Source organism: Phoenix dactylifera, chromosome 3 (genome assembly GCF_051530095.1).
Source record: "Phoenix dactylifera cultivar Ajwa chromosome 3, Ajwa_hap1_PhDact_Kaust_v1.1, whole genome shotgun sequence".
Lineage (NCBI taxonomy): Eukaryota > Viridiplantae > Streptophyta > Magnoliopsida > Arecales > Arecaceae > Phoenix > Phoenix dactylifera.
In genome coordinates this window covers 32713156-32785244 of record NC_143192.1, presented here as the reverse complement: position 1 = coordinate 32785244, position 72089 = coordinate 32713156, and the positions used below count along the sequence as shown (strand labels likewise).

The 72089-nt window shown below is 38.4% G+C and overlaps 2 protein-coding genes and 1 long non-coding RNA gene across 25 annotated transcripts; 1 reads left to right on the top strand and 2 right to left on the bottom strand.

Annotated features, from left to right (window-relative positions):
* Positions 1–136: 136 nt before the first annotated feature.
* On the bottom strand, positions 137–3543 carry LOC120106381 (uncharacterized). 7 transcript variants are annotated; one of them, XR_016399836.1, is made up of 4 exons: positions 2690–3543; positions 2349–2598; positions 716–2250; positions 137–638 (listed from the first exon to the last, which is right to left on the bottom strand). It is a non-coding gene; the product is annotated as an uncharacterized LOC120106381 (long non-coding RNA). The 7 variants fall into 7 exon arrangements; XR_016399838.1 differs by lacking the exon at positions 137–638 and having other exon boundaries at positions 755–1232; positions 1310–2250; XR_016399839.1 differs by lacking the exon at positions 137–638 and having other exon boundaries at positions 755–1443; positions 1562–2250.
* A 12761-nt stretch (positions 3544–16304) lies between these two features.
* On the top strand, positions 16305–47601 carry LOC103717424 (mediator of RNA polymerase II transcription subunit 12). 15 transcript variants are annotated; one of them, XM_039123715.3, is made up of 14 exons: positions 16306–16524; positions 21415–21474; positions 21838–21943; positions 23568–23817; positions 24575–24736; positions 29140–29211; positions 31792–31845; positions 31965–32069; positions 32753–32902; positions 33012–33368; positions 33487–35807; positions 38030–40627; positions 45724–46057; positions 46726–47601. In XM_039123715.3, the coding sequence occupies exons 5-14, from the start codon at positions 24617–24619 to the stop codon at positions 47143–47145; spliced, it is 6531 nt and encodes a 2176-aa protein (XP_038979643.3). In that variant the 5' UTR covers positions 16306–16524; positions 21415–21474; positions 21838–21943; positions 23568–23817; positions 24575–24616; the 3' UTR covers positions 47146–47601. The 15 variants fall into 15 exon arrangements, with proteins under 15 accessions (XP_088574143.2, XP_038979643.3, XP_038979642.3 ...); XM_039123714.3 differs by lacking the exon at positions 23568–23817 and adding an exon at positions 17445–17755; XM_089929555.1 differs by lacking the exon at positions 23568–23817 and adding an exon at positions 17072–17755.
* Positions 47602–50041: 2440 nt separating this feature from the next.
* Positions 50042–52875, bottom strand: LOC103717426 (rop guanine nucleotide exchange factor 3). 3 transcript variants are annotated; one of them, XM_088718024.2, is made up of 7 exons: positions 52292–52875; positions 52093–52209; positions 51736–51890; positions 51566–51640; positions 51125–51415; positions 50626–50906; positions 50042–50340 (listed from the first exon to the last, which is right to left on the bottom strand). In XM_088718024.2, exons 1-7 carry the CDS (start codon positions 52569–52571, stop codon positions 50319–50321), a joined length of 1221 nt encoding a protein of 406 aa, XP_088574150.2. In that variant the 5' UTR covers positions 52572–52875; the 3' UTR covers positions 50042–50318. The 3 variants fall into 3 exon arrangements, with proteins under 3 accessions (XP_088574150.2, XP_088574149.2, XP_089785686.1); XM_088718023.2 differs by having other exon boundaries at positions 50571–50906; positions 52292–52869; XM_089929560.1 differs by having other exon boundaries at positions 50042–50906; positions 52292–52871.
* Between the last annotated feature and the right edge of the window lie 19214 nt (positions 52876–72089).

Below are 72089 nucleotides of genomic sequence, written 5' to 3'. Positions count from 1 at the left end.
GCAAACTAGCACCATATCTGGTACCTGGATCCCAAGACATGACAATGAATCGGAGAAAATAGGCAACAGCTACTGCAATGGTAGAAATAGACAAGCAAAGGAAAACAGCTATGAAGAATTTGGTTACCATATTTGCCAACAATTCTAGCCTTCTTGGTTCACTTCGTCTGCATGAAGAAAAGAAGAAACAAAAAACACACTTGTCAGGAGGAGTCAAACACCTAAAGAATTATAACAACTTCTTTCTCAAACCATTCCAATTATTGATATCCACTAGTAAACATGAGACATACAGGACAAAGGCCAATAGACACTTCAATTCCACCACCTATGCACTAAGATGTAAGTTTATAATCAAAGCTGGTTACAGTATTAGCATCACAGGATTTTTCAAAGTAAAATTCAACCCCATATGACAAAGGACAATCCAAACAACAGCATTACAACCTGGGTCACAGTTTTAGGATCACAACATTACAATTTACTACATCACAGCAAAATTCTACCCCATATGACAATCCAAAAGGATGCATCACAACATCAACATCATGCAATTAACATCAACATCAACATCAACATCAACATCAAAATTCAGTGAAGATGACTTGTCCCATTAGTTAAGATAGATTACCACCATCCTGCATAAAGCAAAGAAGCAACATCAGTTTACGATCATTATACTATAAAATTATAAAGTTTAAGCATCAATGAGTACACTTTTATGTTTGTGCAGGAGCTTTGAAGTTATGCTGTCTTTGCTGGTTATGTAAACAGGTTTGTCATGCAATGTATACATCCTTCTAACTTGAACACATGGAATCATAAATTTCTCTTTGCTTGCACCTACATCTGATAGCAACATATATAATGAATCAATGATGCAAGTAGGTGGTCATGTCACATGAAATGATGCAAATCGGAGAATTCAAATGTAAGCATAATAATGAAGATGAACTCTACTACTTATCAGCATAAGTTAATCATCGATATTAATATCAACAATAAAATTCAACCCCATATGACAAAGGACAATCCAAACAACAGCATTACAACCTGGGTCACAGTTTTAGGATCACAACATTACAATTTACTACATCACAGCAAAATTCTACCCCATATGACAATCCAAAAGGATGCATCACAACATCAACATCATGCAATTAACATCAACATCAACATCAAAATTCAGTGAAGATGACTTGTCCCATTAGTTAAGATAGATTACCACCATCCTGCATAAAGCAAAGAAGCAACATCAGTTTACGATCATTATACTATAAAATTATAAAGTTTAAGCATCAATGAGTACACTTTTATGTTTGTGCAGGAGCTTTGAAGTTATGCTGTCTTTGCTGGTTATGTAAACAGGTTTGTCATGCAATGTATACATCCTTCTAACTTGAACACATGGAATCATAAATTTCTCTTTGCTTGCACCTACATCTGATAGCAACATATATAATGAATCAATGATGCAAGTAGGTGGTCATGTCACATGAAATGATGCAAATCGGAGAATTCAAATGTAAGCATAATAATGAAGATGAACTCTACTACTTACCAGCATAAGTTAATCATCGATATTAATATCAACAATAAAATTCAACCCCATATGACAAAGGACAATCCAAACAACAGCATTACAACCTGGGTCACAGTTTTAGGATCACAACATTACAATTTACTACATCACAGCAAAATTCTACCCCATATGACAATCCAAAAGGATGCATCACAACATCAACATCATGCAATTAACATCAACATCAACATCAACATCAACATCAAAATTCAGTGAAGATGACTTGTCCCATTAGTTAAGATAGATTACCACCATCCTGCATAAAGCAAAGAAGCAACATCAGTTTACGATCATTATACTATAAAATTATAAAGTTTAAGCATCAATGAGTACACTTTTATGTTTGTGCAGGAGCTTTGAAGTTATGCTGTCTTTGCTGGTTATGTAAACAGGTTTGTCATGCAATGTATACATCCTTCTAACTTGAACACATGGAATCATAAATTTCTCTTTGCTTGCACCTACATCTGATAGCAACATATATAATGAATCAATGATGCAAGTAGGTGGTCATGTCACATGAAATGATGCAAATCGGAGAATTCAAATGTAAGCATAATAATGAAGATGAACTCTACTACTTACCAGCATAAGTTAATCATCGATATTAATATCAACAACAGTTTCGTAATCTTCAATCTTGTATTTTGTATGAGAAGGTGGATCATCTACAAATGAAGAAAATATGAAATTAAAAATCTCAAAGTTTTAAAGCACTAGTACAACTGATGCATGATAAAATTTATGAATGTTATAGAAATTGAACCTGCAAGATGAGGCAAGCTGTCTCGAAGCCAATCCTGTGTGCACACCAATACCTCAACCGTATTTGGAGATAGACTACTACGAAAATCATCCAAAACCCTGCCAGCAGTGCTAAAGGCAGACTCAGATGCAACGGTAGAAATGGGAATTGCCAAGATATCACGTACCATCCTAGACAATATTGGATATTTTGATTCATTGAATTTCCAATACTGTAGAATGTCAAAATTTTGATCTTCTAATGGATGAATCTGCTCCAAAAAATTAAATGGCATGTCATTTTTATTAGTATTATTGACTAATATTTTAATGTAAGCATCCAAATTAGAGATCGTAAAATACCTTCTCTTCCAAATAAGTCTCTAATTCTGACTTAGATGGTTGGGTAACTTGTACTCCATGGATGAATTCTTTATAGCCATGCAGAAAACGATTCTCATCTCTTCCACCATGGGATGTAGACACCCTCTCATCCACTTGATTAAGAAAGACATTTGTGCCATATAAAATTGCATAATTATCTTACAAAGTTTGAAGAACATCATGCACTTTGTTGATCTCAAATGAAGCACGATCATCATTACCATGGATTGTCTGAAAGCAATATCTAATAAGATTCATCTTATGTCTTGGATCAAGGACAACCCCTACAGCAAGAATGTGAGAGCATTCCTTCCAATACTTGTCAAATTTTTCTTGCATCTTTAAAGCCATCATCATCACAACTGCATTTGAACTCCTAGATTCTTCAATCAAGAGCATATTTATTCTCCAAATCTCATAGAAATACAAATTTGCAGTTGGATTTTTTGTTTGTGAAAAAACTTCAGTTATAAGATGAAAAACCTTTAAGAAGTCACAAATAATGATGCCTTGAGACCAATCTTCCTCAGTTGGCGCACCTTCAAAATTAGGATCCCGGGCCACAAGTCGCATAAATACATCCTTGAATTGTATAGCATCATTTAACATGAGATATGTAGAATTCCAACGAGTAGGTACATCTAAGCATATCCGTTTTTTACCATTCATCTTGAATTGTTTCACAATTCCCATAAATAATTCCAACCTTCCTTGAGATGATTTTATATATTTAACAGCCTCGCGGATCCTATGAATAGCACCCTCCGCTACCTTCAACCCATCCTTCACAATCAAATTAAGAATATGTGCACAGCAACGCACATGAAAGAATTTACCATTCAAAAGTAAATCTTTTTTAAATTGTTTTTGAAGTTCTGTTGCTACAACTGTATTTGCTGACAAATTATCAAGAGTGATTGAACCCAACCTTTTCTCAATATTCCAAGATAAAATACAGTTAGCTATAGCATCACTAATGACTAAGCCTGTATGTGGTGAAGGAACCAACTTAAAATTGATAATATGCTTTTTCAGTTTCCAATCATTAGTGATATAATGTGCAGTGAGACACATGTATCCCAATGTTTGATTTGATGTCCACATGTCCGATGTTAAGCTGATTCTTCCACAGTTCATCTTGAACAAATCTTCAAGTCTTCGTTTTTCCTTTTCATAAATTTTAAAGCAATCAGAAGACAATGTTGTCCTTGAAACAATATGAAATTCTGGTCTAAGGTTCCTAACAAAGGTCTGAAATGCTGGATGTTCAACTGTTGTAAATGGCATCTCTTGTAGAATTACCATCTTTGCAAGGTCCTCACGACTTCTTTCCTGATCAAATGAATAGGGAACTAACTCGTTCAATGGAACACCATCTTTTGAAGTCACGGTGCCTATTAATATTTTCTGTTTCTTATCATTATATTTTTTTGCCTTACAAATATTTGCATGTTTGTGAAGATGGCTTGTCCCATTTTTAGGATCAGCTGAAAAAATAAAATGACAATAATTGCATCTAGCCTTGTCTTTTTGATTTTCTACCTCACAATAATGATTCCATATCTCCGACCTCCTTTTTCTGTTCATTTTAGAGCTATCTGTATTAGAAGGCTCCATTACTTGAGAACCACTACAACGAAGTACACTTGAAACTTCAGCCATGTTTTCATTGCTATCCATCTCGGACATTAACCTATTTTGCATGCAAGCATTAAATAAAGATGTATGAGCATAAAATGCAACTTTATACAATGAAAACAAAAAAATTAACGGCTTAATAACGATGTATATCTATGACAAATAACTGAATAAGTAACAAATATTTTAAATTTATATAAGGACAAAAATTTGCCACCAAAAATATAAATAAATAAATTCCTTCTTCAGAGTAGAAACTTCAACTTGAGAGTACAGATTTCAATTGAATAGTTACACACTTACACTGTTACACAGTTACACAGTTACACTAGCAGGAGCTAATTAATATACAGGCATACGGACAATCTAAACTTATTGTGAGCTAATTAATATACAGGAGCTAACTAATATACAGGCATACGGACATTAACCTATTTCATAGGCTTATAGCGTATTCATTGAATTTCATTCTCCACCATCCATGTTTTTTCATAATTTACAGAATTACAGCATGCAAAGCCAACTATAGAAATACCTACTGTATGGATCCTCCAGTCAAGACCCAAGCAGAGAAAGTAGATCGAGGAAGACCACAGCACTGTTCAAAACCTCTTGCAGAATATCACAAGTTATGCAAAAAAAAACAAAAACCACAGCACTGTTCAAAACCAGATCAAGGAAGACTTTAGCAGAGAGAATGTCGTGCATATAAAATCTTGAAAACTATGATTAAATCTCAAAAAAATTGTGCAAACTAGGTTAGATCTCACAGATTGGTAGAAAATAAAACAAGTAGGCCGAAATGATGCTCCCCAAGTGTGGCACGCCCCTCCTCCAAATCTTCCGACTATCCCCGAGGACCCCGACGACCCCCACCTCTCCCTCTCCCTCTCCCTCAAGTCCGGCGTCGTTGCCCTGTTACAAGATAAGCCCCCTTCGCCGGAACCATCTCCCGGCCTATGCTAAAAAAAATACGGAGGACTGGAGGAGGGACATACCTTGGGACGCCGAAGAATGGGAAGAGGGAGATCCGCGGAATGGGGAGTCGGAAGTCGAAAGATCTAGGGCACCGAGCACGGAAGCGGGCTACTCTTCTCCAAATGATCCTCCGCCGCAGCTCAAGATCTAGGGCACAGCCGCACGGGAGATCTCGGGCATCGAGCACGGAAGCGGTCTACTCCTCGACGTCCTCGTCTCCTCCAGATGATCCTCCGCCGCACGGGAGATCTAGGGCTAGGGCACAGCCGCTGCGCCGCACGGGAGAGAAAAAGGGAGGAACGAACCGTCCAACAGGTGAAGCGGTCCAGCGGATGATTTATATATCATCCGTTGCGGGCTGCGGGCAAAGCACAGAGGCCAGAGCACAGTAGTCAGTAGCACTGCGGGCCTGCGGCCCAATGGGCTGCATGTCTTAAAAAAATGATCCAAAAAATTGGGTCGGGTCGGGTCGGGGTGCGGGTCGAAATTGGGCAGACCCGACCCGACCCGAAAAATAGAACGGGTCCAAATTTAGGACCCGACCCGGCCCCGCGGGTCCTAAAATGCGGGTCGGGTCGGGTCTTAAGCGGGTTGGGTCGGGTCGGGTCACGGGTCGACCCAACCCATTTGCAGCCCTAGTGGCAGCCCCTTCACGGCTGCCACCCTTAGCAGTATTGCCCATATAGTAAAATCAGGCCCAACCCCCCTAACTGGGCCTTAAAATATTGGGCTGGTTGGTAGTGGGCTTGGACATTACGAAATGGTAATTGATCTTTCATTGGTTGTAAGTATAATGCTGTAGCCGGAAGGTCCCAAACATGCCCTAAGAGTAACTTCTGTAGCAAGAGGAAAAAAATGCTAGATACGAGGATTCGTGCGGACATGTATTTAGTCCCATATTGATTATGCACCGGGTAGATCTTTGATACTTTTATAGGGTTAAGGAACTAGATAATACCTTCTAGCTAGTTTTTTTGGATAAGATCCTGGATTGTTACAAATTATATTAGAGCGGATCCAGTCCATGACCCATATGATTTAGAGGATATTGCAACACGGGCCTATTGAGACTAATAACGGACATATTGTGATGTTTGTGAATGAATTTGTGGTACTTGTAGATGAATTTGCATGGATTTGGACCTTTAACCTAGCAAGAGCACCGAAGCTTAAATAGGAGTATGTGAAGTTCCATGTGGATATGTATTTAGTCCCATATTGATCATGCATTGGGTAGATTTTGAGTACTTATATAGAGCCAAGGAATTTAAATAATTTTTTCTGGCTAGCTTTTTTGGATGAGGTCTTAAGTTGTTATACAAGAATGTAGGAAGATGGCAAACTTTATCTTCCTTAGTAACATCAAAATTTACCAAGCTACAAAAGGTGATTTTTGCACTCCTTGAGCAAACTATTCTACTTTCTATTCCTTGATACCTGGAAAAGGATAAGGTGGCATTTCAACAGCAATCATAATAGTGCCCTTACAAAGTATTCTCCTTCCCTAAGATCAATTCTAAATCAACGACCACGACAGCCTTATATTAGAGTTTATGACAGTTTGTGAGGGAAATGATTACGAAACTAAAGAGGGTAGTGATAATTTGGGCGTAACGTCCCATAACTCCACAGTTTTGTGGGATTTGTGCTGCTTCCCTTTCAATTTCCAGCTACAATATAATCTGACCTGCATGATACAAAAGTGAAATAAAAATTCAAAAACTTGACAAATTAACCTGCAATATCTGTCTATTTGGATAAAATTAAAAGGAATAGTTTTTTGTAAGATTGATTGCTGGCAAAAAATAAAGTCAATGGGGCTTCATTGCCTATGACTTCAGCAGCATCTGCCTCTATATCATCGATTTCATTATTTGGGTCTTTGTAATAAGACTTGTAAGGTACATTCCTCCTTTGCATCTCTTCTTGGAGCAAGACTTCATATCAAGAAGCACTTGTTGCTAGTTCGAGCAAGTATCTGAGTTTGACTCCTTTGAACATCTTCCTTAGCTTATAGTTCAATCTGGCCTTTGTAATTTGCAAAAACTCATTCTTGGACAATATCAAATGGCAACTATGCCTAAATTCCTTGAATCGAGCAATATATTTTTTAACTAGTTCGCCATCCTTCTGGTGTAATTTTGTTAAACCATCCAAAGAAATATCTAGCTAACTCCTACAAAATTGAGCATTGAATTGGTCCTCCATCTCTCACCATGAACAAATAGAATTTATCATTGCAATGCACTCTCGACCTATGAATTTGAAAATAATCTCAATTTCCTTAAATCATCTCCATTGAGTTCATTCACCATATTGTGCAGTAAATTGAGCAATATGCTCGATGACCAATTGTTTTCCATCACCAGTAAATTTGGTGAAGTCTAGGATGTTATAATTTCTAAGATATTCATATATCCTATTATATTCATCTTATAAAATTGGCCAAGCAAGCCATCATTGGGTTTGTTCGATGAATTGAGTTAAGGAATGAATCACCCAATTAACCCTTCTATGGGTGGAATATCATCTAATAAATTTCAATTTTTAAGGTCCCACTCAACCTATTTCCTCATGGCTTGTAATATAGACATTATTGTAGTCTAACAGGATAATTGATTTTTTAATCTTCGAAATCAAAATTGTCTAGCCTGAATTACTTACTTCTCATTTGCCCTCTATTTTCTTCAAGAAATTTCTTGAGAATCAAGAATATCCTAAAGAAAGGGTTGCATTTTGTTGGTTGCTTTTCTGGATACAAGACAAGTTAGACCAAAATGCTTGGCGTGACTAATAGGTGCAAGCATGCCACCGGTTTGAATTGGAAAGGATAGAGAAATAACAGTGGATCCTACTATCTTAAATTTTTAAGGACTTTTACTACTAAAATACTACCTGCTCGAAAAGTGGTGAATGAAAAACTAAGCTAACTAAAATAAAATAAAATAAAGGACAACATTAATTGAAAAGTAAAAAGGATACAAAAATAAAAAAAATGATAATAATTTGGAGTTAAAAGATTCTCTCCATACGTTTAAAACTTGAAACTCATAAGTAGCTCCTATTAACTATTGGGTAAGTGACACTACTTAGCTTCGATGTCTATCCTAACCAGTTTGCACTACATGGATACTATTATCATACATGGTAGTTACTTTTCTTTCACTACTCTTGTATTCTATATATTGCTATCACTCCTCTCATATTTTGGATAGTGGTAAGATAGCTATCACTACTCAGTTTTGTTATGGCTAGTTTTCACCATATAGGCCACTATTGACATGCATGTCTATTACCTTACTTCGACTAATCTTCTATCCTACGGAGTGCTACCAATCCTCCCACATTTTAGGTAGTGGTAATTAGTTCCGCTTCACTAAGTACCTCATTCTAGGTTGATAATATCTAACCCTCTTGGTATGTACCTTGATAATCGATCTACATCTCTAGTACATGATTTGAGGTTGGCACCCTTCTATTAGAACCCGGCCTTCATCTCACCCTTTTGGACGGTGGCTTGATAGTAGGGGAAGAGAAAAGATAAGAAGAGATTTGTGATGTGGTTTTTTTGCATGTTGTCAATGGTTTCACGCTCACTTGGATCCTAACAATAAGTTTCAGTTGCTCAACGCCTAGACAACAATTTCAAAATGACCCCATCAATTCTGCATTAGCTTTGCCCTCGTGGATTGCGATTGTAGTCCTCTATTTTTTAACTCAAAATCGTCAACACCAGCCAGCTTTGGCTGGGTTGTTTGAGTTGGTCCAGTCGGACTGCCTCTCACAGAAGACCAAAAATGGACCAAGAATAATTATGAATTAGAAGAATTAAACACTTGTCTATTACCTCATATCCTCCCATAAATTTATGTTAGAAGTTTGGTGGTTGTCCAAAATATATTCATCCCACTAGTTGATGTTGGCATGAATCTCGAGGAATCGATCTTCAAGCTTGTTCGAATAACCTTTTAGTATTTCCATATTATCCTTATGCATTTTGGAGGTCTTATTTCTTATGTAGTACTTGCAAAAGACCTTTTTTTGGATATTTGAGGACTCCATAGTTTTTATTTCATGCTAAATCTAGAGATGTGGTAAGTATTGGTTTAATTTGCATGACTTGAAGTTCTCATTATTGGTGTGGTGGCTAAGCTCATGACAGCCATGTGAGTCATTTAGTTGTTCAATGAGACATAGACAAGGGTGAATAAAAAAGAACAATATTATCATTGGTCACTATATCTGTTTTTTGATAAAGTACTTATCCGAGAGGCATTTTAAAAGGTTGCTTTTAGTGCACATGGCAATACATTTGCATGCAAGAGTTTATTTTAATCAAGAATTTATAAAGTAAAAAAGAAACTGATTATTTGATAATTACAATATTACAACGTATTTATATAAATCATTACTATATGATCTCTTTTCGAGACTTTTAGTTCAAATTCAATTCTAAAAGTTTTATTTGACATGGATAGCGGGGCTACCCTTATGCATTTGCACACCAATGGATTATTTGTTGGCTTTGATTGCAAATGTATATCGCCTAAACACTAAAGCATTATTTTTAATATTCAGTATCCTAAAATTTATGGGAGATATTAACCATTTGGAACTTCTTAACCTAAATAAATGCATATCTCGAAGTGTAACTATTTTATCTTAGTCTACACTTGGCATCATATGAATATATAATGCTTCTATTTATCAAGTATATAACAAGTAGTTAAATATTTTTTTTTGTTAGAAAAAGTAATCAAAAAATTTTCTTTTGTAAGTTGCAATGGAGCTAAATCACTTATAATGTGTTTTATATTTTAGAAAAGGCCAAATATGTGTTTTAGCATTCATGCAGACCCTCTTATATGAATATATATACAATTAGCTGATTTTAATGTCAGTGTACATGTGAAGAGTGTTAATTATGAGTTGATAAAGTATTTTATGCAGATAAAAGTGTCAGTTTGATCTTTCTCCCCACTTTGACATTAAGATGGCAATTACAACACATGTATAAACAAAATTTTGTGCTTATTAGGAAAGTAGAAAAGTGATACAAATTTTGAGATTCATAAAAAATCAAATTATTATAGAAAAAATGACCCGATGTCTCATATATTTTTAGGACTATTTGCTTAAGTACAACACTAAAAGTTTGCTTTGATATGAACACAGAATAGTGCAACTTGGGTGGAGGTGCTACCTTTTATGCATTTGTACACTAGGTGGTCATTTTTGGTTTTGATAGCAAATATGTATTAGCTAAACTTAGGATATTATTTAATAGTTAGCAATGTAAAGATCAAGAGAGGTTTTTCAATACAAGTCTAAAAATCAAAGAAGGTATTTTAGTACAAGGGAGGTATATATGAGCATGTACAGTCTTTTTCTTATCAAGTATATAAATGTCAGGGGCAGCTCAATGCATTTGGAGGCCTAAGGCGAACTCACTAAGGAGGGTATTTTTTTTGAAAAATAATGAAAAATTTTTAATAAGTGCAAAATTTTCTTAAAAAAATTTAAAAATAATTCGTCTAGCTTTTTGAGATGCAAAATATTTTCTTTTCACTACTCTTGTATTCTACATAGTATTATCACTCCTCTCATATTTTGGATAGTGGTAAGATAGTTACCACTATTTAGTTTTGTCATGGCTAGTTTTCACCATATGGGCCACTATTGACATGCATGTATGTTACCTTACTTCCACTACTTTTGTATCCTATGGAGTGCTACCAATCCTTCCATATTTTAGGTAGTAGTAATTAGTTCTGTTTTACTAAGTGCCTCATTCTAGGTTGATAATATCTCACCCTCTTGGTTTGTACTTTGATAATCGGCCTACATTTCTAGTACATGATCTGAGGTTGGCATCCTTCTAGTAGTACTCGGCCTTCATCTCACCCTCTTGGACGGTGGTTTGAAAGTAGGGAAAGGAAAAAGATAAGAAGAGATTTGTGATGTGGTTTTTTTGCATGTCATCAATGGTTTCACATTCACTTGGATCCTAACAATAAGTTTCAGTTGCCCAACGCCTAAGCAGTAGTTTCAAACCAACCCTAGCCATTCCGCATTAGCTTTGCCCTCGTGGACCGCAATTGCGGTTCTCTATTTTTTAACTCAAAATCGTCAACACCAGCCAACTTTGTTTGAGTTGGTCTAGTTGGCCTCTCTCTCATAGAAAACCAAAAATGGACCAAGAATAAATACGAATTAGAAGAATTAAAAGCAAAAGTAAGTAAAAATTAAAAGGGATAACTAGAAGGCTTAACATCTTATGTTTCTGCTAGACCTTTAGTCTTGTACTTTCGATCTTTGTAGAGACTTATAGAAGAATCTTGGCCTTTCATCATAATCTTCTCCCAAATTGTGACTGTGCATCACATGCTCTTAAGTAGCCTCTCACCATACAGGATTTTGAGAAGAATTTCAAAAGATTTATCAATTTCTATGATTGATTAAAAATTGAGTATACTAAGGAGACATTTGTAGGAGAAATTTTCTAAAGATGATAGGATTTTTCGAATTCCCATATAATACAATTCACCTAAAAGGAAATAGAAGATAATATAAAAAAGTAGAAATATTTTTATAGAAGAAAGAAACAAGAAAATTTGGTAAAAATAAAGGAAAAAAAAGAAAATTATTTTTAAATATCATAGATTGGTATTTTAGTGAATATGTGAAACTGCAGCATTGACATTTCTTAAATAAAATCATCCACATCATCCATAGAACCTTCATCAAACCTTCATTTTGGATGATTTGAGATGCATTTAAAAGCTAATTAAATTAATGTTAGATGCAATGGAAGTAATCCCATGTAAATATCATCTCTGTTGGTGCTAATGAAGCTCACTTTTGGATTGATGTGCCCTTGCCTACTCTCTTAAATACGGCTTGATATAAAAAATTGACACTTTAGTTTATTAAACACTTGTCTATTCCTCATATCCTCCCATAAATTTATGCTGGAAGTTTGGTGGTTGTCCAAAATATATTCATCCCACTAGTTGATGTTGGCATGAATCTCGAGGAATCAATCTTCAAACTTGTTCGAATAACCTTTTAGTATTTCCATATTATTCTTGTGCACTTTGGAGGCCTTATTTCTTATGTACTACTTGCAAAAGACATTTTTTGGGATATTTGAAGACTCCGTAGTTTTTATTTCATGCTAAATCTAGAGATGTGGTAGGTATTGGTTTAATTTGCATAACTTGATGTTCTCATTATTGGTGTGGTGTCTAAGCTCAAGGCAGCCATGTGAGTCTTTTAGTAGTTCAATGAGATATGGACGAGGGTGAAATAAAAAAGAACAATCTTATCATTGGTCACCATATCTATTTTTTGATAAAGCACTTATCCGAGTGGCATTTTAAAAGTTTGCTTTTAGTACACATTGGCAATTCATTTGTATTGAAGAGTTTGTTTTTATCAAGAATTTATAAAGTAAAAAACAAGCCGATTCTTTGAGATTTACAAGATTACAACTGATGTGGTCGGGGTGGGTTGCAGAATTTTTTTTCTTCGTTTTTTTTTCTTCTTCCCTTATCAATGGCGGCTAGGGCTTTTTGTTGGTAGAAGGGAGGAGGAAGAAGATGGGTTGCTGGTTGAACTAGATTGGCTTCGAGGAGGATTGACCAATTGAGAAAATTTGGGCACCAATCCTAGTGGGTGGTTGAAATTGGTTGGACTCAATGTATGTAGGCTGAAGTGGAGTTAGTTGGGATTTTAATTGAAGACTCTAAGGAGAACGTGATAGGGGTTTGGGCATAAGGAAATAGACTGGTTGCTGATGTGGCAAGGTAATGGCGTGAACAAAGGGAAGGCGTGGGTCAAGGAGGAGATAAGGATGAATTGGTTATGAGAATCTCACCCAAAACTCAATCCAAATGAAGGCGTGAAGAGGAGAGGCATCCCACCTTTCCTCCAGCCTATTAGCGTCGCACCAAAATAGGAAGAGTCTCTCTTCATGTAAACAAAAAAAGGGATTTTTTTCAAACACCAAAAATTCTGATTTCATTTTTCATACCTTTCCTTATATAGAGAGGGAGGTTGGCAAAGATAAGGATTATAACCAGAATTTTATTTAGACTCTTATCCACATAAGGACTCTTTTTAAAATTCAAATCTCCTAATTGATCATCTAGACAACTTGCCAATTGAGGCTTAGCCACATGTGGAAGCTCTTCTTGGCGTGAGGATGGGAGACTAGGAAGGGAATTTCAGCCACAAGTATGAGTCTTCTTCAAGTGGGACTCCATCTTGCTGCATGAAATCAAATCCAACTCCTTAGGACTCTATCCCATATGACATGTGGCCACTCCTAATAAATCAATGACTCACTCGATGCCTTGGACTCAATCTAATTAGGCGTCGAAGACACTAACCCATTGTGAATTTAAATTACTTATTATATGGACTCAATCACACCACAACTTGGACTTAATTTTTCCTCACACAATGACTCAATCCTCTCACACATGAACTCAACCACTCAATTCCTAAATTAAATCAAGACTCTCCAACCCCTTGGACTCAATTAAATCAGACGTTGGGACAACTAAACCCAATGTGACTTGATGCTGAAAACTTGGACCCACTATAATTTGTTGCTGGAACTTTGTGGACCTAATGTGATTTGGTGCTCACCCAAGGAAGGAACTCAATCACCACGTGCGCCTCCGGCTTGGGCCCATGCTCCTGCATCAACAACGTATTCATATAAATCATTACAATATGATCTATTTCCGATACTCTTAGTTCAAATTCAATTCTAAAAGTTTTATTTGACATTGTCTGATTATGTATGACATGGGTAGTAGGGCTACCCTTATGCATTTGCATGCTAATTGATTATTTGTTGGCTTTGATTGCAAATGTATATTGCCTAAACACAAAAGTTATTTTTAATATTTAGTATCCTAAAATTTACGGGAGATATTAACCATTTGGAACTTTTTAACCTAAATAAATACATATCTCGGAGTGTAACTATTTTATCTTAGTCTACACTTGGCAATGCTATGAATATATAACGTTTCTATTTATCAAGTATATAACAAGTAGTTAAATATTTTTTTGTAAAAAAAAGTAATAATTTTTTTTTTGTTTTATAAGTTGTACTGGAACTAGATCACTTATGATGTGTTTTATATTTTAGAAAAGGCCAAATATATGTTTTAGCATTTATGCAGGCCCTCTTACATGAATATAATATATAATTAGCTGACCTTAATGTCAGTGTGCAGGTGAAGAGTGTTAATTATGAATTGATAAAGTATTTTATGTAGATAAAAGAGCCAGTTTGATCTTTCTCCCCACTTTGACATTAAGATGGCAATTACAACACATGTATAAGCAAAATTTTGTGCTTATTAGGAAAGTAGAAAAGCAATACAAATTTTGAGATTCATAAAAAGTCAAATTATTATAGAAAAAATGACTTGGTGTCTCATATATTTTTAGGACTACTTGCCTAATTACAATATGAAAAGTTTGCTTTGATATGAACATAGTATAGTGCAACTTAGGTTGAGGTGCTACCTTTTATGCTTTTGTATACTAATTGGTCATTTGTTGGCTTTAATTGCAAATATGTATTAGCTAAACTTAGGATATTATTTAACAGCTAGCAATGTAAAGATCAAGGGAGGTTTTTCAGTACAAGTCTAAAAATCAAAGAAGAGACTTTAGTGCAAGGGAGGTATATATGAGCATGTACAGTCTTTTTTTTATCAAGTATATAAAAAGTAACCAAATAGTTTATAAGTTGCAAACTTTGTGAAGTTATCTTTTCATAATAAAGCCAAATATGTGTTTTTAGTATTTCTTCCCAAGCCTTTTCATATGCGAGTGTTATACAACTGAATATTTAAATATGAACAATATATATGAAGGGTACCAAGCGGCTAAGTTACTAAAGTCTTTTGTGTAGATATAAGAGAACTACTTTCGATCTCTCCCACACTCTGATATTCAATTAGACTTCTATGGACCATAGTTCTTATAATATCAGACAAAAGAACAACACTGCCATATGATATGGTATCTTTTCATTTAGTTCTACTCTTGTCACACTAATCTTTTTATAAATTACATACTTTATTCTCAACTCTACTGAGAACCCTCCGACTTCACAATCTTATTAAATTGCATGCCATAATACAAAAGATATTTACTCCATTAAAAAGTTATATATTATGTCCAATTGAACACCATCATAGTTTTTTTTGCAAGCAAACAAATAAAAACATATTTATTTCTATGAGGATACTTTTTTTTTTTTTTTTTTTGCTTAAGAAAAGGGGAAGGGGGAAGGAAGGGATAAGTCTACCTCCGCGTAGCAGCCCCCACTCGGCCTCCACCCCGCTAGGAGAATGTTTGATGCAGGCAGAAATGACCGTGTGTTGGGCACGCTGGCCGGTTTTACTCATACCCTTCCCACCCGTGGGCCCGGTTCGTTATCCCTCTGGGCTCCGACACGGTTACCCTCCGTGTGAGTACGTCACACCTAGCATCAACAAGGCTACCAGTGGACCAATAAGCCCTTCCAAACCACGTGTCCGAGCAGGAAGCATCCGGTCTTCACAATTTAATCGACGTTCGTACGTTTTGAACTCGGAACCACTTGATTAGAAGTAAGGCCTAATTCTACTGAGCTACCACTTTAGTGACTCTATAAGGATACATTAAGGAGAAAAAATTACTTTGTTTGGAAAAATAATTATGCAAAACGGTCACTTGCACTAATAGAAGCCCTGCCACCATTACAAGCCAATCTTCCCTTGCCCATACCAGTTAAAACTACAGGACTGTCCGTTGGGTCACCACAAATGGTCCTTTGCGTAATTTTTCCCAGCCAAACAGTGCCCCATGCTGTGATATTCCTAAAGGACAGAGGGCAATTTGGGAAAAAATGAAGCCCCCGAATATTTTTCAATCCCGTTATTTATTCCCTAGATCCCTTCCCTCCCGTCTCCAACGACACGGAAAAGGGCCTCGCACGCACACACGTTAATGCACTCCATTATTATATATACTTCCTCTCGTCCGAAAAAGAAGAGTCAAACGCCCTCGTTCGTTTTCTTAATTATTCCCCTATTCTAGGGTTCGCGAGATTCCACGGCTCGCGAAACTCTAGTTCTCTGACCCTTAAGAGGAGGGTGTGGAACCCTAGCTCGTCAAGGAATCGGGTGAGCTTCCTCGGTTTGCCTCTTCCTTTTCAGTTTCAGGGCTTTGGCAAGATTCGATCTTGGGGGTTGTTCCGGGGCGGATTTGGGATCTGAATGTCGGAGTCCGGTTTTTGGTTCTGGGTTTGGAGGAAATGGAGTCGTCTCTTTATGCAAAGCTAGGGTTTTTGTGGGTTGGGTTGGTGGATTGTTTGTTCTCGTGGTTTCTTTGTTTGGAAGTATTCTTGTAGAGGCAGGTTTTAGTGGGTAGGAATTGTTCTAGCACTGGAAAGTGTTTTAGTTTGAACTGCGCTTTGAATGATTGACTGGGATTCTTCTTTCGTTCTGCTAGAAAGATGGCGAGATCGTGAGCTTGAGCCTGTTTGCTTGCTGTTATGCTCTGTTTATCAATTTTTGATGCTCTGGAACTTAAGTTTCTGGTAGAATGATCTTTTTACTAAACACCGTTGCCATATGTTGCTAGTCAATTTATGTTACTTAATTGATCTGTTGTAATAATGCAGTGATTTGTGAAAAGCTTGCATTTCTTTTTTTTTTTTTTGGGATCAAGGGGATAGTTTTAGAAGGGGCTGCAACTATTCTGTCGGGGATCCAACTGGGCAGTCAGACGTGTTGCTAGTTTGGTGAACTTGCAGTTGATCGGTGATGGCTAGATACTTTTGCAATATAGTTTGTTGCTCCACGTCTTCCGTTATCTTTTGGTGGGAAAGACATTAGTTCAAATTGTGATATGGTGATTGGGTTGGCCATTGCACAAGCGACCCTAGAGAGGTGGCATTTGTTGGGGTGATTTGAGCTGCCTCGCAGGGCTGTTCATAGGGGTTCCGGCATTGGAATATTCATTATTTAATTGAAGTAACTTGTGAGCGTCATCTATATATTCTCCATTGGCATTGACTCAACTCATGCACCTGCCTGGACAGTCACTGAAGACCTCGATTGTTACTAAGAGTGTACAAGACCAACTCCTGCTCTGTTATCTTATACCAAGGCTTGATTCCAATGATTCATGGTCAGATATAACTCTGTTTTATGGTGGACTGTAATATATACTGTCCAGATCAGCTCTGATATTGGAAGCAGTATGCCAGTAATCGTGGGAAGAGATGCAAAGATATTCTGCTGCCAGTTGTGGTGGTGGAGTTAATAACAGTGCCATTAGTGGAGCATCTTCTAGGGAAAATGCTAGGGCTGAGTCAACCTTGTCCACTTCGAACTTTACCTTGAATACAAGGTGATTCTTGTCTCATGCTTTCTCAGTTTTTTACTTTTTTGCTGCTGTTTGATTGTTTATGATCACTCTTGCTTGCTTCAGTATACTTCTCAAGTCATATTTTCTGGTAGGTGGCATGTTTAAATAGTTTTTTTTGATGATACTTTTGGTAATGCTGGTCCTAGAATAGAAGAGTGCAATACTTTACTTTGACGAGAGCAACTTTGAAGCTGGTCTCTTTCCATGATAACACTTATGGTAATGCTTCTCCTAGGATAGAAAAATGTTGTAGTTTTGAAAAGAGAACAATTATGAAGCTGATCTCTTTTTGACTTTACCTATTGCTTATGCTTGTGCCAATGTATGCACATGCCGACTGGTTGATGCAAGAGTGCGTGGGTACAAATTTTAGTTTTTAGGGTTTGGAGCATGACATTTTATTGAACAATGATCCAAATTTGATGCCACAATGAAGCGCAAAGGTGAACTCGTGTTACCATAGTGTTTGCAAGGCATCCATGTGTTTTAGGTAAAAGGATGTGTTGAGCACCCATGAAAATGTCATTTAGAAACTTAATCCTATTCCTTGGAGGACTAATTACGTTCAAATTTAACATCATATATTGTCTTCTTATAATGGATCTAGGTATATTTGCTTTCTATTTTTGCATCTTCAGTCTGTGGCCCTTTCCTGTAAGTAATATGAAACACCACCCCCAATATGACGGTTTGTAAGATGTGTGAAATTGGAGCATTGAACTTTCATCATTCTTTAATGGTTTATAGAGTGTTTCCACATCCCTAGTGGTGTGGTTGGTTTAAGTAATATTCATAAGGAAGAGCTTTCAGAGAGCATTGTCAGAAAAGCTATTATAGTGAAATTACTTATAGAAAACAGATGTTTTTCTTTGGTGTGCAATGGAGGAAAGTGGTGAGGGAAGGATAAAATTAGAAGAGAACTTGATTTTGGTACTGCTGTTAGTTGGATTAGATTTAGATTATTCAAGATTGGGTAATTGCATTCTATTGGATAAAATTAAGTCAGAGCTTTCATAGTTCAAGATCAAGCAATTTGGGCATCAAATCTATTTTTGGGACTAGACCCTGGAGTCGAAAGATCTAGCTTTGGGTTTGGGTTGCGCTCAAGTCTGGTTGCCTAGCATACCATTTTTTTTAATGCAAAATTATAGTCCATACTGGACACATTCAAGGTTTTCGAATGCTATTTCTGATTTCTAGTCATATAAACCCAACTAGGGTTATGCTTCTATACATTTGAAATGCACTTATACTAAAAATTCATGAAACCTTTTAAGGCTTTTTAAAAACACATTTTTAGAAACATCCAACATGATGATTTTTTGTTCTACTGGTGAGGTCTGTAAGTACTATCTCCACACCAATCAACAATCAAAGTGCTGAATATGTAGGTTTGAGGACCTGAAATTTGTTTGGAAGCCTACATCCTAAGTATGGATACAAAGAATGCCTCTTGTATCAAGTATCAAATCCTTTCTTTCCATTCTATGATAGCTTATTTCTTGATATACTTTGATGACGAGTGCATTGCAAGTTAGTCACTAGTTACACATGGGATGGTGTTGTTCTATTTATTTTTATTGTTGCACAATTTTATTGTGTTGATATAGCCTTACAAGCGATGTCCTAGATGAAAATTAAATTGCACAGCCATGTGTGCTACTACATCCTTGACAAGAAATGTTTGATAATGCACCAAACATCAAAAGTAAACTAGGAAGCTAGACCTATTAAAATTATCAAAATTAATATCTTTAACCACCAGGCCAGCAAAAAAAAAACTTTATTGTCTTTTCTTGTCCTTCACCTCATTTATTCACTTCCTCTTAATCCTACCCCTCTTCCTTGTTTTCAAAAATGAGTGGTGGTAAAGTGATTGCAGTCACCACCACTAGAGAAGTGGAGATGCGAAAGGAGAAATACTAGTTGAAGTTATTTTGATTTGCTACTATCTCTCTATCTCCATGCCATTTGGATCTCTCGTTATAAGCACTCCCTTAACTCACCAAATTTTGCTTTTCTGCTTGGATCTCTTCATCCTTTTCTTTCTTTCGATCCTTTTATTGGCGTAAATTGTGACACAATTATTGGTACAAGTATTAGCATGGCCAGTTGTATTGTATAAATTAGGCCATTGCCCCACATCAGTAGTTGCGTTTTAAAATGGAAGATATTTGAATTATATGACATAAACAAAACACTTAAATTTAGAGTCCAAAAGGTGTCAGCTTATAATTACAGAAAATTATAAGGTTGCTTAACTAGGAATGGCAAGCTTATGATTCGACTCGCTCTTCTAGTTTTGTTGTTTTCTGTCATAGGCAAAAAAACCTTTGTTTTTGTCAGAGTATTGCTTCTAATGAATTTATGTTATAATAACACTCTTTTACTTGATGTTTTTTTTAAGAAATGTGCCTTTGTTAGCATTTTTAACTAATATTTTACGAGGCATTGGTAAGGAAATGTGCTTGGATACGCATTCAGGAATCTAGAATAACAGATAAAAATTCTTTAACTGATGTGGATGGAACCTCTAAAAGGATTTGAAAGTATTTGCATGAGAATGGAAGGCAGTCCTTAATAGGAAGAATTGGTGTAAGGGTTTGTAAAGCTGAACTCAAAAAAATAGTTAAAATGATTGTTGATGGTTAAAGCAGATGATATCTACAGTTTGCATGGGTCAGGTTTAATTTAACAAAATTGTAAAACTTGGTTGTTGGTTGATTTAACACTTCAAATAAGAATCAAGCTATTAGTGACAGCAGAACCATGATAACTCGCTCAGGATGTCAAACTATGCAGACATATGTTAGAACTCTGTGCAACATATAAAAAATGTTTGGCACCTTAGGTTGGTGTAAAATTACTGTACAATACGCTCAATTCAGCACTTCTCTGAGATTGCTGTTTAATTACAGGCCTACTAGGTCCGTGCACTTCCTATCATGGCAGGAAAGTATGGTGAGAAATAGTACTAGGGAGTTAATGATGGTGGCAAAATGATAAATACTATTAAGTTCTCTTGCTTGTGAACAGTGCATATGTTGCAGTCTAATTATTGGCCATGTAAATAGTCCTTGGGAGTTAATGATGGCGACAAAATGATAATCATTATTAAGTTCTCTTGCTTGTGAAACAGTGCATACGTTGCAGTCTAATTATCAGCCATGTAATTTAGTCTTGTTGCGTAAGCGTCATTGAGTCCTTTTCAATATAAGTAAAATGGCCCAGTGGCTCAACCACATGTGCTTCATTAGTTAGATTTCTTCATAATCATTTCTTGCCCTAGAATGTTTTCCTCTTGTGTATTTTCTACTCACATATGAGGGGACCTCCATTAGCATGAAACTGTTGGTCATGTGGTGATGAATATTTTTACATTACAGAAGATTATGCTGGTAAACTTAATAGTACATGTTTTTTAGTTCCTTGAACTTGTATGTAAATGCATGCCCAATGACATTATATTCTAACTCATACATGGACATCTTGTGAATAGCTAGGTGAAGCTGAAAGTTCATTTCAGTGGTGTTTATAATTGAAGAAAGCCATTTCTACTTTTCTCAATATATTTCTACCTTTCTTCTCCAAGGTTGTTGTTGTAAATCATTACTTAAAATTTCTGACACTTGTTTTTGCAGGCGACAACCACAACTATCCTCTTATAAGCTAAAGTGTGATAAAGAACCACTCAATTGCCGGTAAACTTTGCACCTGAAAATAAAATCACATTAGATTGGTATTTTTGTTGGGAGAGACACTTCTCATTATTGACTATGTTGGATAATTTCTTCCATCATAAATCTCTATTCCTCTCTGCCATTTACTTACGTTATCCTGTGTTATGTGCTTTCTCTCTCACCTTTTAGCTACAAAGTGAACTAATAAATCATTTTCACATTTTTCACATAATCATGTGCCTGTGTTAGTTCCATTCGCTCTGCTTGCTGATGCAAAATGATCTTGAGAATTAGCGTTTTTGCAATATTATGCCTGCGACTATACCTGTTTTTATTTATATGAACATTATATTCTTTCTTATAATTCTTAAAACTCTTCCGTAGACTTGGGCCACCAGACTTCTATCCCCAAACCCATAACTGTCCTGAAGAGACATTAACAAGAGAATATCTACAATTTGGATATAAAGAGACTGTTGAAGGAATCGAGGTGAGTTCTCTTTATCACTTTTCTTTTGTTTTTTATTTTTTAAATTTTGTTGGGACACCAGCATAGCTTTACCTTATTTTACTACTTGAAATGTTTTGTTTTCTTTCATCTCTTCCCTATTTATATACCTTTGTGTAATATCGAGACTTTCTCATTCTTTTTTATGCTAACTTGTTGGATAACTAGGAAGGGAAGAGTTGTGGAATCGGAGCCATCTTTCTACTTTGAACTTGATTAGCAAGGTTGCCTTTCTTTGCTATTTTGACATTAAGATAAAATTGTTAGTTCAAGCTTGTCACGCCCCAGATCCAGAATATGACTCCGCCATGCTACCATGGTGTTACAGCCCACGATAACACGAAGCCAACTATAACAACTTAAATCCGATTCCTACAAAATATAACAAAGAAAAGATCCAAAGTCTCCCGTCAATTAAGTCAAGAATAAGTTGCTGGTAGAGAGTTTCTAAATGCAAAATTAAAATGTTCAAAATCCCATAATCTCAAAATCCACAAAACATCAACTACAAGTCCATAATATTATTAATCATCTAATAAACTAATAATCTGCTACAAAAGCCTCTGAGCTAGCATAAATCCCAAGCTTGGATCACTCTTTGCTCCTAGCGGCTTTACTCGTTTGAAATGATAAAAAAGAAGAGCAAGTTACACATCTCAGTCAGCCTTACACTACCTTACCAGATCATGCATAAATTTTAGAGATAATAACTTCCATTTATTTCATAGTAACAATATAATAAAGCAAGTCATAAAATCAAGGGGTTTTTTTGCGTACATAGCCTCCTAAAAATTGGAATTTGCGTGAATACCCTTCTAAAATTGATATTTGCATGTATATCTTCATCAAACACTTGTTTTGTATGTATACCCTTTTTTTTTTGCGTATCTACCTAGGACATCTAACGCCATTAAGAAGTTAGCAGTTTAAAATTGAAATGACAAAAATACTGTTAGCGGGTAAACGTGCAAAAAGAAACGTTTATAAGGGTATGCATACAAATAACAATTTTGGAGGGTATTCATGCAATTTCATATATTTAGAAGGGTATACATCCAATTTTTTTTTTAAAATTTTGCATAAAGATCCTTCTAAATATTAGAATTTATGTGCATGTATACCCTTTTAAATATATGAAATTACATGAATGCCCTCCAAATTGATATTTATGTGCATGCCCTCACAAAACACTCTTTTTATATGAATTTCTTTGACATAGCGATTTAGCTAATGTGATTAGCCAAAATCATATTTATTTAAATTAAAAATTAATTAAAATTATGAATGTCTCTTTTTATTTCTAAAGCCGGTAACATGTTAATAGGTCTCATTAAAAACTAATATCTCTACCGTTTTTGAAAATTTTTTCAATTTCTTTTGACTCTTGTTCACTTCTCTGTTCGGAATCAAAACCATTCCCTTGACTTCTGTCTCCACCATAGACAACCATTCATTATATCTTTTTTTACATGAAGATGGTCATGTCCTGCCTTTAGCTTTATGAATTATTTTAAACAAGGGTTGTGAGAGATTTGCAGTATTTATCTTTTAGTGTATAAGATTTGTAATGTTTATCTTGTAGAGTTAGAAAATTTCTCATGTGTAGGCTGATGGCTGCTTTAAAATTACTATGACAAGATGGGCCTCATATACTAGATCTTTTCTTCTTCAAGAAAATTGAAGCTCCAAAGAAAAGTGGCTTAAGGTACACAATATAAGGGCTGATCTTCTTCCACATGGCCATGGAGGTTGTTAATAAGTCTGAAGTGTTTGGGGCTGATTGATGTTGTTCTTCCACCCATGAGCATAGTAGTAGCAAGAAAGCTTGATCATTGCAATCTATCGTGTGCCTTTAGGTGATTCTAGCCTTTTTCTATGTTCTAATACATGCCCTCATATATGCATCTATAACAATAAATATTATAAGCTATGTTTCGATGAAATAAGATATAGTGACTATTATAAATGAAGAAGAATAAAGTAGAATAATCCATGATTAGTGAAAGAACTTTCATAACTCGTTTTGTTATCTAATTGTCAAATCAATATTTTCTTAAGCAATATTTTTATGGAAAACATTGAGGAGCAGGCACTAGACAAATCCGAGTATTAAAATTGGTTGAAATAGAAAAAAATAAAATTAAATTTTTTTGCATGCTAACCCTCCTAAATATGCGAAATTGCATGAATATCTTCGCAAAGTATTATTTGCATATATACTTTTATAATTTTTTTTGCATATCTATCTATTAAGGATATTTCAGCCATTTTTAATTTTAAACCACTAATTTCTTGACAACGTTAGATGGTGTGGGTACATATGCAAGAAAAAAATGAACGGTTTACATGCAAAACAAGTATTTTATAAAGGTATACATGCAAATATCAATTTTAGTATGGTATTCATGCAATTTCAATATTTAGGAGAATATGTGTGCAAAAAACTCTAAAATCAATTATGCTTTCACATATGCTTTAACTATACAAATTTCATAAATATGATTCCAAGTGTAATAAATAACTAGAGTCATAAAATATTTGCCATTTAGCCTTATCATATTATAAAATAATACTCTCACGCATAATGCTAAGGTCACTTTGTGCTTGTGTTAGGGCAATAATCAACTAAATATCACAATATGCCAGGAAGACTATATGCCAACTATTACAACCTGCTGGTGGGGTTGCATGCCAACTATTACAACCTGCTGGTGGAGCCGTATGCTAACTATTACAACTTGTTGCCAGGGCCAAATGCCAACTATTATAACCTTGGTGGGGCTGTACACAGCTATCTGAGAGCCTCTAATTATATTTTCTTGAAATGAATTTTCTTAGGTCATTTCTTCTTAATGCATGTGTTTTTAAAAGATTAGAGATAGATAGGTTGAAAGGCATTAAATGGCATTACAGAGTTTATGGTACATAAACTGGTTATTAACAATAAAGTATTCATGTAACCATTCTTTTTATGACAAAATACAATTTTTATTATATCATATGCTTGATCCTTCATTTAACAGAACTTTAGAATTGTTAATGTTAAACATCATTTATAATTTTTACAAAGTCTTAAATATTGAAAATAACCACTAAGGAGTGTCGGGGTTACTTACCTCTTTTCGCCTTGAAACCTCAAAAATTCAATTAAGCGAAACAACCAAACCTATTCAATTTAAAGCCCAACTAATTCATATTCAGCAACTTTAAGGGTGGTAAAATTTCAAAAACAACGACTGATAGGACCGGGTAGGTCAGATTTAAGTGACTTAATCGGTGGATCATGAAGCAGAAACTCAATCAGAATGAAGATTGTATGATAGGGATTGCTCGTGATGAGTTTCAGGGATGCTTAATAAAGGTTGGGGTGAGGGGGCAGCACGCTCCTTGGTACCCAGGTGGTTTAGGGTCCCTTTATCGAGACCAACTTGGGTCCATATAAAAGGAGTACGGGACCCTCCACTAGGATCCATAGGTCCATATAGAAAGAGAGAGAGAAGAGAGGAGAGAGAAAGTAAAGGGAGTGAAGAGAGAAATAGAGGAAAGAGAGAAAGAAGAGAGAAGAGATGAGAGAGAAAGATGAAAGGGAAATATCCTTTGTGGCCTCCTCAAAACAAGGGAAGAAAGGAGGAGGACTTGTGGTTGGAGGGTGGCGATGGCTTTTTTTTTTTTGGGGGGGGGGGGCGTGTTTTGAGACAACTATGAGCAACGACAAAAGGCCAGTGATGACGGATGTCAAGTGGAAGAGAAGGAAAAGAATAAAAAAAGGGGAGGGTGACAGGGTGTTTGAATCATGATGGAGGAAGGCCAACGACAGTAGTAGCAAAATCGGTTAGAGGACCGGCCTCCAGTAATGGTTGCGACAGTAGTGATGCCAGCTATGGCTGATGGTGGAAGCAAGCAAAATAAGAAAAAAAAAGAAGAGGAAGCAAGGGAGGAATTTATCGGCAAAATGCGATGATTTCTTGTTGGAATTCAAGGTTAATAGCGGCAACCCCAATGTGAGAATGGTAGGAAGGGTGAGTATTGGAGAGGGGAAGAGGTGATAACTTGGTTTTTGGCAAACTCAAGTGAGAAAAAGAGAGAAAAAGAGGCACTGCTCGATAGTGGAGGGTCGTGAAGGGGAGATGGCGTCTTTTTATACATGAGCCCTTGGGTTTTGCTTGAGTTTGGTGGCCCTAGGACTCCAATTCCTATTTGGAGTCCGCTAGGAAGAAGACACCCATCGGGGAATCTACTGCTACGCTAATACGCGCAAAGCACGTGCTCGACCGTGGTGGGGTGGGGGGCTTTGGTTGAGTGGATCGGCCCAAGCCGGTTCAGGAGGTGGGGCCTCGCAAAGGTGGTAAAAACGTGTGTTATAGAACACTAACTAAATGTAGTAGAAGTGCATGAAAGCCATAAGGTGGCCAAGAAAGAATTTAAGGAGGAGGTATGAGAGGTTAGATTCAAGGCATACAAAGAGTTAATATCATAAGATAGAAACTAAGGTTGAGGAGAAAGATATCAATAAGATTGTAACACTAAAAGAATTGAAAATTAGAGACTTGACTTGTGTAAAATGCATCAAAGATGAATATCAAAAAGTTTTGGTAAAGAAGGACGAGATCAAAGAAAGATAGAGAAGTTATTTTGATAAGCTATTCAATAGAAGTAATGAAGACGATTTAGGATGCTTTACTAGTCATATTGATGATAGCAATGTTAAGTATATACGTAAAATAAGAGTATTTGAAGTAAAGAGGGCTATGAAAAATTATGAGTTTGTCTTTCGGAGAATCAAAATACTTTTGTTCGCTAAGTTTGTAGAGGTTGCTATTGCTTCATCAGAAATTGTGTAGTTTGTGGATGGGAGTGACTTTTAATGGTGGTAATCAATCATAAAATAGTTGATCTTGTGTAGTAGTTCTTAGAAGTTGTTGGTTAAGGCCTAGGGTAATACTCTTGTGGTTTGATTGGATAAAAAATATAGAATATGTTCTGGTAACAACTTTATTTCTCCTTCGAAGGATGAAGCCTTACAGACAACTATGATGAATCAGATGGGGTATGTGTAGAACCATGGTTAGCAGAACCGTACCGAGCCGCTTGTTTTGGGGCGTATTAAGTCGTACCAGCAGTGGACTGGGACGATTCCGACAACCAAAACGAGAAACTAGTGAGAGAGGGGGAGAAGGAGAAGGAAAGAGAGAAAAAGAAAGAGGGTGGCGGTCAGCCGGTGGAGGGCCGGGGAGCCATGCAAAGGGGCAGAGGAGAGGCTCCACCTTTGGTTTTCATGTTTTGTTTGAAACAGGGCCTGAAGGGGTTTCTTTTTATTTTTGAACTTTTTAAGTGAAATCGACAAACTCCTTGCCGACTTCACTTAATTTTTTCAAAAGTTTTGCTGGCTTTACTTAAAAACTTCGAAAATAAAAAAGGCCTCCTCCGGGACCCTGTTTCAAATGAAACAGGGAACTAGAGGTGGAGCTCCTTCTCCGCCCCTCCGCTCGGCTCCCTGGCCCTCTGCCTTCCTCTCCCTCCCCCTCCCTTCCTCTCTCTACCCCTCCCTCTCTCCTCTCTCTTTTTCTCTCTCCCATTCTCCCTCTCCTCCGCCCTCTCTGCTGTGTTGGGATGCACTCCGCCGGCCTCCGCCGGTCTTCTCCTTCTCTCTCCCTCCCTCTCTCCCCCTTCTCTTTTTTTCTCTCTCTCCCATTCTCCCTCTCTTCTGCCCCCTCTACTATGTCACTACGGGCTTGGCATGGAACAAGATGGGAGTGTACTGAACCATGCCACCGGGCAACCGGTCCGGGCTCTGGTTTCGGCACAACAATCCTTGTGTAGAACCATATATGGACTATATGTAATACAATCTGTGTAGAATGTAGATGTACGAAAGTAGTACATATTTTGCAATTATACACGAATGAACCAATATGAATATCTTTGGGTTTAAGCATTTGATGACCTGAAATCAGTATCCCATCATGCTAAGCTTCTTGACTATTAAATGTGTAATTTGCATTATTAGTACTACACTAATCTTTTTATGATCAATTTTTTGGGTATCTTTTTTTTTTTAGTATTCTTACATATTCAAGTTCTTCAGTTGCTTTGGTATCCTCAAGATGGTTTAATATATGCTCTGTTGGTGGCTCTTGCAGCTATGGCAGTATTTTTCCCTTTTGCATCGTGTTTATAAGAGAACAAGTCTGCTAAGTATTGGAAGTATGTTGATTCTTTGTTAAAAGCCAAACAAAGTAGTCTAGCTGGTTAGGAACCTTTTCTAGTGTTCTCTTCCTGCAACGTCATAGCATTAATTTACATGTCATATATCATTCTGGTGCCGCTAAATATTTCATGGAATTGGAGATGTGTATTTTGTTGAATACTGGACAGGTGATATGAAGAGTCATTTAGGCTTCTATATGTCACAATATACTATAGCCCAAACACTATTATAATGTTTTAATTTTTATTACATTTTATCAAACAAAAGATAGTTAAGCAAGTGAAGAAAGATATGAGCAATGGAAGCCTTCACCTAGATTGTTTCATCGATGCTTCTTTTGGTCATTGATCCTATTGCAGGCATCTTCTTTGGTAAACAAGTTACAAATTCTATCCATGTTTTTGGATAAGACAGTATTTCTAAGTCAATTGTCTAAATGATATGTAAAATTCTGCAGCAAAAAATAGTAAATCTGCAGAATCATTACTCAAAATTATTTGTTGGCAACCCATTCAAAATATATAATTTGATCCAATCTAAGCCAATTGACATATTCTGCCAGCATATTCACATAATGATGTTGTATATTTACCTGTGGTATTGTTTTATGAATTGTTGATTGTGTAGCCATAAAAAATTGAATGTTGTTAAGCAGAACTTGTAAACCTTCTGTTATGCTTTATTGGAGGCTTTTTTTAAGAAATTTGTCAGCATGAAAAGTATATTCTCAAAATGTTTATTTAGTTCTTGGTTCAAGTATTAATGTTATCTGCATTTCTGATCTGCATATTTGCTTAATCATGCTTCTAACCTAGCATGTGTGCCTTAATATGCTATGCTCCATTTATCATATAATTTGTGGTTGACCGATTTTCTTTTAGGTTGTAGTTTATTTCACATTTCATTTTCTTGTGATTGTGCTTGAACCCTTTGGGCATATTTATGGCGTGTGTTTCTTTTTGGATGTTAGGAAGCTAGAGAGATTGCATTGGCTCAGATTCCAAATTTTTTAAAACCTGAGTTGATCGTAAAATACAAAGAGGTAATCTTATCTTTGATCAAACATTAATGTTGAATGCATAATTTTCTGAAAAGTTCTTTTGGTGAATTTAGTTCCTCAAGCTCAAATTACATAATATTTTATCTATTCTGAATTGTAAAATAATAAAATGACTATCTTGTCTTTTTTGGTTTGATTTTATTTTGTTGAGAGTAAAAAGATGGAATAAACGCATATGTACAATCAAAATCAAGGTGCTGGTGAAAGCAGTCTCAGTGATGCTGTGAAACCCTTGCCCTTCAGAAGAATTAAGAGAAAAATGTCTTTCATTTATTTGTATCATAATTATTTATTTTTAATGTGTTGGAAGTGCAAGAAAGCTGTGGTTGGTTGTGGGTGGTTTGGTTGAAAGATTGTACTATGGGCTATTTTCTGGTGCATATGGAGTGAAGACTCTGTTAGGTAGAATAATGAGTAAATGAGAGACAGTATCCTCCTATATGGCTTTTGAAATTCTTCAAAGCCCAATATACCAATGAAACTACCAAGAAGACCGGCAAATACTGTTACCATAGACCTAGAAATGGAATCATGGTCTACATTTAGGGATCCAAGTGGATTTGCTTGGTTTAATTAGTGGCATGAGCTTCCTGGTGCAAATTGATTTCTGGCTCGTGATGCATTCTTGGTTCCTTCTTGTTGCTAAAGGGTTTTGGGTTGGGTTTAGTCTAATCCACCCTTGGTTTTCTTCATGTCCGAATAATTAGCTCTAGACTCATCTACTTGGATAATTTAGGTAGCATTTGGCATCACTTATAGTTTTCAGCTTTTGTTTTCTTAGAAACCAAATGCAATTATTAGTTTACAACTTTACACTGTAAATAACAGATAGTGATGGATAGGGACAACAAGTTTTAAGTAATGCTGTTTCATTTGAGTTAGTTAATCTTATACATGATTCACTATATAGTAATGAACAAGATGTTGGATTTTTAAAGAAAGAATTAATTAGTGCATACATTGTTTCCCTAAATCATTGTCTTTAATCATACTTCTTGATCAATCATTTCTCAAGCTACTTTTCTGTGGAAGTCCTTTGACCAAATGACGTTAATTGATCCATAAGCTACCCCATTCTCGTAATGACACAGTTCACTAATTCAATTTAAAGAAAGAATCAGAAAAATTATTATTGAAAAGTCTGCTGTCTATGATTAGAGATCCATGTTTGTGTGATGGTGTTTTTATGTGCATGTATCTTTGCTTCTCTTTCTGTCTCTCATTCCTTTTTCTTCTTCTTTTCTTCCTTCCTTTCTTTCTTTCTTTCTTTCCTTTTTCTTCTTCTTCCCTTCCTTTCTTTTCTTCCTTGCTTTCTTTCCTTTTTCTTCTTCTTCTTCTTTCCTTTTAAACATCCATAAACCTCAATTAATCCTCAAAAACAAAAAAATTTAAAACAAAAAAAAGAAAACCAAAAAATGTTGTATTGGTACTCAACTAGTGCGCATTTGCATGCTGTGTCAGTATGGTACAGTTTGCTACTGTGCCATACAGTTAGGTATTGACGGTGCTTGGTACCAAAACAATGGAATTTGGTGGACATGATTGTGGTGGACGACGGCTGATGACCACTGATGGTGGCGTCAGAGACCAACGTAGTGGTAGTGAGACCCAATGGAAGCGGTGGTGGTGGCCATGGGTGGTTTTGGTTTTCAAAATCTTCAAAATGAGATTTTTAATTTCCCACATTTCCTAGAAATTGAGAGAGTTTCCAAAAAAAAAAAATGAATGCAAACTGGGTTACCAAATACCCTTTCTGCCTAGATTTCTTGGTTTTTGAAAATAAAATCTGAAAACTGGAAACTGGAAATGATGCCAAACAAGGCCTTAGTTTTGTCCTTATTCACACAGGTTTTTTTTTTTTTTTCCGTGGCATTTTTTTTGGGGGGGGTGGGGGCTAGGTCCGGCTTTGTTAAACATTACTCCATCCCAACTAGAGAAAGAGATCTATGTTATGGACCAAGTCCAAATGGTTTATCAAAATAGGTTCCATAACAGGTGTGGACGTACCCACTTGTTCTGTTAACCAGATAGTACTCCCTTTAGAAAAGTTGATGACTCATTCTTATAGCTGTTGCTTAAAAATCCAGGAAAAATGTAGGGCTTGTTGGCATGTTTAACCTGCAGCTATAATACATATAATAATACAAAAGACTAAGTAGTACAGTGATGATGAAGGGGAATTCCATGAATTTTAGGCTTGTGCACAAAAAGGAAAAGTCGCTCCTTTATCTTAATAAAAAGAATCTGTTGAGACAGGTCATTTTTTTGGTTAAGTTAATTTTTCAAAATAGTTGCATTTGACAGAAGTAACCACTGCTAGATTAAAAGTTATGTGCTAAGCTTAGTTCTTATCTATAGCTTACAAGACTTGTCATTCTCCATTTTACCTTGTATATCCATTATCAATTAACTTGCTTCTTTATCTTAATAAAAAGAATCTGTTTAGGCAGGTCATTTTCTTGGTTAAGTTAATTTTTTAAAATAGTTACATCTGACAGAAGTAACCATTGCTTGGTTAAAGTTAGTGCTTAACTAATATTTATCATGCTGTTTTATCTTAAGGCAATACGAAAACGGCTCAGAGCTATCAATGAATCTCGTGCACAAAAGAGAAAGGTAATCTTTGGCATGTTTTGCTCCACATTGATATAAAGTCTATTTATTGGCTACTTGCTTATTTATAAATATTCTGCATAATTTTGTGAACTAATCCTCGAGTCTCTGATGTTCAACAGGCTGGCCAGGTTTATGGAGTGCCTCTTTCTGGATCTCTATTGAAACCTGGTGTTTTCCCGGAGCAAAGGTCTTGTAGCGAAGACTTCCGCAGGAAATGGATTGAGGTTTATGAGTTTGAATATGATGCTCTATTTTTTCTTTTAGCTATAACAATTTGCTGATTTTTTCAGCTTTCCATTGGCCATCAACTTCATCAATCATTATGGATTTCTAGATTTTGATCCACGACAAAGGGAATATGTTTTCACATGTTCTATTTTTATCATAAAGATTATATACTATGTGTTTTTTTGCCACAGACATATTCCAATAAATTTCAACTAGATTTCTCTTTATAGAAAAGGGCACTCTGTTGGTTTTTCCGCCTCCTCTCTTTCATTTTAACTTATTGTCTTTCTGATGTTCTTCATCGTCAGTATTTTGAATTCAAATTGGGTTCATTGTTTGGGAGCCATCATCTTGTTAGCAGTTAATCATGTTTGGCTGCAACTTGTCAGCTATTTTATTATGTTTTTTTTTCCTTCTTTTTAGTTTTTATCTGCTTTTGCACTAGTGTTTACAAATAAATTCAATTCTTTCTTGGAATTTTGTTCATGATGTATTTTGAGTCACCATGTTAAGTTGTTAACAGTTATTCATGTTTAGCTGCCACTTATGAGCCATTTTATTTTGTCTTTTCTTTCCTTTTAGCTTTTATCTGCTTTGCGCTAGCCTTAATAATGAATTCCATTCTTTCTTGGATTTTTCATGTATTTTGAACATGCAGACTTTTCACCGTTCTGTGCAGGCTCTATCACAACATCATAAACGATTGCGTTCCTTGGCTGAACATGTTCCTCATGGTTACAGACGTAAATCTCTCTTTGAAGTCCTTATTCACCATAGTGTGCCATTTTTAAGAGCAACGTGGTTTATCAAAGTTACTTATCTTAATCAGGTGTGAAGCTACTTGAAGCTATCTGAGAACATTAGTTTGTCATCTGAATTTCTCTTCTACTTGATTGTTGCTTATCCAGTTCATGGGAATTGTGTATTTGCATTTGCAGGTTCGGCCTACCTCCACGAATGTTTCTTCTGCAGCTCCAGATAAGACACCATTATCTTGCACTGATTTATGGACCAAGGATGTTATTGGATACTTGCAACAGCTCTTGAATGAATTTTTCTCTAAAGATGGCGGTTCTTTTTCATCTTTACCTGGTAGGGATCAATCATCACAGGGTCTTATTGCTGGACCTGGACCAGCACAACGCAAAAGTGACTCTGTCCCAGCTACTCCTGATAATGAGGAACCTTCCCTGCACTTTAAATGGTGGTATACGGTGCAGCTTCTTCGATGGCATTGTTCAGAAGGATTGCTGCTTCCTTCTCTTATCATTGAGTGGGTCCTTGATCAACTTCAGGTAAGTGATAGTCGTCTAAGAAAAAAGAGGGAAGCCTCATTATATCTTTAACTTATTGGATCCCCCCCCTCCCAAGATCTTTGTCGGGCTTTAATGCTTGTTCAATCTATGCATTCAGGAGAAGGATTCACCTGAAGCTTTAGAGTTGCTTTTGCCTGTCGTGTTTGATTTAATAGAGAGCATTGTGATGTCACAAACCTATGTGCGGATGCTTGTGGACATAGCTGTCCGGGCCATCAATGGTCTTTCTTCCAGTGACTTGAGTTCGGTAGATAATTTAAAAAAGCAATCGCTTACTTCTGCACTGGTTCGTATCCTGCAGTACATGATTCTTTCTGTGCCTGATACTTTTGTTGCTTTGGATTGCTTCCCTCTACCATCCTGTGTGGTACCTGATTTAAATTGTGGAAATACTGCACCAAAAGTACCTGAGGGTGTAGAGAGTGTTCGCTTTGACATGCAAGATACTTATCTTCAGTATTTGTCCTGTGGCTATACTGTTTCATCTATTCAGAAACGCGCATCTAAGCTTGCCAAAATCGTAAACCCTAGTTTTCAAGGTCATGGTGCAGCTAAAGTTGTGAAAGCTTTGGATAGAGCTTTGATGACAGGCGATCTGAAGTTTGCTTATAACTCTCTCTTTGAAGATTTGTCTGATATGGCTATTGAAGAACAATGGGTTGCTGAAGTCAGTCCATGTTTACGGTCTTCTTTGAAGTGGATTGGAACTGTTGGTTTGCCTCTTATTTGCTCTGTATTTTTTCTATGTGAATGGGCGACATGTGATTATAGAGATTGCCGTACTGTCTTCCCACAGAGTCACAAATTTACAGGCGGAAAAGATTTTTCACAAGTGTATATTGCACTCTTGCTTTTGAAGCTTAAACTTGAAGACATGCGTATCTCATCCCAGTCTAAGAGTGGCAGTACATTGTTATCTAGTAGCAGTGGAAAAGCAACTTCTGTTCATGACACTTCATTAGGTGGAACATTGGTGGAAAACGTTTCGGCTGTAAATAATATGATGTTCTCTGGCAGCAGAAAGCATAAAATTGATATCTTTCAAAGTCCTGGTCCATTGCATGACATTATTGTGTGTTGGCTAGATCAGCATGAAGTTGGGAATGCTGGAGGTTTCAAACATGTTGAAGTTTTCATTATGGAACTCATTCGTAATGGCATCTTCTATCCTCCAGCTTATGTAAGGCAGCTAATTGTTAGTGGAATCATGGATAGGAATGTGACTGCTGTGGATTTGGAAAGACGAAGAAGACATCAAAAAATTCTGAAGCAGCTGCCAGGGTCCTGTTTGGTTGATGTTCTAGCAGAAGCAAAAATTGTGGAAGCTCCACTGTTATATGAGATTGTGTGTGTTTACTCAAATGAGCGTCAACTTATGCTCCGTGGACTTCTGAGTGATGAATTCAATGACATGGGCACCAAAGGTGACAGTTATCAGAGGTTTGCTCTACAAAAAAATAAGGATCATTCTGCTTCTGTAAGAGAAGGTAAGCATGTCAAAACAAAAGATGAAGCTGCTGAGCTGAAGATTTTGATTTCAACTCTTTTGCAGTTTCCTTATTCAATGCAAGTTGAAACACACCCTGAAGAATCTCAGAGGATCTTCAAGAGACGTTTAGGTTTGTTTGACATAAAAGTTCATTTGACAGAAGTGATATCTGGCTGCAAGGAATGTAGGCATGCAAAGAGGCAAAAGTTAGGTATTGAAAGGAGCTCTTCTTGTCAAGGATTTTCTTCTAACCAGTCAGATGATGAAGATACTTGGTGGGTGAGGAAGGGAATTAAATCCCGGGAGTCATTCAAGGTGGAGATGCCTCTTAAATCAACTAAACTTCCCTCAAGGGGTAGGCAAAAAACTGTGCGTAAAACACAAAGTCTAGCACAGCTGGCAGCTGCTAGGATTGAAAACAGCCAAGGGGCATCTACTAGTCATGTATGTGATAATAAAGAGAGCCGTACTCACCACAAATCTGACAGTGAAGGTGAAGTTCCTAAAGATGTTGACTGGATGAAAACAACACATCTCAGCAATATTAGGAAGGCCATAAAGCGGCTTAGGTGGCTTGAGAGGAGATCCATATCTATTTGGTTGTTAAAAACAATCAGGCAACTTGTTGAAGAAAATGAAAAAGCTACTTCCAATGCGAGTAATTGTACTGGGATCTTTTCTGTATTGACTGATGATAGAAATGTTGTTCGATGGAGGATTGGTGAAGATGAGCTATTGTCCATCCTATGTATATTGGATGTAGCTTCTGACCTGCTTTCAGTAGTAAAGTTCCTGCTATGGTTGTTACGGAAGACTTTTGGCGGACCAAGCATTGCTGTTCATGTTGGGAGAAGTATTATGTTACCACAAAATAGAGAAAACCAAGTCTGCCAAGTTGGGGAGGCATTTCTTTTATCATCCCTGCAAAGGTATTGGATTTTATTTGTCATTGCCTAAAAATCTTGTGAATGATGCTTATCTTGATTTATGGAGAATACATTTGATCTTTTTCCTGCTTCTGTTCATAATGATTGTATGACCAAGGTCTGCTTACTTTTTTGCTTTCCTTCAGTTCTAGGCATCTATACCTGGCTGATGTGCTTTATTTAAACCCAGTGATTCTTATTCTGTTGGCAGCAGCTGTCATTATGAAATTCCTGCATTTCCATTTCGCTTCATTAACAGCATTACATTGCTTTCTTTTTTTCCCATTACAATTTTAGTGCTGTCTTGTACTTTGTTCTCACTTTTCATACTATATGTTAGGAGGCATTTGGTATCACTTTTATTGTCCTGATTTGCAAAAAATATAAAAAGAAAAATTTATTTCTTAATTTTTAAAAGTATAAACATGTTTGATATAGTCAATTATTTTTAAAATCATAAACAAGATATTAGTGGCCAAGGCGGTGGCGGAGAGTGGAGGCTGTAGTAGTAGTGGTGACGATGACAATGGTGGTGGGGGCACCGACCATATGTGGTGGTAGCGATAGTGGTGATATGGTAGAGGCCGTGGTGGCGACGATAATGTGGTGGAGGTGGTGGGGGTTGCGGCAGTGGTGGTGGTGGAGGCGATGGCAGGGGCTGATGTTAGAAATGATGGTGGTGGCGGTGGCGGTGGTGGGGACAATGGGGCCGGCAGCAGCGGCGGTTAGGTACCCAATGCTTATATCACTTCTATTCTTGGTACATCATGAATTTGTTCTTATGTATCAGATGCTAGTTTAATGTTGCATATTTGTATATAAGCTAACTCTGATGTGTTCATCACAACTGTTACAGTTTTTTGTTGAATTGTGATTATCTTAGGATTTTGTCTCTTTGCTGTAATATAACATAGAGCAGTATGAAGTGTTAGCGGCATGTTCAGCATAACTGCCGAGGAACTTAGCACTTAGTCCTTTGTTTAACTGCCATTTTATGTTTAGCGCACACAAGGCATTTTACCTTTCTTCCCTGTAAACAGTCAGGCTTGTGTTTTGTATAGAGTTACGCTTATGTTTAGTACATAAAAAATTTTAGGGTAAAACCCTAAAATACAAATGCAAAAAGACTTTGAGAAATCCCTGAAATAAAAACTGTAGCAACTAGCAAACCTTTTGACTTCTTTCATCCTGGGAGAAAAAGGTAAGGTGTGTCATGCATTTCTTGGGCCAGTAATTGAACAGCCCAACCCTTGAAACTGTATTTAGACAGCATCTTAAAAAAAATGTTTGGATGACCATGGAGATTCATTTTTCTCAAAAACATTTGGTGGAAATTATTTTTTTTTGCAGCTTGGGACATATAGTTGGAATCCATATCATAACCAGTGTCACCACTTTGGAATTATAGGAATTGGTTTGTGGAGAGAATCTAGGGGATGATGACATGGTTTGCTGTGATGCTGATTGATATTGATGGCGATTTTGAGATGGTATCACCCTTTCCACTTGGGCAAGGGGTCGGGTTCAGTTCTGGCTGGAGTCATCCCTCTAGCGGTCAGGTGGATATAGGGTAGAAGGTGGGGATTAGCTTTAGAAAAAAAGAGATAGTGATAAGAAGAATTCCCTCTGATAATTGTAGAGAAGAAAAGATGGGTATATGGCTTAAGATGTCTTGTGAGAATGATCACTGCAAGAATTTTGTTGTGATATTCTTGACACCTTTAATTTCCGAATCTGTGACTTTGTCTTCTCCTAGGTTCCATCTTTTCTTTGGTGTGTTTATGCGAGACACTGTTGCTATGCATGCATACCATGTTCTTATGAAATATTGCGCTGCCAGCACTATTTATTAGCATGTCCTTTCTCTCCTTCATATATGCATGCACCATTTATTATCAAATCCACGAGATGTCCATAATTTCTTGAACCATCAGTCTGCATTTTCATCATTCCTATTTTGATGTGGATCTCCCCCCCCCCCCCCCCCCCCCCCCCCCTTCTGTTGGGTGGGCGGAAGGGGGGGACCTTTAAGATGAATAAAGTTTTTTCTCATGATAATCAGATAGTGTGATTTTCAAGACTGTTACTTGACAATGGGTTTGCATGCTAAGAGTATTCTATCATTATTTCAGAACATAAATTCCAATGTCAAATATGTTGAGCTTGAACTTTACAATATATATTGCTGTTTAGTTTTCCTAGATCTAATATTTAGCTTGGTTCAGGTATGAAAATATACTTCTAGTGACAGGTCTTTTACCTGAAGTGCTAACTACTTTAATGCAACGAACTGTTGCCTTGGTGACGTCCAATGGAAGGTCTTTTAGAGCAGCATCTTTTGCTTATGCTCGAAATTTACTGAAGAAATATAAAGATGTGGCTAGCGTGACAAAATGGGAAAAAACTTTTAGAGCTACATGTGATCAGAGGCTTTTTGCAGAACTTGATGCTGGCCGATCACTTGATGGTGATCTATTGTTTTCTTCTGGAGTCCCTGCAGGTGTTGAAGACATGGATGGGCACCTCCGTCAAAAGATAACTGGGAGATTGCCAAGGACTAGCCCCAACCTGAAGGAGATGGTGCAACGACATGTTGATGAAGTTGTGCACTGTTTTTATGGAAAAGAAAGAAAACCTTTTCCAGTCAGTAATCCTAAAGGTCCAACATTAGAAAATTGGGAAGACAGTAACAAAATAGCGCAAGATATTGTTTTAGGTTTATTAGACTGTATTAGGCAAAATGGCGAGGCAACTCTAGAAGGAGATTCCTCTATAGTGGCTTCTGCTGTTTCTGCGATTGTTGGTAATGTGGGGCCTGTTATATCAAAACTGCCAGATTTTACAAGTGGTAGTTACCAAAGTTTTTCATCTACAACACATTCATTGAATTGCGTACGACAAATCTTGCACATTCACATAACCTCCCTCTGCTTGCTTAAAGAAGCTCTTGGAGAACGTCTGAGCTGCATATTTGATATATCTTTGGCTGCTGAAGCTTCTTCAGCTATTTCTGGAGTTTTTGCTCCTGGGAAGACTCATCGAAGTCAGTTTCAAACATCTCCTGAAACTCATGATATATATTCAAGTCATTCAAATGAAAACATGAAGAACTCTGCAAAACTATTTGTAAGGGCTGCAAAAGCTGCAGCTGCCGTGTCTGCACTTGTTGTGGGGGCCATTGTTCATGGTGCTACTAGCCTGGAGAGGATGGTAACTGCCTTCAAATTAAAAGAGGGCTTGGATGTTCTGCAGTTTATTAAGAGTGCAAGATCCAGTTCAAATGGGATGTCCTGTTCCATTGGCAGTTTAAAGCTGGATCATTGCATTGAAGTATATGTACATTGGTTTCGGCTCCTTGTTGGGAACTGCCGAACTGTTTCTGATGGACTAGTTGCAGAAATCCTCGGTGAATCATATATATTAGCTCTTTCAAGGATGCAGCGCATGCTTCCACTTAATTTGGTTTTACCTCCTGCTTACTCGATCTTTGCAATGGTCATTTGGAGGCCATATATTCTCAACATCAATATTGCGACTCGTGAAGACATCCAACTATACCATTATTTATCAGTGGCAATTAGTGATGCTATAAGGCATCAGCCATTTCGAGATCTATGTTTTCGAAATACTCATGTACTTTATGATCTTGTAGCTACTGATGTTGGCGATTCTGAATTTGCTGCAATGCTTGAACTGCATAATCCGGATAAACATTTGAAAACAATGACATTTGTTCCTCTTCGGGCAAGGCTGTTTCTAAATGCTCTCATTGATTGCAAAATGCCAGCATTTACAATTATACAGGGAGATGGGTCGTGGATTTCGGGGCCTAATGAACAAAGAGCCTTTACTGAAAATGAGGCAAAGCTTCAGGATCAGCTTGTGCATGTTTTAGATAATTTGCAGGCTGCAAAGTTTCATTGGCAATGGGTTGAATTGAGGCTTCTTTTGAATGAGCAAGCTCTTAATGAAAAAATTGAGACTCAGAACTTGTCCTTGGTAGAGGCAATTCGATCCCTATCTCCTAATTCTGGAAATAGCATACTTTCTGAAAATGAAAAGAAATTTACTGAAATTATTCTTACAAGGACGCTAGTTAGGCCTGATGCAGCACCTCTTTACTCAGAACTTGTCCATCTGCTTGGAAAATTGCAACAGGAGTCACTTGTGGTGGACATAAAATGGCTTTTAGGTGGTCAAGATGTCCTTCTGGGACGGAAATCCATCAGGCAGCAACTTATACATGTTGCTCAGCGAAATGGTCTTTCAACAAAACCCCAGTTCTGGAAACCATGGGGTTGGTCATGTTCCATAACTGATGATGTAGCTAACAGAGGTGATAAGAGAAAGTTGGAAGCCATTTCTATTGAAGAAGGGGAACTTGTGGATGAATTCGTTGATGTTAAAAGATCTGGCAAAATGAACTTTCACAGTATTGATGCTGAAGGCTTCAGTTCTACCCAGCAGTATATAACTGAGAAAGCTCTTGCAGAATTAACACTTCCATGTATAGACAGGAGTTCCAGTGATATACGGAATTTATTTGCAGCTGAGTTGATAAAGCAGATGGGTTCTATTGATCAACAAATTAATGCAATAACTCGTGGTGGTAATAAGCAGGCTAGTGCGCTGTCTTCTGGAACTGAAGGTTCATCAAGCAAAGGTAGCACCTGCAAAGGTATGCGTGGTGGAAGCCCTGTATTGGGCAGGCGATCAACTGGAGTTAGTGATTCTACGCCATTGTGTTCCACAGCATTGAAAGCATCCTTGTGGTTGCGCTTGCAATTTCTTTTGAGATTGCTTCCCATCATTTACAGTGATAGGTAACTTTAAATCTAAAAGTTATTCTTGATTATTTCCTTTTATTATTTTTATTCAGCAGCAGCAAGAAGTATGATTGGTTTAATTGTCAATAGTCTTAATTCTTGAAAGGTTGCAGCCACATCTGTTTTTTTTTCTTTTTTCGGGAGGGGGGGGGGGGGGGGGTTGTGAACAAGAACTAACTTCTTGTTGATAACTTTTCCACCCATAAATTATTGTAGCACTGATTCTTATAAGATGATAGTTTCCTTTTTTTTTCTTGCTTGCCATGTTATTGTAACATTAGTAGACTGTAATTTGTTTTTATAACCACAGTTTTTCATTGTCTCTCAAGATATCAAAATAATTATTTCCTTCTTAGGACAAGCTCATGGTCTGATATTTGGTAAACTTTTCTAGAATTCTAGTGTCAGCATCAAAGTTTTGAAGAAGTTAGTTCTTGTCGTGGTTAATGAAACTGCCTTACATCTAGAAGGGCACTTGACCTTGGGTGATATCCCATGGTTTTCATTGGACAAGAAATTCCAATCCACCTCCTTTCTGTAACTCTCTAATTTTCTCACTTTTTGTTGTGAACTTGGTGTTTTACATCATTGACTTCAGGTGGGGTGTTGTTAACTGAAGGTTCACAAAACCGCCTATGTTTCTATATGTTCTTTCATTATCATTTTGCAAAATTCTTTACAGTTTTGTAGTTTTCCTCCTAGGTGAATCTTGTAGGTTATGTTTGGATGCATGGAAATCTGCTTGAAAGAACTCATGTTTCTCGGAAAATCTAGTTTCCCATGTGTTAGTTTCAGTAACAAATTTGGAAAATTTTTAACTGCTTTATAGAAAACTTTACCGTTTTCATGGAAAAGCCTTAGATTTCCTTGCAATCCAAGATACCCTTAAGGGTTGAGAAAATGGAAAGCTGAGGCATCTTATCCATTGAAGGACAACGATTTTGTTTCTGCGGTGATCAGAAAGGCCCATTGGATTTGATTTCTTGTTTGCGGAATCTAGAATTTCTTCATTTGAGCTCCCACCCTGCCCTACCTCATTATACTTCTAGTCTGGACAATTGCAAGGTTTTGACATGAAAACATAGGAGTTTTTTTGGTGCATATATTTGTATCAAAAAATACTTTATGTAGATATTTACATAATGTATCTTTCTATTTTACTCTTAAGGATTTTTACTATTTATTACTCTGTTAGGTGGAAGGGAAGGGGCAAGCCGGCAAGTAGAATAGTTTCCTATAATAGAGCATGGTGAACTACCTGTAATGGCTAATATGTCATTGAGGGAGGCAACCGGCTTTATCACAGTAATAATATTTTAAGTTCGCATTAGAGAAGGATCAGCAAGCCAATATGTAGGGTCAAGATCTTAATCAATTGCTTATGGTAACTCTCTGATTTTTAGAAGATGTAGTTAGTTGATGCTGATGTTTTCTTAATTTGTAATGATTACATTAGCCATCTAAAATCTAGTCATGACAAGGTCTGCAATCTTGGCACAAGGTACTGTATCGGTACCTTTTTGGTACGGTACGGTACATCTCTGTGCTGAAATAGTTTTCTAACCATTTTTCTCAATTATCATCTTGGTACGCCTCGGTACGGACCGGTTTGCACTTCGGTATGCTTCAGTACGGACCGATACATACCTTAGTATAGGTACGAGGCTTGTACCGACTTGAAGCATGGATCATGATGTGAAGCATGGATTTCTCCCAACTAGCAACCTTTCCTGCTGATTTAGTGAGAGAAGTAGTTGTCGTTTTTTGAAGTGGATAAATCTCAGACATAATGGTACCAACTTCAAGTTCCATATTTTGCTCTCCCCAACCTATCATCATCAGTAATAGAAAACAACTGTTATGGACAAGAAGGTAGTTTTGGATAAGTAACAACTAGATCTTCTCCTGGTGTACCTGGTGGAACTGTTTTAGACAAAAAATCTGCTGCACGATTCCCTCCTCTCCATACATGACTGACCTGATAATTATCTGAAGAGGTTACATACTTATTTGGCAAGGAGGTGGCAAATATCCCAAGATAGTTTCCATTTCTTGTTTATCCATCCACAGCTATTCTTGAATCCTATTCAATCCATAGTCTGATACGATTTCCTCTCAGTTGTACGGTCTATGTGTCACTCCTTGATAAGACTTAATTTAATGTATGATATATGTGATGGAATGAAGGCCTACCTTAGTACAATAATAAACAATCACTAGCTGCCTCCCTACCAAACCACCATAACCAGCATTTGGATGATTCATCGAGCCATCAGACTTTTAACTTCAGCCACACCCATTAGCTGGTGGGAACCCCATGAACATAAACATTCTGGTATTCCTTCTTACGCAACTTGCCATTCCAATTCTCTGAGTTGGCTATTTTTTAAACCAGTAGCCTCAACTTTCAGAGTGCAGTTTAAAATGACATTAAAGGTTGTGGCATTTTTTTGCTTCAGCAGATCCACTTATGTGCTTACTGCCTTGAAAAATGTCTCTATTCTTTTCTTTCCCAAGGTACCATACTGTAGCTGACATGGTTACTCTTGATGATACATATGTTTGATCCTTCATTTGAAAGATTCTCTTACTATCATCAAGTTCATCCAACAATTTGGATGAACACAACATGATGCTTCTAGTTTGTATTCCAAAAGATTTTGTCTGGATCGAACCAACAGCCTGTCTATAACAACTTTATACAAGCAGCAACTGGATTTAGAAATGTGATTGGGAAACCATACTTCTGTCCACCAACCTGCAGATATTTGGGGCAAATAAATTTCCAAGCACTTTTAAAGAGGACCATTGGAGTTTAAGACCAATCCAGCAATAATCACAGTTCTTGTTAGGGAACTAAATGTTTTTGATCGCCTTGCAAACTGCAGCTGTGCCAGATGTCAGTTGAGGTGGCAATTGCCAATGCTCATTGTCCATAAAGTGCCCAGCAGTTTCAAAGCAGCTTCCGAGTTGTACTAAGCCCAACCAAGCAATCCTATCAATAACCCTTCCTCCTGGTAGCAAAGGATCAAAGAAGCAGCTTGCAGACTGTCGATTACCAACCAACTTGCTAATGGCACCATTCACCATTGATCACGAAAAAAGCACTGTCTACATCCAAATTATTTTGTGGCTAACACTAGACGTTTTCACTGGATGGATACTTGATGTACAATCCAACCCACATTATTGTATGGCCTGTGGCTTTGCCTTCAGCTTTTGCACTTGACTCCTTTTCAACCAACACCTTGTCTAGCTCTATAATATATGGCATCAAAGATGAGTAGTGAGTAGTCTTACTGATAGGACCTGAGTAGTTTGGCTACCAAAGGATCTTTTTAGGAATGCCCTACAGTTCCAAAGTCAAATTTTGACCAAGTATTTGTGTTATGACTACATGATTTGGTTAGGATGTGGCACATCCCACTAATGTAGTTGCATCTATCAGTTTCAGAAACTCATTTGTGTATTCATCAGATTCTTACTAACTTAACACTAAAAGTTCATCTTATCACCAGTCTGTGGAATCACTAGTGCAACTGCAGGTTGCTAGGAATAAGGATATAGGCTTGCTATAATTTAGAGGATAAAGATGTTTTGTGATTGTTGAGCCATATTTTTTTGCCAATCCATATCTTATGTGTGGAGAAAATATGTAGAAGTTGATTGTCGTTCTATTCTAGATGCTATTATGAGCAAGAGTATTGTGACTGCATGTACGAAGTTAGTTAATCAGTTTGATGGTTTCTTCACCAGAGGCTAATGTTCCAGTCTGAGTTGACTATTTTATATTTAGTCTGGGACTGTTGTGTATGTGCTTTGAGTTATATGAATTATTCATGTATCGGGATGTTGGTTATGGTTGAATGTGTTTTGGTCCAATTCTAGGACAAGTTTTTGCTTGCAGAACACTATTTAGCTGGCTATCCTTGAGGCAGGGGGTGTGAGTTTGCTTTTTGCTGCCTCCTGTTTGACTACGGGAATGTTGTTACAGTAAAAGGATTCTGGTGTATGGCAGACTAACCTATAGTGCCAACTCTGTAAACCACCCCCCACCCCCAACTTTCTGAAGACACGCACATGCAGACACATGTTCGTACATGCACATCCTTTTTTAGATACAATTTCCATGAATTTACCATATGAAAACAAATGTATGTATCTGTACTAGTATGACTAATGAGGGATAAGCTTTGGTGAGAGACCAATTTTACTGGAAACACATTTCCTGATGTTCTAAAGTCACTTCCGTTTTGGAAATCTGGTAAGAACTGGGTGGTTACCACCAGTAATGAACTAACATTAAACCTATACATGTTTGATTACCTCAGGAGCAAAAGGTAAGGTTTTGTTTTCACTTGTTTAACAGATGAATTTGGAAGAATCGAAGATTAGATCCACAGATTGTGAAAATCACATATTCACATGTTTTTGCACTGATAACTAGTATTGACAGGAGTCAGAATTATGGTAGGTCAGCATAGTGCCAGAACCTGGTTGTTCTCATTTACTTAGAATATTATTTGCTGAACATTTGAAGTCAAATGATCTCTATTATGTGCATCCTGTTATACAAAGGCAATTTCTGGGAGTCTTACTAGCATGAAGTTTTCATCACTATCTCAGTAACTTTTCTAAATGTTTTCCGTCTTATAAACTTGTCATCATAAGTGTTTGTTTCTCTTTCCAGTCATCATTTGCTTAAAACATAATGCTTGAGTGATCTTCTTGCTCGGTGACTTGCTTTACAGAAGCAGCGATTTGCTTTGTCATAACCTAATGGGGGAAAGGGAAGAGGGAGTTGAAGGGATTGCTATTGGTAATGAGGCTAGACCTATGTCAAGTTGCAAGTGGTTAAAAAATTACCATTCTTGATAGGATGATTTATAAAGAGAACCTTTGCAAATCTAATTGTTTGCCTTTTATGTGTGTGGGAGGCTTGCACAGTAGAAAGTAATAGATTGATTCTGTACTTTTGTTTTCTATTATTTTATTAGTTTTAACTTTAAAATATGTTTACCTCTCTCGTTTGGGTGAATAGTAAGCTTCTTAGAGCTCAGTTCTTGTCCTGAATTCCTATCATTGCTTTACAGGGAACCATCTGCACGGAACATGAGGCAAATGCTTGCATCTATCATACTTCGATTACTTGGAACAAGAGTTGTGCATGAGGATGCAGACCTATCCCTTTCTACCATGCATGTAGGTTCTTTACAAAGGGATGAAGAGTCACTTGTGGAAGCTTCTGTTGCTGCCTCATTGGAGTATTCTGGTGATAGCCTATTTGAAAGGCTTTTGTGTGTCCTGCACGGTTTGCTCAGCAACTGCAAGCCAAGTTGGCTGAAGCCCAAGCCTACCTCCAAGTCATCTGTTAAATCTCCTCGGGATTTTTCTGCATTTGATCGTGAGGCAGCAGAGAGCTTGCAGGTCAGTTCCAATTGCATAAGTTGGTCTCTTTTCTTGCTTGTTTCTTTGCTAAAAAATAAACTTCAAGATGGGGGAAAATTAAATTATTTGAAGCCAAAACTGTAGAAATTCCCTGGTTTCATGGTTTAATGCTTTTAGAACAGCAACTGCAAACTCCTAGTGGTTCTTTTAGAGAAAGAGGTTTTTGTCATCATCCAGATATTTTGTCTATAAACCTCGAATAGCTAATGTGGCAGATCACAATTTCCGTTGCTTGGACTTAAAAGTTGGAATCTATATAATACCTGCTGCTATGACTGGGCCTGCCAATTATTAATTCAAGGATGACTAACCTTCTGTTCCTGGTTTTCATTTTCTTAGTTCTTATGGTTGATATCCATCTACAAGATCACCTTGACATAAACCAGTATCCTGCTTTACTAATAAATATTATTTTTTTGGGACACCTTGGGCTACTATGGAAATGTCGTAGTTCTTTTCTACTTGGTTTATTTTCTAACAGTTTTTCAAGTCACTGTCCATTTTACTTGCAGTACCATCCTTTTGCCACATTGGTGGTCCGATATTTGTTCTGCCAAATGGCCAGCCATTTTTGAAAATGATGATTTTGTTTATTTATTTGTTCCTTGCGTGATGTTTATTGTTTTCTTTTTCATTTTTGCTTGTAGGCTGACTTGGACCGCATGGAATTGCCAGCAGCAGTTCGGCGGCGTATCCAAGCTGCAATGCCAATTCTCCCTCCGTTACTTCCTTTTTCCAGCCCATTGTCTTCAGTGGCGCATGCGTCACTTCAGCCCAATTCATCCACTCCAGGCACCCACCAAAGAACGCATCCTACTGCCCGGACTTCTACTAACGTATCTGGTAGAAACAAGACAGTGCCATCCCAGGATCTGGACATGGAAATAGACCCATGGACGCTTCTGGAAGATGGTACAGGCTCTGCCTCTACCTCAGGTGGTAACAGCAGCATGGTTGGTGTTGGCGGGGATCATTCCAATCTCAAGGCTTGCAGCTGGCTCAAGGGGGCTGTGAGAGTGAGAAGATCGGACCTTACATATATTGGAGCCTTGGACGAAGATAGCTGACCCTTTTTCTTGTACAATTATTTGGCGATGGAAGTCTGGCTGCAATCTTACAGGCTCATGTGGTTGGCTTTCAGATCAATGACAAATGGGCTCTGTTCTCTCTTGCCGGCATAGGCAGAAGATGTAATCTTTGGGAGAATGTTGGAGGGGGTTTTGTATTGAAAACCACCGGCCATGCCCTGTGGGCAATTGGCTTGCCCGGCCAGGTAAACTAAAAACTTCAAAGGCCCCCATTTTGCTGCCACGCCCGCACTGAGGCTGTTGTATATATAAGCAATATTTATTTATTCTTCAATCGATCATAGTATAATGCCGTTGACCAATGACCTGTAGCTCTTTATATCCCAAACTCAAATCTTTTTTATCACACTGTACTTCCAAAGAAAAGGTGGCCTGTGCCTTTGTGGGAAGGATATATTGCATTATCATTAAAGGAAGTGGAAAATTATTGATGAATCATGGATTGATATAAATGTGGTGTGCAGAATGTGTTGCCATATTTATCCTTAATGCAGATGTTTTGGGCCTTAGTGGCCTGTTCAACTGTATAATTTTTCTCAGTTCTTGTGAGTCGCGAAGGAAGCTTGTTATGTCTCAAATTTATAGCCTTGTTTTTGTTTGCTTCTTGATTTCTTGTGATTTATGATTCCAAATGATCTTTTTATTAGTGAATTGCACTTCTCTATGAGCTATAAGCCTTGCAACAATCTTTGAGCACTCCTGAGAAACAGGATGTAAAACCTTCTGCTCGATTCTCTGAACTCTATGCAGCCATCCTGTTCGTCGAGTGGATGCCTGCTTGATTCTTCGACCTAATGCTTGTTGAAGTCTTTAAGTGGGGAATTGGTATTTGGCTGACAATTAAACAAAGTAAGGAGTCATGCATGGATTGGCATCAGTTGCAAAAAGAATAAAAAAAATAAAATCCAGTAGATGATTGTGTAATTCTCCGATCATCATAACTAATATTTAGAACTTTTTATGTTCAGTTTAGGATCCCTTCAACAAGAAACAAGAGAAGTTGCAGTGACAAGAATTTAGAAGTACACATACTTATCTAACTAATATAAGTTACATGGGCAAAGTAATTATATTAAAGATTCAGAGTCATCCAGGTTTTCCTTTACATGCATCATTTGTGCCAAAGCCTAGTAAGAAAATGAGCTCAATTCATTGTTACGGTCAATATGATTTTTTTTTTTTTTTGTAAAATCCCATTATCTAGGGGAAATTACTTTGCTTTGGATGTCCCACATACACAGGATGAGGGTGGATTTAGGATTTATGCGATTACAAAAGGTAAAGCGGTGTTGAATTTTACCTTCACAAAGCAGTGGGCGTTTATCGCTTCTTGTCTTAGTGTCTGATCTGCCAAATTGCTTGTCGCCATAAAAAGTCTTAACAATGAATTCAACTGTGAAAACTACGGGGAACGGTGGACCGCGACTGCGGAGGACCGGGGGACCACGATATCGCGGTCTATGGGGGACCGCGACATCGCGGTCTACGGGGACTGGTGGACGGCGACATCGCGGTCTACGGGGGACCGCGACATCGCGGTCTACGGGGACTGGCGGACGGCGACATCGCGGTCTACGGGGACTGGTGGACGGCGACATCGCGGTCTACGAGGGAACGGCGGACTGGAGCACCGATGTCGAGGTCCAAGAGGAGTTCATGGTGGGATTCTGGTAGCAAGAAGAGGATGAGAACGGGGAGGAGTAGGACCATGGCAAAGGAGGAGGGGAAGGGAAAGAAGAAGGGGAAAGGGAAGAGGAGAGGGACTTTGGGATGGTGGTACTTGAGGAGGCCATATAAGAAGAGGGGGAGGTGGAAACACAGAGAAAAAAGTCTTCTCCCTTAGAGGGTCCGATGAGCTATTAAATATATCTATAGCTGTAGCCATGCCTTGCCTTCGAAGCAAAACCAAAGCTTTAACTAAAGAAGAACAAGGAGAGTAGGGAAAACCCTTCTGGTTCGTGAACAAAACCAAAGAACAGGCAAAAGGGAAAGAGGGAGTTTGTGCTAAAAAGATGGCCTCTTTTGATCCAACTAAGATAAAAAAGAAACAGAAAAAGAGAACAGAAAACCAATCTCAGGGTATTAGAAAAACAAACTCTCTTGGTCTTGGCAAATCTAAGAAAAGGAAAGCTAAAGAACTAAAAAAAAAAAACTGAGATCACAAGCCCAGGGGTAAAGGGGGGGGTCTGGATCTCTGTTCTGAAACCTCTGTTTCTCTAGACAAAAAACAGAACACCTTTTCTGGGCCTCAGAAATCAAAGAAAAAGCTCAAAAATCGGTCTTTTTTTCTTCAAAAGAAGGCAGAAGATCACAGAAAGGGATCCTGAGAAGGATTTTACAAGGAAGAAGAAAAGGAAGAAGAAAAAACTGGACCAAAATATCTCTTTTTAAGTTCTGAATGGGGTCTCTTGGCCTCACCGAAAGGCCGGGTTTTTGCTTTCACGTGGAGGTAAGCAGCTTCCTCTCCGACGAGAACGGGTCTTGGGGAGGTTGATATGAGCCCGCACCTATGCCAAGTCCACCAATTGTAGCCTGCCACGTACCCTGCTTGCCTGCGGGCGCTGTCCAGAACAATACCGGCGGGTGTCGGCTCTGGACACGCGTGACGGTTGGTTTTTATTACCCTTGGGAATTACTGCCTTGGATTTTAACGAGGTTTTTGTTGCTTCGGCAGTCACCGGAACCAGGAGCCGTGCGGCGGCGGTCTCTCTCGGAACACCGGACAAGCTAGGAAGGAGAAACTCCGTGGCAGGTTTTGGTTGGCAGTCACTTTTAAAGAGATTTTTTTGGGGGGGGAGGACTATTAGAGTAAGTGGATTTTTTGCCGCAGGTATGGTGGTTGTGCAAATGCCACACAGAAACTTTCTTCCTCATCTTCCTCGAATGCAGAAGACAGTGCGAATCTGACAATTGATGCAAATTACACTGTTCTCTAGGTTAGCAAAATGATTTAGTTTCCATGGTTAGTTTGTTCTATGGCAACATCTGTTAGAATGACATTGTGAGAATTCTGTCTACAACTCTGATATTGAGTTGTTGTAGGGTGCAATGAGCTGATCACCGCCGTTTCACAGATCCATCTATGAAAAGAACATCATCAATCCATGCAACAATATTGAATGCCAAACTTTCCAGCACCCTCGAGTAGCTCTCTAGGATTGCTTGTCCAACATCCTGTAACAGAAAAAGGCTACCATCATCTACATGTGAACAGCTTCCATCAAGTCGCATGCAGATGTGATGAAATTGGGATGATGCTAATGACAACATGGGAATTATGATGCAGCAAAATGGCCAGCAGAATGGCAGCCTCTTATCGATACTTGCTCAACATTTTCCTCCATTTCTAGTATATTTAAGCAGAACAGCAGATTAAATTTCATGTCCCATGTTTGCATCCTTACCTTATTGCACTGTATTTTGCTTGTATCTAGAGTGGTTTGTGACAATTCAGGGTACCTGTGCTTCAGACAAAGCAAGAGAGACTCAGCTCTACTCGCAAGCATGTGGTTTTTGTCTCCATCAGCCATCAAGTCCTTGACCATATCCCATGAAGATTTTGAATTGTTCATGCTTGCTTTGCGCCGCCATACATACATCGCAGCTTCGACGCAGTCTGCAATATCAAGTGCTTCATGCTCGGAAGTTATATCAAGACAATCAAGAAGATAATCAGGGCAGAACTTGTCTGGAGTTGATACGCGGCGATAGATAGAATCTCCTACACTTGATCGCCCACTCTGAAGAACAAAAGGCAATTTTCAGCTATAAGAATTTTAATTACAGCCCTTTCACTTCTTTACAATCAGATAAGAATAGCAGTAGAATAGACATAAGTCTTGCAGGGTGAGATTAGATCATTTTGCTACAAAGGGTGTCTGGGCATTGGATTCTGTGAGATAAAGGCTAGGTGATCCATTAAGCATATGATGTTTGTGGCAACTTTTGAATTATATACCTTTGGAAGTGCTGCAAGGTACGATTCTGGGACTTCCATTTCAGCAAGAATGGCACTGTTGATTGCCATGGCTGCTTTGTGAATCTGATTTGCGCATTCACGTTTGTGCTGCAGCTCCTTCCGTGATCTCTCGGGGAGGCCAGATGCAGGAACACATGGAACAGGCAGCCACCATTTTTCGTCATCCCGATGAATCACCTGCCTGAATGACCTTGAGGTACAGGCAATCGATGATTGCTTCCCTTCGTCGACATACCAGAATTCTGTGTTCTGGAAGCTGTCCAATATTTCCTGCAGTAAATTTTGGTACCCAATGAGCTAAGTCCATAAATATTTTATAATTTTTTTAAAAAAATATGTAACTGTATTGAATCTTTTTGATACATGAAGTCCGTGCCAATAATACATATCATAACAAAGTGCTGATCATTAAAATCTTACAAGCAGCATAGAGTCCAGTTTTCCAAGTGCAGGAAGGTTGACGTAAATATCTGATCTTGGTCTGCTTGCCATCACCTGAAAAATAAAGTTGCATTAAAGATGAGAAAAAGAGAGCCAATGGAAGTAAGGAGAGTTTTTTTTTTTTTTTGTTTATTGAGATTGATCATCACCTCAAGGGCAGTACCATCTGGCAAGTTTTGGAAAGAAGGGTAGAGTTCAACTATGTAATCGCAGACAGACAGAAGGCAATCCATCTCTCTCCTCCACATGGACTTCTTCTCAGGTGGCAGAGGCTCCAACTTATAACAGTGGCCAAAGACAGTAGCTGTGGAAACAGAGATGGAAAGAATAAAGGAGATGAGATGTGGATGGACATGGAGCTAAATCAACATCTCTATGAATCATAGCTGCTGTTACACAAACCGTTGTATTTATGAAGTTACATTATGATTCTGATATGAAGAATTAATTATGATGTAGAAAATGATAGAAAAAGAGATTCCATCACTTGTGTTCCAGATTTTTACCATAGAGGTTTGTAATGGCATTTGAGATTGCAACAGCTGAGCAAACACCCTTCCCACTTCCCGACATGTCTTCGCCGAGCAAAAGCTTCGAGAATCTCCCCTTCATCATTTCCAGCTCTGGTAGTCTAACAAACATCAGAAGAAGCTACAAAAACCTGAGCAGGTTATGTTTTAATTCCATAAGAGACAGTGAACTGACCTGAGTTTGCCATATCACCATTGCGCGGTTTCTCATCCACCAAATCGACATGCTGTTCCATTCTGAGTTTGGTAAGAATAGGCGAAGCTCGTCCCACTAGCTTAGAATCTGGCCATGTCATTGGTAGGGGAAGGGGCTCATCCGAAATGCTGGGCTCAGAATAGGTTGAGACTTCAGAGATTGTGCGGCTATAGTCGAGTGAATCGCCACCAGGAGTGGAACATCCAATGTCTGTATTTGATCTTTCCGAATTCTCATCACACACTAAGGAGCTGTCCATCTCAAGTATAAAAACTCCAGTTGGTCCACTTAAACCTGCAGTCAACAAGTTAGGTAATGGAGTTGAAACCTTTTTTCATGGAGGAATTACAAGGAACTGGTAACTTCCTGGTTTACAGTGCAATGCATCTGCTTTTTTTTTTTTTTTTTTTGAGAGAGAATCTATTTTATATGACACTGAAAATTTGATGTCAATGAGGAATTTATCATTGCAAAAAATTCTAAAGAATAATAATATGTATTATTTGAAGCAGATTAATGCATGGTTGTTTTCTTAAATGCAACTTTTCTAACTGCCTAATGGTGAAAATAGTTCAAAGATAGTTCTTCTCAGTAAAAGAAATAGTCGCAGATATTGATAGTATACGAACTTCCTGAGAATCTAATGCAGAGAAATGGTGGAAGAACTTACTCCTGATGGTATAAAAGAGCAGAGCAGTTTAATTAAGGCAACCCTTCTGATCACAAACAGGAAATCGCCAAACAGAATGGTACGAAATATAAGATGGGAGGAAACAAACAAGGTGAAGATTTAACTCAAAAGCCTTTTCTAAGTTTCATCAACAACATTTCAGTTCTTTTGCTTTTATGTCGATTGCTTTTGCTTTCTCTATGTTTCTCTAAGAAAAGCTTAGTAGAGTTTTGTTGCTAAGTTCATAAGACAATGATTCACATGACCACCTAATCAGCTTTTCTTTTGTACTACCAAAGCACCGGGCACGAGATTCAAAAAAAAAAAAAAAAAACCTACCGTTGCAGAGATAGTAACGGTCCCTCCTTACCTTTTTGTAGTTATTTGAATTCCAGAGTTCTAGGCACTGCCATCAGTTTGAATCCCTTCCCTTCCCTTCCCTCCCATTATTTTCTTCTTTGCAACCTTTCCTCCAAAAGATACCCTTCTCTTGCTTTCTACTGAATTATTATCCTGACACTTCGAAGCACCTGGCTGTGAAGGTGGAGGCGAAGGCTTTCAGGATCCCACCTATATAGCGTTGGAAGAAGTTGAGCTGTGGAATGGGGTGGTAGCATTGCCTTACAAGAGCCTAAAAGAGGACCCACTTCTTATATTGATGGAATTCTGTGACTGTAGAGCTCTTTATTCTCTTTTTCAGGCATTGGAAGAATGTGTCTGAGAAGCAGTGGAAGAGATGTCAAGTTCCATCTTAATGCTTGAACGATTAGCTGGTTTTAGAATAATGACAAGAAGGAAAAAGCAAGGTTTTAATTGTGAAAAACTATATTTTATGAGATAATATATGTTTCATGTGTGAGAGGGATTTTAAATGTTAATTTTATTGGTGACGGAATTTTTTTAACCCTTCTCCAGGGTTTAGTGGGAGATTATTCAGAGGTGCACTCGCAGAAAAATAGTCAAGTGGATTGAGAAATGAACTTGAGAAGAATGGTATAATATAAAATGGCAAATGATTTGGTGCTATGCATTTAGCTACACGTTTTCACAACCACAATTGAAATGGCAATTTGTGCCTTCATTGGTTCCAATTGCGACACATGCCCTTTTGTACTTCAAATCTATAACAAAAAGTCGGCTCATCCTATTGATTTTTTTCGTTGTGCTTTATGTTCCAATTCATGATTTCCTATTTAAGGCCGATTTTTACTTCCATCTTAGATTTCTTTACCTCTTCTTCTCTAGTTCTTGGGCCTGAATCCATGAATCGTCAAATATTTGCACCTGATGAAACTTAAAATTCCAAGTATGCATCATTTTGTTACTCTGTTTTTCTTTTGATCATAAAATACGCAATTGAACCACTAGAGCTTAGACTCAAACCATTTCCATTTTCTGAAATTCTGGTCGACCAAGTCTAAAACATCAGCAAGAAAAGTCTTTTCTTTTGTTTATTTGTAGTTCGCATTAGAGGTTCAATGCATTCACTCATGTGCAATACAAAATATTCCTTCTGTCCATAGACTACATGTAAACATGGTAGCCATAAAACTTTCAATAATCAAGGAGAGCTATGGAAGAGAATTAACAAATAACCCAATCCCTTCTTCTTCAGGCTGTCATTGTTCTGGATTTAGGGGGTTCGGATCATATTATTTGGTTTTAGAGATATGAATGCTAGGAGTGATGGGCTCTACATGGTTTGCATGATCACTTGTAGTCTATTTTTATATGACAAGGGTTGATGGACATGCTGAGCACGTAAGCTCGATAAGGACACGAAGTGGCTACTAAACAATGGAAGAGCCAAAGGTAGCAATTCTAGAGCCCACCCTCTAGTTCGGGTGCGGGTCGGTTAGTATTTTAATAAGAGCGCAACTTATGGATTAGCATTCATATTTGGATTCAATGCTATATTAGAGAGTAGATTTGTTTCTGTCCTTTGTTGAATCTTTTTCACGGTTCGATAGATAATTTGATAAGCTAATGATTTTTTTTCGTGTTTCATAATACGGTTTGGCCAACTAACTAGTATGGCTACTGATTGGGTTGGGTTGGGTTAAAACTGACCCATCTTGAACCTAATTGATGCACCAAATCGCATTGGCCCATTGTAAGTTAGATATTAGGGAATGTTCGGATACCGGTATAAATTATCCATTATACTTGTGGGAGGGAAGAATCTTCAAATGAGATAAATTTGGAGAAATTATATCGTGCAGTGCACCGTATGCACCATACCAATGGCCTCGGCTCATTTCTATGGACTCTATTCATCGTATGCTCATCTCTGTGATTGGTCCACAGAAATGAGCCGAGGCTATTGGCCTGATGTGCAGCCATGTTGGTGCATATGGTGCAGAATATAATTTTTTGTAAACTTGAGATGATATGAAATTGGGTATCCCGAGTTTTCTGGTTTACGGACTTCATGAAAGCCCTGATGAGAAGCTTCTTAATTTCTTCTTGTTTCTTCTCGTTCTGACGCCTCACCTTCAGCCAAGAATCTGTCAAAGGGTTGGGCCTGACCCATTCTTTATATTGGCATCCAATTTGGAACTCCTGGTTGCAACAGCCACTCTTCTTTTTCCCCTGCATCTCACAACTGATTTTTGGCAGTGGCACGTACAATGGGGCAGGCCAAATGCACCAAGTTCTGGAACCAAATCTACCACACCGAGACCAACACCATGTTCCCGTATAATACTAAGCCTGGTTCCAAGATCATTCTCATGATACATCCATGGTGATGCTCTGATTGACTGATTGAGAATAATTTAAACCCTAGGAGTCAAAGAGAATAACTTAATCCGTTCTGAGTTTTAGCTTGTTTTAGTTAATAATGGATGAGAGCTGAATTGTACTCTCCGAGGATGCCTAACATTATATACTCTCATTGCAACAATTCATGCTGAACACCATCAGCTCATATTTCTCGCTTGGCAAGAAGGTACCATATCAATAAATACAAACAAATCCATGTACACTTACAAATATATACTAGCTAGGCATTAAGAATCAGGTTGGTAGTTAGGATTGTTGAAACATTCAAATTGTTGTGGTTGAAATCCAGCCTGAGAGTGACCACGCTGGAAGGGAGCCGAGGAGACGCCGGCCGGGACGGAAAAGAAGAGTCGCCTCCCTGCGCTCCGGGTACCTGCACAAAGCCTTGGCCGGGATTTCCGACGAAGGCTCTCCGATAGCTAAGTTAGTCGGACCTTTTTTGTGGAGAGGAGAGCTTTATGAGTGTCTTTGATGGCCTCTTGTAGCTTAAAAAATTTTGTAGTAGCTTGTAGAAGCTTGTCCAGCTTCCCGAGGGCCTTTTTTACCCTCTTTTTATAGGGTGAGTGTGAGACCCTGGAACTGGGCCCGGTCCACTTGACCGGCCCAGTCCCAACACTTGGCCTCACGTGCAACGCACGTGAGGCAGCAACGGGATGGATTCTTTCCATCCCGAAGAAGAAGGAAGAGCCCTGTTTTAGGGCTTCCTTCCCCTTCTCCTTCTCCTTTGAGCCCACCGAAGGAGAGCCACCGCAAAGGGGGAGGGTCTTCTTCGCGTTGCCGCCGAAAGTGAGAGGGAGAGAGAGGGCTATTGGGTTCGTAGGGGGTCTTCTTCCTCCTCATTGCCGTCGGAAAGGGGGAGGCGCCGGTCTTTGTCGGGGCGGAGGTAAGAATCCTTAGCCTTTTTCTCCTCTTCTTTCACTGCTTGGCCATGACGTGTGGTGGGTTGGAACCGGCCGATCGCCGGATTTGGATCCAAAACGGCTTGCTCTAGCCGTCGGCGTGTTCGCCGCCGCCAGTCGCCTGGGGTGGCCGGATTTGCTCCGCCACCCGCTGCCGCTGCCAAGGCCGGCCACCGCGGCCGCCTTGGGTTTGACCGGGAGGAAAGAAGAGGGGGCGGCGGCAGGGGGTCATGGATCCCCTGTTTCGCCGAAGGAGAAGAAGGGAGTCGGGAGAGGAAAGAAGAAAGAAGAAAAAGAAAAGAAGGAAAAAGAAAAGAAAAGAAAAAGAAAAGAAAAGAAAGAAAGAAAAAAATAAAAGGAGGGTGGTTTACGGGTATGAACCCGGATCCGAACCCGAACCCGGGGTGCTAGACACTTCGGCAGGATCGGCCCTGGGAGAATGTTAAAATTTAGGTTTTATATATATATTGTGATGAATTTTAAAAGAAAATATGGTTTTTGAATATTAGGTTCTGCGAGGAATTTGCGGAATTAATTGGATTTGTTGTGGATCGCGTTCGCAAGGTAAGTGATATAACCTCTTTTCTAGATTTATCAGCAAACTATAGGTATGTTTTACGAATCAAATTATTTGTGATTTCGAATTTAATGCATGGATTATATGTATATTTTTATAATATTGTATGACTCTGATTGAACGTATTTGCTTTTGATTTGAATTGTGTTTAATTGCTCTGACATGGTACTTTTCGGCTTGGAACACTGAACATAACGTAAAAAAAAAGATAAAGACGTGAAATAGGTTCAGACTTGCAGTCGGGCTATGTTGAGGACCCTGTCAATGGGGGCTAATACATTGGTACCGCAAGAAGAATAGTCGGTGATATGACCCTGCCACAGGGAACATGTGGCCATAGTTCCTGGCTGTTGAGTTGAATCTGATAAATTAAAATAACATAAGATATGAACAATATTCGGTTTTGACACTGCATGTTTTCATGATTGAATTATGAAATAGAGAACTAATTGAACTTCGACCTGGCTATGTTGAGGACCCCGCCAATGGGGGCAGATACGTTGGCAATTGATTGTTCTGAAGGACTCACCGCAAGAAGAATAGTCGGTGTTGATGACCCTGCCACAGGGAACATGTGGTCATAGTTCAGGATCGACAAGATGAATTGAATATGTGAAAGAATCTCGAAACCGTGAAAAGAATCTTATGAATTTAAGACATATTTGACTTGTACTTTGGAACTGCATTTATATTTATTTTCCACATATTACTGCTTGATTTATCTAGTTAGAGTGTTCATTACTTACTGGGCTGTCTAGCTCATTATACTATCTCTTGTTGTTTTACAGATTCCGAGAACTAGACTATTGGGGATTCAAAATGGGAGAGCGACTAGAAGAATTGTGGCCCAAATTATCTTAGATTAGGGTTATTTAAGTTGAATTGATTATTATGGACATTTATCATGATTATTGGACTATGCAAGGTTTTGTCATTTTAAGAATTAGGTTTCTGCATGTTGGTCAATTATTGTTCCGCTGCGTATTTAGAACTGTGAGACATTATGACTTGAATCAGTCAATGGAAGAAGATTGCATTTATTCAGTTAAATTAATTTAGATTTATAAAATTGAGATGTTTGATGAAGATGCCTTGCATGCTCGTGGGGAGAGTTTCCTACGGGTGTGTGGCGGTTGGCGCGACCCCCGGTTCGCAATCTCGGATCGGGGGCGTGACAACTTAAGTGGTATCAGAGCATACATGGATAGAATCTAAGACAAAGAATCATACATGATCTGAGTGTAGGTGGATAGACACTAGGGACATTGGGACGTTAGGTGTGAAGAATGTGATGATTATTCTTATATAAAAAAATTAATTTAATTCGGTGAGCTTTCTTTTTATGAGTCTGCTGTTATTTGATGCGTATAGGTCAGGATGCCTCAACATCGGGCGAAAAAGACTACTGTTAGTGCTGCAGATGCGACACCGAACCGGCATGCTGACAGCACACCCCAATGGGTTGGGAGTATTCCTCAGCAGGAGGGAGTCGTGAGCCCTCAAACAGGACAGGAACCGAGCTTAAGCCAGGTTATGCAGACCATGGTGGGCCTCATGCAAATGCAACAGCAGGTGCAACAGCAGTTGCTCCAACAACAAGCACAGTTGCTCCAGACACAGCCACAACAAGGACGAGGGGAACGGTGTGAACATCGTAGCAGCATAGCGGAATTTAAGAGGCTGGCTCCTCCAGCTTTTCAGGGGACTACAGAACCTTTGGAAGCAGACAATTGGCTTACAGAGATGGAAAAAGCATTTGCTATCTTAAGATGCCGGGACGATGAAAAACTTTTGTTTGCATCATATATGTTGCAGGGAGAAGCATTTAATTGGTGGCAGATGTTGGAGCATAAATTTGAGCATGATGGGGAATCTCTCACTTGGGATAAATTTTGAAAAATATTCTATGATAAATATTTTCCTCGGAGTGTAAGGACACAGAAGGAACAAGAATTTATCCATTTGAAGCAAAGGGGCATGACAGTGGCCGAATATGAAGCCAAATTCACAGAACTAGCCAAATTTGTTCCAAAATTGGTAGAGGATGAGCAAGACCGAGTACACAAGTTTGAGATGGGATTGAAGACTGAAATTAGGAAGCAAGTGGTACCCTATGAGTTGACTACCTACGCAGCTGTGGTGAATAATGCTTTAATCATTGAAAGGGAAGTCAAGAAACAGACCTGCTGAATTTAAAGGGGGAAACAAGAATTTCAAGAATCCAGCTCAGAAGCCAAATAAAGATAGAAATCTCAAAAAGGAGAGTGGGAAGTGTTCAAGATGTGGCGGTAATCATGAATTTGCAAATTGTCCCTAGGTTACAGGTTCTTGTTTTCATTGCGGACAGAAAGGTCATAAAATTGCAGACTGCCCACAAAGAAACGAGAATAAATCTACGCAGGCAATGGAAGGAAGTCAGAGGCCAAAGACTCAAGGAAGGGTATTTGCACTTACATAGCAGGATGCACAAGCTTCTAATGCAGTGGTGACAGGTACCATTCCTGTATCCAATATTTATGCTTATGTCTTATTCGATCCTGGTGCCACACATTCATTCATATCCTCAAACTTTGTCAAAGTACATGACATATTGTATGAATCTATGACCACTAAGTTCTATGTGGAGACACCAGTAGGCGGTATGTTGAGCACTGATGTTATATGCAAGTCATGTAAAATTGAAATAATAGATAGAGAGTTACCTGTGGATCTGATTGTACTTGATATGTGGGATTTTGATGTCATTCTGGGGATGAATTGGCTTGCTACCTATCATGCCTCAGTAGACTGTCATGGCAAGAAGGTAAACTTTCAAATTCCGGAGGAACCGACATTCAGTTTCTGTGGGAACCAGGGAACTGCTTTTCCTCATATTATCTCGGCTTTGCAAGCGGGACGAATGTTAAGGAAAGGATGCACAGGTTATCTGGCCTCAGTAATTGATATACAACAAGATGAACTAAAGATAGAGGATATTCCTATAATGAATGAATTTTCGGACGTCTTTTCCGAGGAGTTATCAGGATTGCCACCGGACAGAGAAATTGAATTTACTATTGATCTTGTACCCGGTTCAGGTCCGATTTCTAAAGCTCCTTATCGAATGGCCCCAGCTGAATTAAAAGAATTGAAAGATCAGTTGCAAGATTTACTGGACAAGGGTTTTATACGACCTAGTGTGTCACCTTGGGGAGCTCCAGTGCTCTTTGTGAAAAAGAAAGATGGAAGCATGAGACTCTGCATTGACTATAGAGAATTGAATAAAGTCACTATAAAGAACAAGTACCCTTTGCCTCGAATAGATGATTTATTTGACCAGTTGCAAGGTGCACATGTTTTCTCTAAGATTGATCTCCGCATAGGATATCACATCAGCTAAAGATCAAAGCGGAAGATGTACCCAAGACTGCATTCAGAACTTGTTATGGACATTATGAATTCTTGGTGATGCCTTTTGGATTGACGAATACCCCAGCAGCTTTTATGGACTTAATGAACAGAATATTTAAATCCTTTCTAGATCGATTTGTGGTGGTGTTCATTGATGACATTTTAATTTATTCAAAAGGAAAAGAAGAACATGAGGAACATTTACGAAGCGTACTTCAACTCTTAAGGAGGGAGAAGCTTTATGCTAAATTAAAGAAGTGTGAGTTTTGGTTGAATGAGATATCGTTTCTGTGGATCCAGCAAAAGTGGAAGCTGTAGTACAATGGAACAGGTCAACTAATGTTTCTAAGATTCGCAGCTTTCTAGGAATGGCAGGCTATTACAGACGATTTATGGAAGGATTTTCCTCTATAGCTATACCTTTGACTCGCTTAACTCAAAAAGGAGTTAAGTTTGAATGGACTGAAGATTGTGAACGAGGCTTTTAGGAATTAAAGAGGCGATTGGTTACAGCACCTATTCTTACTATACCTACAGGTGATGATGGATTCACAATTTATAGTGATGCTTCAAAAAAGGGACTCGGCTGTGTTTTGATGCAGCACAGTAAAGTAGTAGCCTATGCCTCTAGACAATTAAAATCTTATGAGCAAAATTATCCTACTTATGATTTGGAGTTAGCAGCTGTGATTTTTGCTCTCAAGATTTGGAGACATCATCTTTACGGAGTACGATGCGAGGTGTTTACAGATCACAAGAGTTTGAAATATATATTTACGCAGAAGGAACTTAATTTGAGACAAAGAAGATGGCTGGAATTACTGAAGGACTATGATCTAACGATTAATTATCACCCGGGAAAAGCTAATGTTGTTGCAGATGCTTTAAGCAGAAAGTCAATAGGAAATATGGCCACTTTGATTACTAGCCAACGACATATTTTGGAAGATGTGAGGAAACTTGAATTAGAGATCTGAGTACTTGGCTCGGGGACTCAATTGGCTTATATGCAGGTTCAGCCGACACTCATAGAGAGGATCAAGACAGCTCAACGTAATGACCAGCAGTTATTGAAGATTCGGGAGTCAGTAGAAGCAGGAGATATATCTGAATTCGGGATACATGAGGATGGATCTTTGAGGTATCGGAATAGAATTGTGTACCTATGGATTTGGAAATTAAACAGGAAATTCTTAAAGAAGCTCATCAGTCTGGATATACAGTGCATCTGGGAGGAACTAAGATGTATAGAGATTTAAAGAAATTGTATTGGTGGAACAACATGAAAAAGGAAATTGCTCAATTCGTGGCACAATGTCTAGTATGTCAGCAGGTTAAGGCCGAACACCAAAGACCAGCAGGGCCGCTTCAACCTCTTGACATTCCACTATGGAAGTGGGAATAAATTTCCATGGACTTTGTAACAGGACTGCCAAAGACTCCCAGTTCTAACGATGCCGTGTGGGTGATAGTAGATAGGCTAACCAAATCGGCACACTTTTTACCTATCAAAGTTGGGTTCGGTCTGGAAAGGCTAGCTAAATTATACATTAAAGAGATTGTGAGACTGCACGGTATTCCAGTATCCATTGTGTCTGATCGAGATACTAGATTTGTATCACAATTTTGGAAAAGCTTGCATAAAGCTTTAGGAAAAAAGTTATGTTTTAGTACTGCCTTTCACCCTCAGACCGATGGTCAGTCTGAGAGGACCATTCAGATACTCGAGGACATGTTGAGAGCTTGCATTATAGATATGAAGGGTTCTTGGGATGAGCATCTACCTCTGATAGAATTTGCATATAACAACAGTTATCAGAGTAGCATACAGATGGCACCTTATGAAGCTTTATACGGAAGAAAATGTCGTTCGCCAATTTGTTGGGATGATATTGGTGAACGAAGATTGTTGGCCCCTGAACTTGTACAACAAACAGTTGAAAAAATTCAGCTAATCAGAGACCGCCTTCGGACTGCACAAAGTAGACAGAAGAGTTATGCGGATAATAGAAGACGAGAATTAGAATTTCAAGTTGGTGACCATGTATTTCTTAAAATATCACCTACAAAGGAAGTTGCAAGATTCGGTATTCGAGAAAAATTGAATCCCAGATTTGTTGGTCCGTTCGAGATCTTAGAAAGAATTGGTAAGGTAGCTTATAGACTTGCCTTGCCGCCTTCTCTGGCTGGTGTACAAGATGTTTTCCATATCTCAATGTTGAAGAAATATATACCAGACCCAAGTAATGTCACGGAGCTTGAGCCTTTACAAGTTAGAGAAGATCTATCATATAAGGAGCATCCAGTGCGGATAGTGGACAGAAAAGATCAAGTTTTGAGACACCGTGTTATACCTTATGTCAAGGTGCAGTGGAGCCATCATTCAGAAAGAGAAGCTACCTGGGAACTGGAAGATGAGATGAAGCAGAAATACCCTCAACTTTTTGAAACTACAGGTACGGAAATTTCGGGGACGAAATTTTTTTAGGAGGGGGGAATGTGAGACCCTGGAAATGGGCCCGATCCACTTGACCGGCCCAGTCCCAACACTTGGCCTCACGTGCAGCAACGGGATGGATTCTTTCCATCCCGAAGAAGAAGGAAGAGCCCTGTTTTAGGGCTTCCTTCTCCTTCTCCTTCTCCTTTGAGCCCACCGAAGGAGAGCCGCTGCAAAGGAGGAGGGTCTTCTTCGCGTTGCCGCCGAAAGTGAGAGGGAGAGAGAGGGCTATTGGGTTCGTACGGGGGGTCTTCTTCCTCTTCATTGCCGTCGGAGAGGGGGAGGCGCCGGTCTTCGTCGGGGCGGAGGTAAGAATCCTTAGCCTTTTTCTCCTCTTCTTTCACTGCTTGGCCATGACGTGTGGTGGGTTGGAACCGGCCGATCGCCGGATTTGGATCCAAAACGGCTTGCTCTAGCCGTCGGCGTGTTCGCCGCCGCCAGTCGTCGGGGGTGGCCGGATTTGCTCCGCCACCCGCTGCCGCTGCCAAGGCCGGCCACTGCGGCCGCCTTGGGTTCGACCGGGAGGAAAGAAGAGGGGGCGGCGGCAGGGGGTCATGGATCCCCTGTTTCGCCGAAGGAGAAGAAGGGAGTCGGGAGAGGAAAGAAGAAAGAAGAAAAAGAAAAGAAGGAAAAAGAAAAGAAAAGAAAAGAAAGAAAAAAAATAAAATAAAAGGAGGGTGGTTTACGGGTATGAACCCGGATCCGAACCCGAACCCGGGGTGCTAGACACTTCGGCAGGATCGGCCCTGGAAGAATGTTAAAATTTAGGTTTTATATATATATTGTGATGAATTTTAAAAGAAAATATGGTTTTTGAATATTAGGTTCTGCGAGGAATTTGCGGAATTAATTGGATTTGTTGTGGATCGCGTTCGCAAGGTAAGTGATATAACCTCTTTTCTAGATTTATCAGCAAACTATAGGTATGTTTTACGAATTGAATTATTCGTGATTTCGAATTTAATGCATGGATTATATGTATATTTTTAGAATATTATATGACTCTGATTGAACGTATTTGCTTTTGATTTGAATTGTGTTTAATTGCTCTGACATTGTACTTTTCGGCTTGGAACACTGAACATAATGTTAAAAAAAAAGATAAAGACGTGAAATAGATTCAGACTTGCAATCGGGCTATGTTGAGGACCCTGTCAATGGGGGCTAATACATTGGTACCACAAGAAGAATAGTCGGTGATATGACCCTGCCACAGGGAACATGTGGTCATAGTTCCTAGCTGTTGAGTTGAATCTGATAAATTGAAATAACATAAGATATGAACAATATTCGGTTTTGACACTGCATGTTTTCATGATTGAATTATGAAATAGAGAACTAATTGAACTTCGACCTGGCTATGTTGAGGACCCCGCCAATGGGGGCAGATACGTTGGCAATTGATTGTCCTGAAGGACTCACCGCAAGAAGAATAGTCGGTGTTGATGACCCTGCCACAGGGAACATGTGGTCATAGTTCAGGATCGACAAGATGAATTGAATATGTGAAAGAATCTCGAAACCGTGAAAAGAATCTTATGAATTTAAGACATATTTGACTTGTACTTCGGAACTGCATTTATATTTATTTTCCACATATTACTGCTTGATTTATCTAGTGAGAGTGTTCATTACTTACTGAGTTGTCTAGCTCATTATACCATCTCTTGTTGTTTTACAGATTTCGAGAACTAGACTATTGGGGATTCAAAATAGGAGAGCGACTAGAAGAATTGTGGCCTAAATTATCTTAGATTAGGGTTATTTAAGTTGAATTGATTATTATGGACATTTATCATGATTATTGGACTTTGCAAGGTTTTGTCATTTTAAGAATTAGGTTTCTGCATGTTGGTCAATTATTGTTCCGCTGCGTATTTAGAACTATGAGACATTATGACTTGAATCAGTGAATGGAATAAGATTGCATTTATTCAATTAAATTAATTTAGATTTATAAAATTGAGATGTTTGATGAAGATGCCTTGCATGCTCGTGGGGAGAGTTTCCTACGAGTGTGTGGCGGTTGGCGCGACCCCCGGTTCGCAATCTCGTGTCGGGGGCGTGATAGTGAGGGTGATGGCCGCTATCTGACATCTTAAACTGAGATGTGATCAGTTAGCCAATAGTTAGAGATAGCGTGTGTTGGCAGACGTAGCTAGGTATAGCCTTCGATAGGTGTGGCAGAGTATGGCTCTTGATAGATGTGATTGGGTATGGCCCTTGACATATACTTGGTGAGGTTAGCCTGGCTCTTGGTGGGGCCGAGGTCTGTTTAGCTCTTGGCGGGGCCGATGTCAGCCTGGCTCTGGTTGAGGTCGTTGCCCACGGTCGAGGGAGCCCCTTCGGCCTACTTGGTTCTGAGGTTTGCTTGGCCGGAGGTGGGTGACTCCATGCCTGAATAGGACGATCCATTTTGCCTCCCATCATAAATGATGGCAATTTTATGTATAAATAGAAAAATTGCAGAAAAACGTATTTGTAGAAATGGCTATAACTATGCAAATATGCCCAAGAAGAAGAGTTTCTAAAAAGAACCAAAATTTAGCATGACATACTCTGAGGTTATTGGCAAGATGGATCAGGCAAAGGAGATGACCATTGTAGCCTGCTGCATGCACTCATATCTGATGAATATTGCGAATAGAAGCATGTATGCTTTTACAATCAAAGGCCACGATCTTCATCCAGTTCTGAAAAAGTCTCCTGCCTCTCGCAACTCAAATAACCAAATGTACATGCTAGACAATACAAAAATAGTAGGTAAAACCTAAAATTTCTATTTAATTTTTATTTTTGTTGGATTCTGAAAAAGTAAAGCAAAATGAAGTTTAGAGAGAGAAGCATACACCCATTGGGAGTCTGATATTGTCTAGCGCATGTGGAGCACGTGCTGCCCAACCTACGGGCTAAGTTGATTTAGACAAAGCAGGTCAAGTGGGCTAGGCTTGGTTCAGGTATTAGGCCGGCCAAAGGGCTAGGCCTCGTGTTCTTCTTTTTAAAAGAGTTTCATCCTCGAAATTCAACTTACTTGAGCATTTCAGGCTTTGGGGGCACACGGCCTTCATCTCATACTAGACTGAGGAACCAAGAGCTTATTGGCCTTAGGTGCAAAATACCCAAATGAATAAGAGAACCAAGTGCTGAAATTGCATAGTCACATCCAGATTGACCTAAGAATCAACAATTTTCTCTTTCTGTTTATCAATAAAATCCTTTTTTACCGGGAAAAAAGCAAATTAAGTCTTCCGTCATAACACCTTTCGAATCAAGTTATTATTTCTGATCAGTTTAAAATAACTAAAACACCACACTTCACTATTTTGATCCAGGTCCACCAAAATTCTCTATGTTCACTAAATAATTTCCAACCAAAATACTACTCTGCACTGAAAATTGAAAGACCCAAAAAATTCAAAATTCACCATAGAAAAGCTTTGGCTTTGCTTGTTCTAAATTTGTTTTAAACACATTCATCATGATTAACTCTCGAGTCAATTTTCATGTTTGAAACTATCGTATAAGCTTCGCCACCTTTTTATCACTCAATGACTTTAGACCAATTTGAATTAACCCTAGCTTTCTTGACAATTTCATTAGATGTTTCCAAATCATCTTTTCTTTTGGAAGATTAAATCCGAACTCCAACAAATTAGAAGACCTCAAGTTAACTCACCTCTGAGCATGATTAACTTGATTATATCTCTCAAAATTTTTTCACCATGATCTCAGTGAACATAGAAGGAGAGGAGGGAGAGAGAGAGAGTTGTAGAGGGGGAGGAACAAGAGACGTAGAGAGAGAATAAAAGGTGGGCTATGGCACTGTTTGTATGTACAGCTCATATACAGCTCATGTATACAATTTATGTACAACTCATATACATTTTATCAATACAGCTCATATACAGCTTTTATACGGCTAACATCCTCCCTCAAACTTAAGATGGTAGCGAAGATGCCAATTTGAGTTTGCTAACCAAATTATGATAACACCCCGATGGATGGGCATTTGTAAAAATATCAGTAAGCTGATTTGCAGAAGCAACATGTATCAACTGAAGAATGCCTTGCTTGATATGATACTGAATGAATTGACAATCTATCTCAATATGCTTTGTTCATTTATGAAATACATCATTATGAGCAATCTACATGGCCTTCATATTATCACAATAAAGAGAGGAATTGTTGGTCAAAGAAACGCCCATGTTATGTAGTAGCCATTGAAGCTATAAAAACTCAGAGGTAGTATCTGCCAGGGATACTCAGCTTCTGTACTGAAGCAAGAGACAACTATCTACTTCTTGCTTTTTCAAGAGATAAGAGAAAATACCATGTGAACGTAGAAGGAGAGGAGAGAAGGAGAGAAGAGTTGTAGAGGGAGAGGAACGAGAGACGTAGGGAGAGAAGGACATATTCCTTTCTATGTGTATATATAAACAGTACCATAGCCCACTTTTTATAGTTGAAGGTGGAGAGAAGGACATATTCTTTTCTATGTGTATATATAAACAGTACCATAGCCCACCTTTTATAGTTGAAGGTGGCTATGTACAGCTCATATATAGCTCATGTATACAGCTTATGTACAGCTCATATACATCTAATTAATACAGTTTATACACAACTTTTATACAACTAACAATCTCCAGCATTTCTCGGTGACCCTCAAAAAGTTCTCTTCCTACGATAACTCATATAAGCATCTCAAAACTAATTTCTCTAAATATTAGATCTCACCATGCAAAAGATCTTTGACTGACTCATGAACATAAACTTTGACCTTAAATTTAAAACCCCAATAATATTCGATAAATATAAGAAAGATCCGGTAATCTAGCCTAAAGAGTATAATTTAAATTATTAAAAATTTCACCAAGATATGCAATATATGACTTTACAATCAACTCTACAATCAACTCCATTAATAAAGAGATACACCTATTCACAATATCTTAGACATATTTTTCTTCTACATACCAGTTTCATACATGATGTATATATAGGTTCAAATCTCGAAGGACATCCCATTCTAATGCTATGGAACACTTTCTTAGATCACATGTTACTTCTTTTTCAATTTTGCAGCCTAATTAATAGCAAAAATTAAAAGTGCTATCAGTCTACAACAATATCAAGTTTTAGGCTTTCAAAATTTCTTAGACAACAAATAAATACACAACATTCTAAAACTGACCTATATAACACATTCCTAGCTAACCCTCTTGCACTAACGTTTGATAGAATCTCAATAATCAGAACCTAAAACATAATTGCTTGTCCTTCTAAACTCATCCTATGTCTAACCCTATGGATTATAAACTAGGCTTAAGTTCTACCCACAACTAAAGCTATGCTATGATACCACTAAGTGTCATGCTCCAAATCCAAAACATGACATGCTCATACTACCGTAGAGTACCACACATGATAACACAAAGCCAACTATAGCAATCTGTAAAGAAATCCAACTCATCCCATATATAAAAGGATCCAAATCACCCATCAATTAAATATTGAAACAAGTTGCTAAAACAGAGGTTCTGAATCCTAGTTTTACATCCATGGTTCTTTTACAAAATTTATGATGCCGGCAACATAGATGATTGTGGGTGTCAATTATTCATAAGATGAGTCCCATCCTCATAGTTGAAGGGGAAATTTGACTTCTTATTTTTTTGGGACACGAATTTTACCTTTAATCTTTCTTGATCAGGATGTTAACACAGTCCTTGAGGCAGCGATTAATCTTTCATTCCTAAGAACCCTAAAACCCAAAAATGTCCACAGGGTCATCTTTTCTATTAAAGACAATTTTCCTCTTAGAACTCTCATTTGGGAATATCGATTGTAGCTAGTATGTAATTCAGGACTTACAAGCAAAGAGTGGCTTGATAATAGAATGACCTGGATAATTTACATCTAATTCAGTTACTGCAGGTGCCATCTACTTTGGGGCCTGTTATCTTTCTTTCATGGATCGAAAATGAACCTTTTGGAGTTATGGAAGACATGAGCTAAATTCTTCTAAGTTCACTTGATCGAGATTTGAGCTCCACTGCCGCACTCTATCACCCTCTTAGTTTTAAATCTTTTACATCTCAATTAAGACAGCATTACTGCAACATTTTATGCTTAAGATCTATTTATGAACTGGACTGCATTATGTGCTACTCTTGCTAAACAAAGTCTCTAAAATTTAGTTGCACGAATGTTAGATTAGACGATTAAGGTGGACATTGTTGATAAAGAGCATCTCTTTCGACATCAGAAAAATTTAACATGCATACATGATATGTCCTGGATCATCACCTTGTCACGCCCCCACCTCTGCGAGGCACGTGAGGCACCTAGTGCCCACGTGGGGGCCACATGAGGGGGGAACACGGGGCTTCCCTGCCAGATATTGTCCGGTTCCGAGGCTTCACGCAAGCGTCCTTCACCCCTCCCCGGTTTTGTTTTCCACCCAAAACGCGTCTGCAGGATTTGGAGACATCCGCCTCATATGCCCAGGCTCTGGAACGAGTCTTTCCAATGTGGGACTATTGGGTCTCACACCCTTCCTACCATCGGACAAGAGCCGTCCTCGGCTCTGATACCAAATGTCACGCCCCCGCCTCCTCGGGGCACGTGAGGCACTCAGTGCCCACGTGGGGGCCACATGAGGAGGGACCGCGGGGCTCCCCTTCCAGATATTGTCCGGTTCCGGGGCTTCACGCAAGCGTCCTTCACCCCTCCCCGGTTTTGTTTTCCACCCAAAACGCGTCTGCAGGATTTGGAGACACCCGCCTCATATGCCCAGGCTCTGGAACAAGTCTTTCCGATGTGGGATTATGGAGTCTTGTCCGATGGTGGAAAGGGTGTGAGGCCCAATAGTCCCACATCGGAAAGACTCGTTCTAGAGCCTGGGCATATGAGACGGGTGTCTTCTAATCCTGCAGACGCGTTTTGGATGGAAAACAAAATCGGGGAGGGGTGAAAGACGCTTGCGTGAAGCCCCGGAACCGGACAATATCTGATAGGAAAGCCGCGCGGTCCCTCCTCATGTGGCCCCCACGTGGGCACTGGGTGCCTCACGTGCTCCGCGCAGGCGAGGGCGTGACACACCTCGCACTTGAACTTTGTTTTCTCTTCTTCCCCTTGACTAATGCTCCACATCTTCTTCAACATGACTGTCAAAACCTGTCAATAGACATGATGGTTAGATCCATGGTGGTGATCTAACATGGAACAGCGAGAGAGGCATTATTTGGTTTTGCCTGCCTTTTCTCACTCAATGGAAAAGCTGGATGCTTAATTTTTATCAAAATTATTATAGAGATGAATGTACTTCACATTCTTCAAATCTTTCCATCAAGAAAAAAAAAAACTTTCAAATCTGAATTGAAGTAGGTGGAGGCACATTTGGTGTCTGATACAACACAAGAATGTCTAAAAGATTTGATTCTCGGGGCATGTAGGACAGTTGAGTAGAGAGACATTGTATAATTATACGTAACCAGAGAATGTCTGTGTTAATATGCTCGATGCACGATAGAAAATTGTTTGCCTCATGTATGCGTTGTTGCACAATTTTTTGTTAATGCAAGTGTTTGGCATAATGCATTATTGGCCTCATTCATGTCTTTTTCTTCATAGGTCATGCCCTCTTATTAACTCTGTATACATAATGTTAAAAAGTATGCAACAACTATGTATATAGTTGAATAATTGGTTTGCAGTTCGCTCTAGAAATATATAATACATGGAAGGGAGCCCATGATTGGAGGACCCTTCTTGTTAATTCTTTTTTCCTTGCTCCATTTTGTTTGATTGTTATATTTATTGACCCCACCGTTAGAGGTTTGATTGATTGGGGGTTGCATTTATTTTTTTGTTTTCAAAGAAAAAGATTGGAGTGCCCATCAGAATCATTTCATATTGACAATGAAATAAAGAAGCATGAAATGAATCAGAATCAAATCCATTTCATATTGGTAATGAAATGAAAACTAGGAAATCAATCAGACCCACATTTGAGAAAAAAAAATGTTCATTTTAAATGTAGACTGTCCCTTGCAGCATGCTTAGAATAGCAAGAAGCAGAAAACTTACAAACTCCTATATTGATTCATTTGGCTTCTGCCAAGGCCAGCAAGATTCTGGTTTTCCTTGTCATCCATATTGTTCACCAAATGATAAGCAGGAACTCCACCCAACCCTCAACTTCTTAATGTTCTTTAAGGGCCCAATCTCCCCAAGTAGACAATATTGAATGAAGCCAGCCCTTAATTTGGATTTGAAATTGTCCTAACCTGATAAAAGGGCATCTCATCAAAGCAAAAATAGTTTTTGATTATGTCTGTTTCATGTGCCAGGCCAATTATCTCTTGGCTAAATTATTAGCTGCTAGAAACTTTGCTCTGACAGCCAAGGAAGGATTCTCACTTTCTCTGATCCTTGAGCTTTGCAAATAACTAGCAATTTGATATTGAGATTCCACCAGCGTGAAGAAATCTATAGGAAGAATTTGCAGATCTCCACTTGACACCATCAGGAGTATTAGAATCCACTTGATACCATCAGGAGCAGTAGAAGGCCGAACGAGATTGAAAACTTCTATCAAATTAGAAAATTCATTAATATGATCTCATTCAACATCTTGGCAAAGAGGGATTTACCAGTAGAGATCTCTATCCCTCCACCTGCATGGCAAGAAAATGAAGCAATCTTCTCCACAACTCGAGCAAATACATTAGGAAAAACTGACAATAAAAGCTCAACTAGCCATTTGTCCCTTTGAAATCTAATATTCTCACTTATTCCTAGGATAAAAGAGGTACAACATGTAAAGTATTCTTAACTTTCAAAATCCCCCAAAAATGAGAAGCAATAGAGGCCAGATCTTCCAAGGATGAAAGAGGACCATAGAAAACCATTCTAGTAACAATCTAGGACATTGTACAAAATGGCTAGTTGGA

Excerpts from the sequence above, each read along its gene's own strand:
- LOC103717424 (XM_039123714.3), top strand. The coding sequence starts at position 17,628 with ATGCAAAGATATTCTGCTGCCAGTTGTGGTGGTGGAGTTAATAACAGT. Across the intron at positions 31,846-31,964 it reads CTCGTGCACAAAAGAGAAAG|GCTGGCCAGGTTTATGGAGT; the intron begins GTAATCTTTGGC and ends GATGTTCAACAG. Across the intron at positions 32,903-33,011 it reads AAGTTACTTATCTTAATCAG|GTTCGGCCTACCTCCACGAA; the intron begins GTGTGAAGCTAC and ends TTGCATTTGCAG.
- LOC103717426 (XM_089929560.1), bottom strand. The coding sequence starts at position 52,571 with ATGGACAGCTCCTTAGTGTGTGATGAGAATTCGGAAAGATCAAATACA. Across the intron at positions 52,210-52,291 it reads TGGTGATATGGCAAACTCAG|AGCTGGAAATGATGAAGGGG; the intron begins GTCAGTTCACTG and ends TTAGACTACCAG. Across the intron at positions 51,416-51,565 it reads AACTGGACTCTATGCTGCTT|GAAATATTGGACAGCTTCCA; the intron begins GTAAGATTTTAA and ends AATTTACTGCAG.